Below are 66,168 nucleotides of genomic sequence, written 5' to 3' on the forward strand. Positions count from 1 at the left end.
ACTGGATTGAAATGTTTAAATATGCGTATTTAGTTTTTCTCTTTTCATACAATGTGTAGAATGTGGATAGTTCTCCTGATTTTTGGTATTCAATCAATGGCGTCCACACTCTCAGGCTGAAAAGTATTATCGGTAAATGTTTCGTTCTCTTAATCATTTTCGATCACTTCTAAATATACATTGTCCACATCTGAAGACGATTGGTCTCCACCAAAGCTATAACGCGTCCGTTGTGTAGGGATTGGATCTAAATAAAGAGGACCAGATGACAAATTTTCCCTTTCAGACATAACAATATCCTCCTGTCTGGATTGACTTCCAAGTCCTTTGTAGCTTTCAACAACAGTGGGAGAGGCTGTTACATATCCAACAGACACAGATCTTTTTCGACTACATAGCTTGTAGAGATAGGCAGCGACAAATATGCCCAGGAAGACAACAAGAATTCCAACTAGAATAAATATACCATACAGAATTAAATCAGCTCTCCTCGGTGATTCGGTGGTCAATAATCGTATTGTAGTGGTGGAAAGTTTGGAAGCGTCTTTGTCACTAGAACTAAAGCTGGATGCAGACGTATATTGCGAATGTCCTGTCGCTATTAAGGAAACAAACATAATGCAATAATCTGGTAACGTTTATAAAGATTTTTGAAAATTCTGTGAGAGAGAAGGAAATATAGAAAGATTACTTCTCTGCTCACGACATCCAAGTTTGAAATCACATAAACGTTTGCTACATGTGCATTCTTCTTGGCATTCTTCCCCAAAGCTTGGATACTTGCATTTTTCAGCACAATTTATGTTTTGGAAACCAATTGGACATTCTAGGATTTCCGAAAAAAATATCAATGAATAAAATACTGACAGCAATATAATAAAACTGTGAGTAAGTAAAATGATGTATGTTGCATTAGCTTTTCTATGACTTACTCTCACAAATGGCTTTATCTTCGCTCCAGGCGTATCCTGCATAACAGATAGACCCACGTTGACTGAAATAATTCCAAATTATATTTTAGTGAAAATTATTTTTTCATCTCCTCGATATGAAGAGTTGCTGTATGATTTCGGAAATAGGTTTCAATTTTATATTGTAGCAATACATGTATTACCATACTTGGTATATCGACCTGGGTAGCTCCGTGGTTAGATCACTTGACTACGAGACCCTCGTAGTATTGCAAAGGTCCCGGGTTCGATACCGGATTATTCCGAAGATTTTTCTTTTCTTATCCGCTATATTTACACAACTTACAGTTATACTAAAGGCTAACTTTGCATTTTTACTTGCAACAACCAGGAACTATCAAAATATGCTAACTCTATAATAGACATGGTTATATACCCCAATAGTTATAGTAGAAACAAGTTAGAATGCAAGTGAATTGCACGTGGAATATACGAAAAACGTATTATTGAGAAACGTCGCGTATGTTCTTGAAGACAAATCCTGATCATGAATGACACATACTAGAATACCAAAACTATTACCTGCGATCACTGGTCATTGCTGATATGCGCACAATGAAAGAGGCAAACATTGAAAAATATCTCTTCATTTGAAATGAGTATGAGGAACACGAACCCAATCACACATTAAACGAATCTGACAACTTCCGATTGATTTCAATATTCCGGAATTATAATGAATTCAATATTCAGGAAACATCAGATTATTTCACATGCACATAAGGAAATGTAAACTCTGGAACGTGTTGGACGTTTATATTTATCAATAAATATATTTTTTATATTGCGTAAGACCTTAATGTAGGTACATGTAGTACCTTAAGAAAATATTGAGCATGAAAACATTTTTTCTGGCCGTTTGAAAAGCGTGCTTAATTATTAACGAGAGAAAGAGACAGAGATACACTTGCGTGTGTACATGTGCAATGTGAATGTGTTATCTAAATATGTTAATTGTCGGCCTTGTACGAGTGTAAGTCTGATATCGTATCTACTTTAAAGACGAATGTGATATCATTACATTCATACCGAGAAGCCATAAACTGTCACGTGTATGTCTCTTACAAAGAATGTTATGCAATACTGAGCATAGCGTAGATAAAGTATATCAGACTGATCAGAGGGGTTTTAAATCTAGATACACACCAGTAATATTTGCCAGGAGGCCGTTTATCAAGTTCAGTTTTTTCCTAGGTAAGTAATTACTGAGAACATAGTATTTTGATCCCATATTCTCTGCTAAATCGATATATATTGCGATGAATGTAAAATTATTCTCTTACATGTGTGAAAATGAATGTAATAGAAATGTTCAGTTTTGATAATTATAATATTGGAACAAACTTTACTTTCGTTTCGTAATTGACCTTGAAAAGTAGAATGTGTTATCACACGTCCGGTCTAAATTTCAAAATAGCAGTTAAATTAATTGTCCTGATGGAATATAATCTAAACTAACATAAATCAAACCACATGTCACAATGCAGCACATACTAGATATATACGCAATGCACATACACAACGTTAATGTTCCACATTATCAAATCATAGCTTATGTATATACATGGATTCAACCATAATGATATATTTACACGTCTGAAGAGACATTAAAGATGAAAGCGCTAAGAGTGAAATATTATTCGAGTTTTCTTATTCTCGACTTATATATATATATATATATATATATATATATATATATATGGACTTATACCACAGTGACCAGACATGAAGAGTTCACGCTCTGATTCTTATTCTTTTTTTAGTTAATAACAGAGCCTGCAACATGTAATCCGCTGGAAAAGTGTTTAGCTAGTTTTGTAGTGTAGCTTTAGTGCTTATTGTTAATTATGTTTGTGTTTTCTCCATAATGTAATCCTTTCCCGTCCTGACGAAGGGACAGGTTGTTCCGAAAATTTGACAATTCCAATTGTTCATGTCGTTGGTCATTCTAGTGCTTTATATAATTTTCCCTGACCATTGTATCTATTTAATATAGATCCGACAGTTTTGGATACTGAATGTTGTTGGTTTTTCAGTGCTTTTTATATATATATATATATATTCTTTCATATATCTTACCATTGTTGAGATATAGATCAATGTGCTAAAAAGCAAATAAAGGAGAATGTTTACTTTACGTCTATGTTTAACTTAGGATGATTGATTTGACGTTGGAAGTCTACACAAGATATGCAGAATATCGGAGAATTAGTTATACTTATTCTACTGTCAGTCTGTATACAGGTATGTATCTCAGTAAAGAGGATTTATGAATATCTTTGGATATTTTCGTATGTTTCAAATGAGTTGGAATGATATATGTACTATGTGTCATATATCAATGCTTACATAAACAGCAATTCAAGACATCGCCGGTAATTACACATAATGTGAATAAAAGAGTGATGTTATAACATATCGTTCCAGAAATACTTATTTGAGAACACGATATACATTTCATGATTTCATGAGATGCTCTCTCCTCATTACTTACGCATAGATGTAATATTTTTTCCTTAAATCCTGATAGTATTTGCCTATTTAAATACCAGGTGGTCCGGATTCTGAGCTCCCATATAGATTCGTATATGATGGTTGCTTTGGTTTTTGTTCTCAGTTACAGTATTATTTCAGGTAGCTTACAATAAGTAAATCATAAGTAATAATTACGTTACCTGTGTTCTTAAACGCAAAACAGTTTTAATTCAAGTTTATTCGGATTATGATTAGTCTTGAAAGCAGTGGCACAATCACGCACCACAAGATCACCAACCGTCATGGGATGGCGTAGTTTCGCGAGATTGGTCGTGCAATTATACGAACATTGCTGCAAGGTCCATACCATTATCTGTAGGAAATAAATATTATATTTCTTTTATAGATACTCTTTCGATCTAGAGTACTTTACGACGATAAGTTCGCAATTTTTGTGTACATAACTTTTTCAAAATTTAAATATGTGCATTCCACTGCATTCAATACATGCGATGTAGTATTGAGGGTATGTATTCGTATTGGCGTGAATGACAGAAAAAGGCCAACCAAACTATATAATTCGGAACCCGTCTTCTTTTCAATTTTTTGTAATATATCACTATTTCTGCCTCACGTTAATTGGTCACCAATATTTGATACACAAATTTCCTCACAGTCAACAAGCGTAACATCACGAATTTATTAATGTTGTAAAACCAACTAATGTCATCTCCGTCAGCTAATATAATCTGATTATATAACCCGTGCGAGTTGCACAGTTAATGTAATCCTTATTATATTAGCAGTTGCGAATGTACTTGCTAATATAATACTTTTTGAAATTGGATTACACATTAGCTGTTTGTCTCGGATGTAATCGGATTCTATTAGCTGGCGTGGATTACATTAGTCGGTGCTACATAGGGTTATACAAATGACACCACATGAGTAAAAGACAAATTCATTACAATTTTATGACAGTCATTTGCTGTTTTAGTAATATAAATACAGAAAGTTTGGATGGTGACAGTGTACATGTATGTATTTTGAAAATAGTGACTTCGAATTCCTATGTATCACGTTATATCATTTCGAGGAATGTTTCCATATATAGTTTGTCAAATATTCTATATCAACAATGTAATAATAATGATTTCCGATTAAAATTGATTTAGGAGACCAGGTGTCTTGATCGTTCTTGTCGATGGTCAAACAGAACAATTCAGTACGTTAGTGACTGTCCAATAACGAAAGAGGATGTGGACATGGCTGCCAATATCAAGGGTTGTGAAGCCCTGGCTAGGAAGCAGAACTGTACCGATCCTTCACGTTTCAAATACCATTGTGTTATCAATGACCAGGGAAATTCTCTTGTAGAGGTTTGCGCTCCAGTGTACTATATTCATGGTAAGTCTAGCGTAGGTCGTGGAGACACGCTATTCAATCTCAAATATGTTAAACATTTGTTTTCTGTCAAAAAACAAATAAGTAGTACTATAATAATTTTTGTAGGCTTCTGCACGGAATTTAATGTTCAGGGCTTAGTGATCCAGCCGCATTTCGGAATACCATGCAATAATATCACGCCATGTGCAGATCGCTACATATCAACATCTGCATATCTTTGTAAGTCTACGATGAAGTCCATTCTGTATGTTTTTTTATTCGTCAAAAGTCCACCAGGATAATTATAAAGCAATAGGAAGTGGATATTGAATTTAACGTATTTTAAGACACAACAGTATGTTCTTTATAATTGGGGGAGGGTAGAAAATATAGGTGAAGGGATATGAAATGGGGAGGGAATATGAAGAAAGAGAATGGAAATAAATGAGAGAGAAAGATAGAAAGACAGAGAGAGAAAGAAAGAAGATATAGGATAGAGAGATGATGTGAGAGGAATAAAAGAGGAATGTAGCAGGAGATGAGAAAGGTTAAACCCATCATAATTTACAGATGTAAGTGTAAGAATTTAATATGGAAATGTAAAAAAAAAAAAAAAAAAAAAAGGTTATGTTTATTAGAATGAGTAATACTTAAGAATTCATCAGCATATTTTTCAATCCCATAAGATCCTAAATGCTATGATGCGATCAAGAAGCGAACTACTTTGTCACTGACGAATGAGACAACGACATCTATTTATAATACAACTGATCATGTTACAGCAGATGAAACTGAAGACCCCATATTGTACGTATTCTCAGCCAGTACATGTCTTATAGGCAAATTTTTCTTGCAAAATGAGTTAACATTTCACATTCACTTTATAGTCACATACTTCCAACATTGTATCTTATATAAATGTAGTAGTTCTTTGAGAGTTTTGGTTTATATTGTTACATATTTCATCATTGCGGTATACATTGTACTTACAGGTACTTGCTGATTCCCATTGTCATTGTTCTGTTAGTTGTAATCTCAGTGTTGTTTGGATGGCTGTATCGAAGGAGACAAGGTATCTACAGAAGATTGTTTTAGTAGTTTGTTTTTTGTCATGTTTTATTTCATTTTGTGTTTCACATAAAACCATCCATGTACAATCTATTGAACTGGTGCTTAACAGATAGATTAGGTAATGTTTAGTATTCTGTAATTAATTTCGCAAATTATAAAGAAATACAACACGAAAATAATATTGGACGAAAATGAAAAGAAATGCAGTATGACAAACAAATAATAATAACATACTTTATCTAAACAGGATTGAACAATTAGTTATACAAACTAGTTTATACTGTGGTCCTGTCTATAACACACACACACACACACACACAAGCACAAAAACCCAACAACACCCTACTTTCTTAAAGTGTCGGATCTGAGAAGATACAAGGCCAGTAAAGAAGTTTATAAAAGCACTGAAAAGGCCACGACACTGTTGTATATATATATATCTCAAAAGATAAAAACATCACAGTTTATATACATACAGATAAGAAGTTCATAAAAAGAGAGCATAAACACATGAGTATTATTGAGGAGCAAAATAATGTTTGAGACAGGGTGATTTAAATGATGTGGTTGTTGTGCATTTTCTTATATAATCTGGCAATGAGTTCCATAAAATTGCTGCTAAAATGATGAAAAATCTTCTAAAATATACTGTTTTGGCTCTTGTAACATTAATAAAAATTATTAGAGCTCTGTCTTGTATTTCTTGTGTTTACCTCATTCTCCAATTCAAAGGCATTTAAATACTCTGGAGTCATATGATGTAAAAGCTGACACTGAATGAGGTATTCTGATGTTTAAACTGATTCTTGTTGCTCTCTTCTGTAATTTAAAAAAAAAAACTACCAATGTTTGCCTAGTTCTTTGCAACATGCCATTTTGTACAACAATAATTAAAATGAAGAAAAACAATGGTATTGGAAATTTTAAGAAGTGCTTCCTTTACATAAGGCATCTGTGCGATAAGACCACGTACATGTAAAACATTCATCGGTGTAAACACCTAAAAGTTTGGCACATTTGAGATTTTCTATATAAAAAATCACCAGTATTGATACAAATTGTTCAACATTTCGATTATTTCTATGACGTTCCTACTCAAATACACTGTTTTCGTTAAATTTATTGTCAATTTGTTCTTATGCATTCATTTCATAGAACTTGAAAGATCATCTTTTAACTTTCTTTCTTTCATATCTAAAGTTTTATCAGAAACATTTTACGTGTATCATCTGCATATATATTGACTGTAGAATGCTTCAGACATGTTGGGTAGTCATTTACAAACAATAGAAAATAGAGGACCCAATATAGCACCCTGAGGGATTTCGATCGTAACATCTTTTTTCCTTTGAGACGGTCCCTTTCCACCTGACACATTGCTATATTTCATGTAGGAAAGAATGAAACCATATAAAGTATTATCACAAATACCAAAGATCAATCAATACATCTTGATTAACTGTGTCAAATGCTTTGCTTTAATAAATAAAAAGTACACCTGTAAGTGTCTCTTTATCAATGTTCTCAAATCATTTGTCAATAATATTATGTAAAGCAGTTTAGTCTGAAACTTGATTGATACTCTGTTAAAGCTTATTGGCATCCAAATACTCGTAAAAAGTAAAAATTATTAAAAAACAAATATGATTCTCTTATTACGAGCGTAATTTGGAACCCCAGAGTATTATAGGATTAAGAATCTATCGCAACTGTTCTATTTCATATAATTCTTCAGTGAGTAATTTTGCTTAACCCCATGGTAATTGGACTTTTTTTGAGTGCTGATTAGAAATGCATACATTGACAAACAGTGAAATGAGAAAGATTTGGCATTGGTGTATAATTTCTGAAACATCCTGTAGAATTGAACAGTGTGTGGAATTACTCAGTGAACTAAATCACAAAGTATAAAAAGTCATTGCACAAACAAATTTCTGCATTAAGAGGGTAATACATTTGATTTACATCGATTATGTATCTGACCAGAAAATAACAAATAAGAGTTTATATCAATACTAAATTCTGATGAATACACCGCGCCAACATAATATCACTTTTATTTCCAGCACGGAAATTACAAACAAATGTGACCCAACATGGTAGCACTGGTATGTATTATGAAGCTAATATTTTGTAATGTGTGATACAAAAATACATATGCCGATGTGTTATTGATGATCAAGAAATTATCTTTAAATACAGACTTATTGTACACAACTTATTATGTTCCCCAAACAAAGTTTGGGAACATATTGTTTTTACTCTGTTTCTTATTATTATGTTCCCCAAACAAAGTTTGGGAACATATTGTTTTTACTCTGTTTCTTATTATTAGGGTCTTCCGTCTTCAGCGGAAGACCCTTCTATTATTCTATTGTTGATTTTTCACTTTTCTTATTAAGGTCTTCCGTCTCCTGCGGAAGACCTTACTATTATTATTCGCGTTCTTCTTCTTCATTAAGGTCTTCCGTCTCCTGCGGAAGACCTTACTATTATTGTTCGCGTTCTTCTTCTTCATTATTATTATTATTTTTATTATTATTTTTATTATTTTCCTTGGTAGTACACGCGTTTTTCTCAGCCATTTCTCGATCGATTTTCACGAAATTTTCAGGAAAGATGTCTTTTGGTGACGAGACTTTGCTTGCAAAATTTCGTGCTTGACGTCACTTCCGGTCAGGAGTTATCTCTCTTTTAGTAACTTTTTGAAGGGCCTTGTTGTCCACACATCTCCTCCGTCAGTTTTGAAGCTAGAGTCTTGAAATTTCTACACAAGATAGAGTAAACATTTTAGAAGATTTGTGGGGGATTCGATTTTACCGGAGGCGATTTGCCTAAACGCTCGCCTGGACCTGAAAAAATGGATGCCAAAATTTTTCGCCGATTTCGGCGATTTTTGACCTTTGATCTCCAATATCTTTTTTCTTGCAAATATTTTGTTAAGACATGTAGAACAAAACTTGTGCACATTTACGAGATCTTTTCGAAAATATCAAGATTTAGGGGCTAGCCCCTTAAATTAGGGATCTAGAAGGGCTCAAAGTCTAGATCAAATATCTCAAAAATCGTTAATATTTTGGTATAAGTCAAAGAACAAAAAATTTTCATCTCAACAATCCAAATCTATTCATATAAAAATTTAGGTCATATGTTACGTAATAAGGGATTTTAAGGGCCAAAACCATAAATTTTTTACCCCTTGTATCTCGAAAACGACAAATATTTTGAAAAGCAATAAAGAACAAAAGTTGTTCAGAATGATGATCTGAACAATATGCATATTTCGTTTTTACCCTATGTGGCCCCGTTAGGAAGCTACAGTTTGGCCCCTAAAAATTACTTCTAGAAATAACTCGAGAACGGTCAAGAATTTCTAAATACTTCTTGAACAAAAAATGTTTGAAATGTCATGACCTTTCTTATGATATCAAGCAAAAGGGGCTGACCCTTTAAATTAGGGGCCCAGAAGGGTCCAAAGGTTTATGAGAATATCTCAGAAACTATTAATATTTTGTAATAAGTCATTGAAGCAGAAATGTTCATCTAAACGAGCTTGTTCTTATCAAATCAAAAAGTAGGTCATATGTTACGTAATAAGGGATTTTAAGGGCCAAAATCATAAATAATTGACGCCTCATATCTTGAAAACGACAAATATTTTGAAAAGCATTATTGAACAAAAGTTGTTCAGAATGATAATCTAAACAATATGTACATTTCGTTTTTTCCCTATGTGGCCCCGTTAGGGAGCTACAGTTTGGCCCCTAAATATTTCTTGTAGAGATAACTCGAGAACGGTAAAGAATTTCTAAATACTTGTTGAGCAAAAACTGTTTAAAATGACAAGGCCTTTCTTACGATATCAAGCAAAACGGGCTGGCCCTTTAAATTAGGGGTTCAGAAGGGTCCAAATGTTTTTGAGAATATCTCAGAAACTATTAATATTTTATAATAAGTTGTAGAAGCGGAAATGTTCATCTAAAAGAGCTTGATCTTATCAAATCAAAAAGTAGGTCATATGTTACGTAATTAGAGATTTTAAGGGCCAAAATCGTAAATATTTGACGCCTCATATCTTTAAAACGACATATTTTTTGAAAAGCATTATTGAACAAAAGTTGTTCAATGTGTCATAACCTATCGATCAATATCAAAAAATGGGTCTTTGGGCCTCATGGCTCGCCTGTAGAGTCGATTTTTGTCGATATCAGTCGATTTCAAAAACTTGTAACTGGTAAATATTTTGTAAGGACATATTGAACAAAAGTTGTTCAGTTTATCGAGATCTATCGATTGATATCAAGAAATAGGCCTATGGTCCTAATGGCTCGCCTGTAGAGTCGATTTTTTGTCGATATCGGTCGATCTCAATAACTTTTTACAGGTAAATATTTTGTAAAGACATATAGAACTAAAGTTGTTGAGTCTATAGAGGGCTAACAAATGACATCAAGAAATAGGCCCGCGGGCCTTATGGCTCGCCTGGAGAGTCGAATTTCAAACGAATTTCACCGCAACTTTGCTTCAGAAGCTTATGATATGAAAAATTGATTATAGCTAAAGTGTCTTAAAGTCGGAAACTAAATTGGGACTCATTTGTCTTTTTTTTTTTTTTTTTAACTCCGAGTGCATCAACAAATCGGACGGAAGACCTACTCGTTGCTCGCAACGAGATCGTGTCTAGTTATTATTATTATTATTTTCCTTGGTAGTACACGCGTTTTTCTCAGCCATTTCTCGATCGATTTTCACGAAATTTTCAGGAAAGATGTCTTTTGGTGACGAGACTTTGCTTGCAAAATTTCGTGCTTGACGTCACTTCCGGTCAGGAGTTATCTCTCTTTTAGTGACTTTTTGAAGGGCCTTGTTGTCCACACATCTCCTCCGTTAGTTTTGAAGCTAGAGTCTTGAAATTTCTACACAAGATAGAGTAAACATTTTAGAAGATTTGTGGGGGATTCGATTTTACCGGAGGCGATTTGCCTAAACGCTCGCCTGGACCTGAAAAAATGGATGCCAAAATTTTTCGCCGATTTCGGCGATTTTTGACCTTTGATCTCCAATATCTTTTTTCTTGCAAATATTTTGTTAAGACATGTAGAACAAAACTTGTGCACATTTACGAGATCTTTTCGAAAATATCAAGAGTTAGGGGCTAGCCCCTTAAATTAGGGATCTAGAAGGGCTCAAAGTCTAGATCAAATATCTCAAAAATCGTTAATATTTTGGTATAAGTCAAAGAACAAAAAATTTTCATCTCAACAATCCAAATCTATTCATATAAAAATTTAGGTCATATGTTACGTAATAAGGGATCTTAAGGGCCAAAACCATAAATTTTTTACCCCTTGTATCTCGAAAACGACAAATATTTTGAAAAGCAATAAAGAACAAAAGTTGTTCAGAATGATGATCTGAACAAGATGCATATTTCGTTTTTACCCTATGTGGCCCCGTTAGGAAGCTACAGTTTGGCCCCTAAAAATTACTTCTAGAAATAACTCGAGAACGGTCAAGAATTTCTAAATACTTCTTGAACAAAAAAGTTTGAAATGTCATGACCTTTCTTACGATATCAAGCAAAAGGGGCTGACCCTTTAAATTAGGGGCCCAGAAGGGTCCAAAGGTTAATGAGAATATCTCAGAAACTATTAATATTTTGTAATAAGTCATTGAAGCGGAAATGTTCATCTAAACGAGCTTGTTCTTATCAAATCAAAAAGTAGGTCATATGTTACGTAATAAGGGATTTTAAGGGCCAAAATCATAAATAATTGACGCCTCATATCTTGAAAACGACAAATATTTTGAAAAGCATTATTGAACAAAAGTTGTTCAGAATGATAATCTAAACAATATGTACATTTCGTTTTTTCCCTATGTGGCCCCGTTAGGGAGCTACAGTTTGGCCCCTAAATATTTCTTGTAGAGATAACTCGAGAACGGTAAAGAATTTCTAAATACTTGTTGAGCAAAAACTGTTTAAAATGACAAGGCCTTTCTTACGATATCAAGCAAAACGGGCTGGCCCTTTAAATTAGGGGTTCAGAAGGGTCCAAATGTTTTTGAGAATATCTCAGAAACTATTAATATTTTATAATAAGTTGTAGAAGCGGAAATGTTCATCTCAACGAGCTTGATCTTATCAAATCAAAAAGTAGGTCATATGTTACGTAATTAGAGATTTTAAGGGCCAAAATCGTAAATATTTGACGCCTCATATCTTTAAAACGACATATTTTTTGAAAAGCATTATTGAACAAAAGTTGTTCAATGTGTCATAACCTATCGATCAATATCAAAAAATGGGTCTGTGGGCCTCATGGCTCGCCTGTAGAGTCGATTTTTGTCGATATCAGTCGATTTCAAAAACTTGTAACTGGTAAATATTTTGTAAGGACATATTGAACAAAAGTTGTTCAGTTTATCGAGATCTATCGATTGATATCAAGAAATAGGCCTATGGTCCTAATGACTCGCCTATAGAGTCGATTTTTTGTCGATATCGGTCGATCTCAATAACTTTTTACAGGTAAATATTTTGTAAAGACATATAGAACTAAAGTTGTTGAGTCTATAGAGGGCTAACAAATGACATCAAGAAATAGGCCCGCGGGCCTTATGGCTCGCCTGGAGAGTCGAATTTCAAACGAATTTCACCGCAACTTTGCTTCAGAAGCTTATGATATGAAAAATTTATTATAGCTAAAGTGTCTTAAAGTCGGAAACTAAATTGGGACTCATTTGTCTTTTTTTTTTTTTTTTTAACTCCGAGTGCATCAACAAATCGGACGGAAGACCTACTCGTTGCTCGCAACGAGATCGTGTCTAGTTATTATTATTATTCTTTTTTTTTCTCCTTACCGATTTTTGTGCAGAAGATTTCTCGGAGATGGATGGATCAATTTGCTTCAAATTTTCAGGATTGATGCGTTGCCATTTGAAGTTTGTACCACCGTTTCAATTTTTGAAAAATCACTTCCGGTTGGAAGTTATCCCCCTTTTATCGATTTTCAGATGACCATTTTGTCCAGACAAAAACTCAAAAACGATAAAAGCTAGAGTGCTGAAATTTTCAGTGATGTTAGACGACATGTTGTAGTTGTGCACCTGGGTTTTAAAAATTTCCGGAAGTGCCTAGTATGGAAGCTCGGTAGGGGTCGAAAATGGAGTTTAAAAAAGTGTCTCATTTTTCTCCACGTTTTAAATCATAACTTTTTACTCGTAAATATTTTGCTTAGACATATATAACAAAAGTTGTACAGTTTATTGAGATCTTTCGTGTCATATCAAGAAATGGGCCCATAGGCCTCATGGCTCGCCTGAACCATTGAGTTTCTGTTACAATGATTAACTTTTTTCTCACGAAACTTTTGATAAGACATGTAGAATAAAAGTTGTTCAAGTTTGCAAGATCTATCTAATGATATCAAAAACTAGGCCTCAGGGCGTCATGGCTCGCCTGAACAGTCGAATTTGTATCACAATTAATAACATTAATAACTTTTTTCTCGAGAAACTTTTGACAAGACATGTTGAACAAAAGTTGTTCAGTTTCGCAAGGGTTAACTAACGATGTTAATAAATAGGCCTGCGGGTCTCATCGCTCACCTGAACAGTTGGGTTATTGTTGCAATCTATAACATTTTTGTCAAGAAACTTTTAATAAGACATCTTGAACAAAAGTTGTTCAGTTTTGCAAGATCTTTCGAACAACATCATCAAAAAGGCCAACGGGCCTCATGGCTCGCCTGTACAGTTTGATCAGTGTCACAATTACTAACTTTTTTCTCGAGAATCTTTTGATAAGACATGTAGAACAAAAGTTCTTCAGTTTTGCAAGATCTTTCAAACGATATCAAGAAAAAGGCCCACAGGCCTTATGACTCGCCTTAACAGTGATAAATGTCGCATAACGTTATACTCGTAAATATTTTGTTTAGACATATAGAACAAAAGTTGTTCAGATTCGCAAGCGTTACTAACGATGTTAAGAATAAGGCCTGCGGGTCTCATGGCTCACCTGAACAGTTGGGTTATTGTTGTAATCTATAACATTTTAGTCAAGAAACTTTTAATGACACATCTAGAGCAAAAGTTGTTCAGTTTTGCAAGATGTTTCAAACAACATCATGAAAAAGGCGAACAGGCCTCATGGCTCGCCTGAAGAGTTTGATTAGTGTCACAATCAATAGCTTTTTTCTGGAGAAACTTTTGATAAAACATGTAGACCAAAAGTTGTTCTGGTTTGCAAGATCTTTCAAACGATATCAAGAAAAAGGCCCACGGGCCTTATGACTCGCCTTAACAGTCTGATAAATGTCGCAATCAATAACTTTTTTCTTAAGAAAATTTCCATAGGACATGTAGAAAAAAATTTGTTCAGTTTTGCGAGATATATCTAGAATGATATAAAAAAAAAAATAGGCCTCCGGGCGGCATGACTCGCCTGATCAGTCGAATCTGTATCGCAGTAAATAAGATTATTAACTTTTTTCTCGAAAAAAAGCTGACCCCTTTAATTAGTTGCCGAGAGTTAGAGAGAGTCTTTAATTTATAACATTTAAATGATCAATATTTGTAAAACATTACCAAAGCTAAATTGTACGTCTAGACAATATATTTGTATCATTATTTATGAACGAAAATGTCAGTCAAATTCTTATCTAATCACATCTAGATTTGGACGGAAGACCCACTCGTTGCTCGCAACGAGATCGAATCTAGTTATTATTAAGGTCTTCCGTGATTCTACTGTTTATTATTATTATTTTTTTTCCCCTTTCGTCTCCAAGACCGTTGGATGGATTTTCCTGAAACTTTCACAGGTTATAGAGAACGATGGTACCTCGAGGAATTTTTTCATTTTTTCAAAATTCACTTCCGGTCGCAAGATATGTCCAATTTTCGTCTTTTTACAAGATATTTTGTCCAGCGTTTTTCTCAGAAACGGTAAAAGATAGAGTCACCAAATTTTCAGAGATAATAGATCTCACTTTGTAGGCGTGCAGTAGGGATTAATAATGTCGGCCGTCACTTCCGGTCGTCACCGGAAGTGATTAAAGGAAACATGAATTTCAAACTTTTTTCTTTCAAATTGAAACCTATTTCGGTTTACTATATCTCGTTCTAATTCTCAAAAAATGTTGACCCCACCGGAAGTTCAATCTTCAACTTCCGGTTATATCAAAGAAAGCCTATTCATTCTCTCATATTTCAGTGCCATAAATCTCGGTCATGAAACTAGTTAATGAGTTGAGTTTTAAATATATAATAGTCACTATAAATGTCTATAGTAACGTCAAATATTTTTGTAAAATTTACTTCCGGTCGGTAAATACGGCTTATTAGCTGTTTTCGTTGTCCAGCGTTTTCCTCAGAAACGGTAAAAGATAGATTCACCAAATTTTCAGAGTAAATAGATCTCACTTTGTAGGCGTGCAGTAGGGGGTTAAGAATGTCGGCCGTCACTTCCGGTCGTCACCGGAAGTGATTAAATGAATTATATTTCAAACTTTTTTCTTTCAAACTGAAACCTATATCAGTTTACTAGGTCTCGTTCTAATTCTCAAAAAAATGTTGACCCCACCGGAAGTTGAAACTCCAACTTCCGGTTATATCAAAGAAAGACTATTCATTCTCTCATTTTTCAGTGCCATAAATCTCGGTCATAAAACAAGTTAATGATTTGAATTTTACATATGTTATAGACACTATAAATGTCTAAAGTAAATTTAAATATTTTTGAAAAAATTCACTTCCGGTCGTGAGATATAGGGTGGATATATTCAAACCTTGTTTTTTCAGTTTCTCAATAATGAATATAGATACACGCTTGAAACTTGTAGAGTTGATCAACTAACATTAGTCCATTGCACACATACATTCAATTTTTTTGTCCGTCACTTCCGGTCTATACCGGAAGTATTTGAAAAAATGTCGATTTTCCAATTTCTTCGAGTGATTTCTCAGAGATGGCTGAAATTTTCAGGAATAATGTCTTATGAAATGACCTTGCTATAATTCTTTTTGTTTTTACAAAATTCACTTCCGGTCGGAAAATAGGGCCGATTTTCTGTTTCTCAAAAGGAATTTTGTCCAGCATTTTTCTTGGAAAAGGTAAAATATAGGTTCATCAAATATTCAGGGATGATCAATCTCCGTTTGTAGGTGTGCAGTAGTGGGTTGAACATGTCGACCGTCACTTCCTGTCGTCACCGGAAGTGATGGAAAGAATCGCAAATTTCAAACTTTTTCCTTTAAATTGAAACCTATACTAGTTTATTAACTCTCTTTCAAAGTGTCAAAAGAATATTGACTCTGTCGGTAGTCAAAACGACTACTTCCGGTTTCTTGATAAAATACCTTTTTAATTTTCGTCTCTTTGTCCCCATAAATCTCGCTTATATTTGAAGTCTTTCATATGATTTTCACATGTCTTAATAAAAGTATCAACTTCTAAAGTTTTGATCATTTTGTTTTTCAAAATTGACTTCCGGTCGGTAGTAACCTACTACTTTTTCTTTCTTAGGTTTACTTCTTTTTTTGAGAACTCTTTCAGATAGAGACGTGAAATTTTCAGGGAATATAGACAGTAAAGAGTGGCTGTCATTTATAGGAAAACGCATCTGAATAGTACTTCCGGTCGTCACCGGAAGTTACGAGAAAGGAGTAAAAAATTCGATAATACATTTCTCATTTAATATTCAAGTACATTCTCTGATATATTTGAATGGTTTTCGTAGGATCAGAAAACTCTTTACCGGAAGTGAACAAACGGAAGACCTACTCATTACTAGTAATGAGTGTCTAGTTATTATTCTTTTTCTCCGGTACTTTTTTGTCCGGTAGTGTTCTCAGAAACTACAAAAGGGATCGATATGAAACTTTCCAGGATGCTAGTATAGCGTTTGTAGATGTGCATAGTGATAGTCATTTTGTTTGCACGTGCATGCACGCGCGCGCACGTGCATTGCAATTTTGGTACAAAAAATGGAAAATCAGAATATTGAAGGAAGCGATATAAAACCTAAATAGGATGATAGTATATCATTTGTACATATGAAAAATAATAGTTATTTTGCCAGCACGCGCACGCATGCGCGTGCACGCGCATTACAAAATTTGTACGCTAACTTTGGAATCAGTCTAAATTTTTTGTTGTTCATTGAAATGGCTTGAAATTCATATCATAGGTAGATATTGAGACCCTTAACTGATTTACATGGTCAAAATTACCAATTTGCACGCGCATGCACGTGAGCTTCATTTTGATTGGATAATGCTAAAACGTTTGTAACTATCTTATTTATGAAGCGAATGAGATGATATTCACAGCATATGTAGACAATATGTGTATCTATATGTTGGTGTAACAAAAAATGCCAACGCACACGCGCATGCGCGTGCAACGTTTTTTAAATGTTCAATTTTTAAAGGACGATAACGTTTTTGTTTTTCATCAAATTCTATTCATATTAGGGGTTTAGATGTATCTTGGTACTCCTTACAAATTGCTGTGGTTAGAATTACTGCTGAGCACGTGCATGCACGTGTGCTGATTTCTGATTGGACGATTTTAAAATCGCTATAACTTCCTTATATTTGGTGGAAACGTTATGAAATTCATACTGTGGGTATATGATACAAATGCCTGTTGAACGACATCAACAAAAATTCGGAATCATACACGCATGCGCGTGTATGCACGTGCAATGCTTTCTTTCATTTCTTGGTACTGAAATGACCATATTAAACGTACTACATGTAATTAAAGGCTAAAATAAAATGATTTTTTGCTATAGATTCACAAGGACATCACATTTTATTTGGGGGAGGTTTGGGGAACATATGTAACGGTCCCCGTTACAATTAGAACTAGTTATTATTATTCTTTTTCTCCGGTACTTTTTTGTCCGGTAGTGTTCTCAGAAACTACAAAAGGGATCGATATGAAACTTTCCAGGATGATAGTATAGCGTTTGTAGATGTGCATAGTGATGGTCATTTTGTCTGCACGTACATGCACGCGCGTGCACGTGCATTGCAATTTTGGTACAAAAAATGGAAAATCAGAATATTGAAGGAAGCGATATAAAACCTAAATAGGATGATAGTATATCATTTGTACATATGAAAAATAATAGTTATTTTGTCAGCACGCGCACGCATGCGCGTGCACGCGCATTACAAAATTTGTACACTAACTTTGGAATCAGTCTAACTTGTTTGTTATTCATTGAAATGGCTTGAAATTCACATCATAGGTAGATATTAAGACCCTTAACTGATTTGCATGGTCAAAATTACCAATTTGCACGCGCATGCACGTGCGCTTCATTTTGATTGGATAATACTAAAACGTTTGTAACTATCTTATTTATGAAGCGAATGAGATGATATTCACAGCATACGTAGAAAATATGTGTATCTATATATTGGTGTAACAAAACAATGCCAACGCACACGCGCATGCGCGTGCAACGGTTTTTAAATGTTTAATTTTTAAAGGACGATAACGTTTTTGTTTTTCTTCAAATTCTATTGATATTAATGGTTTAGATGTGTCTTGGTACTCCTTACAAATTGCTGTGGTTAGAATTACTGCTGAGCACGTGCATGCACGTGTGCTGAATTCTGATTCGACGATTTTAAAATCGCTATAACTTCCTTATATTTGGTGGAAACGTTATGAAATTCACACTGTGGGTATATGATACACATGCTTGTTGAACGACATAAACAAAAATTCGAAATCATACACGCGTGCGCGTGTATGCGCGTGCAACGCCTTCTTTCATTTTTTGGTACTGAAATGACCATATTGAATGTACTACATGTAATTAAAGGCTAAAATAAAATGATTTTTTACTATAGATTCACAAGGACATCACTTTTTAATTGGGGGAGGTTTGGGGAACATATGTAACGGTCCCCGTTACAATTAGAACTTGTTTCATTCACTTTTGAATAGCTGAAGGAGAATCCACAAACCTACTACAAGAAAAGGTGAAGAATAACAAAGGTATATATATATATATATATATATATATATATATATATATATATATATATCATACGTTGACTGTAAACAGTCTACATGATCAACAACTACAATATAATCTGTAAGCGAATAAACGACGATTGCATTATAGTTTGAGAGTTGAGAGTGTATTTACTAAGCGACTAAGCGGGAATATATATGTAACGGGATAAGGTTAACGGCAACATGCAACTTCAATAATCTTTTATTCTAGTTCCTACATTCAACTGAAATCTGTGAAAGAAAAGAACCCATTATATTTTATATTGCTAGTCTTATTTAGTAAATTCTACCAACTGACCATGATGTAACTAATTTAGCATTGGTTTAGTCTATCTATCTATCTATCTATCTATCTATCTATCTATCTATCTACATAGCTATCAAAGGTTTTATTGACATATTACTTGTAAAACATTCATAATCCTTAATGAAAAAGGTGAAAATAACGAAGAATGAATTCTCATAAATCCTATATAGAATACAAATTTCAGAGTAGGACAAACACTAAAGCATAAAACTCAGTTGATTAGGAGTATTCACCCCTGTTGAGATATTGTATCTCGAAAAACTACACATCAAACCAATATCTATAACATTATATTATAATCATTAATTCTTTTTTCTTTCTCAGAAAAAATCCGAGAAGTTGAAATTCATCACGAAAGTAAGTATATCAACCTTTATTTAAAATGTTTTTTTACGATCCAATGCTCTCCTATTTTTTAATTACATGTGACCTTCATATTGCTCTCTTGATTTGAACTACATACACATGTAAATGAGATAAACACAACAAACAATGAGAAACAGTCGTTTTGAATCATTGATGTCAGTCAGTTGTCATATTTTCTTTCCAATTGATTTATCATATCACATGTGTTTGTTTTGAGTTTGCGGTATAATCAAAATACGAAACATGACGTATATATATATCTAGACCTAACGGTTTTTTTTACATTAGGTAAAATGATTTTGTTATGAAGAATACATTTTTACAATACAGTGCGAGTTATGTCCTCCTTAATACAGAAATTCATGGCGTCATCATAAGGAATACAAAGAAAATTAACAATTGTAGATTGAAAATGAAAGGTAAAGATAACAAACAGTGATCAATCTCATAACTCTTATAAGCAATACAAAATAGAGAGTTGGGCAAACAAGGACCTTTGGATATACCAGAGGTGTGATCAGGTGCGTAGGAGGAGTAAGCATCCCCCGTCGACCGGTCACACCCGCCTTATAATAAGTGTCAGTTTTGGAGTGTTTCTAAGAATTAAGGTTGATCGATCCTCGTGCGATATCATAGGATTTTGCAAAAACCTCTATTATACATATTAAACTTTGCGTATGATAGAAATATATCTTTCAGAGGAATTTTATTCACTGAAGAAAATAAAATAGTTGGTAAACTATCAATAGTGGAAAATAATATTTTCCATAGATAATAAATTATCTATAATTTTAAAAATGTTATCAGGGACAATAACTCCTATGCTGGTGATTCCTCTATTGTACGTCTATCATAGGATACAATGCTTTATCTAATATCCACAATTGATTTATGCATATTAATAAATAAGTAGTTTTCATAAACTGTTGACATTAAAAAACTATCACTTTAACAAGTTTTTGTCTATTTTTATTATTCTGTGATTTTCTAATCTTGACCTCTACTTCTGTTCTTGTATGGCTGACATCTTAAAAAAAGGTGGCAACATTTTCTTTGGTTATTAATTAAATCAAGCTATACTGAGTAGACATTAATACAGTTTATCCAATTTCAACCATTGATATTTATAAGTCACATGAGGGTGGAACTACCTGAAGTGTAATGACTGAAAAATATGTGACTCTGTACCACTTTTAGTCGCAAATTATTTTCATACACGTATCCCTTCTGTGATTGTTTTTTCGCAGGCAATGTAGGATGATGATCTTTTGTTTGTTTGTTTGCAGTACGTCCCTTCAAGAATTGTTCACTCCATATACAGTTGGTGACGTCTTGATATAATTATCAACAAACTTTGCAGTGGTTAGATATAGACCATCTTATACGTAATCCACCAACATGTTCTTGTTCTTCATCTTCTTTCAACTATAGTCCAGCTGGACATGTCATTACTGGTGATGTTGATATAGTTGAAAATGAGGACCTCAAATCACTTGTTCTTAAAGGTCCTAAATACAGAAAACCTCGGTCTTTTAATTGGCGACAGAACTTCATCTCTATTATGAGTTCTGTCGAAGATTATGCCAGACGATGGGCTAAATATGAAAAAGAACTTGATACATTGTCAGAATGGGTTAAAAGCATAAAAGGGATATTAAAATCCCGCATTAGACACATGAAACCAAAAATACGTACCATCTATCCTTCTGTGTTTAGTAAACCAGAAGTGATGAAAGAATTAGATAGGTTACATGAGGAATATGTTTTGGTTCCAGCTGACAAAGCTAGTAACAACATTGTCTTTGTTTGTAAGGCTCATTATTACAACTGTATTTTAAACGAACCTGGCATTAATTCCACTTTTGGTAATCATACGTATACTCCAACTGCCCTTTCAATAGATGAAATTCTTCAAAACCATGCTTCAGTTTTAGACACATTTAATATCCCAGTCAATGGGTCGAATGAATAAGAGTTACCGTACCTATACTGGATTCCAAAACTACATAAAAACCCTTACAAGCAAAGATACATTGCTGGATCCAGTAAGTGCTCTACCAAACCCCTATCTTTGCTCCTTACGAAAATGTTAACAGCTGTGAAGGAGAAACTTCAAACTTACTGTGCGACTACATATGCCAGAAGTGGTGTTAATCAAATGTGGATTCTAAAAAATTCTAAATAACGTTTAGTAAACTTGAAATCGCAGAATTTTTCCCAAATCAATAACATTAAAACCTATGACTTTTCAACACTATACACGACCATTCCTCACGATAAATTAAAGACTAGATTTTTTGACATCATAGACAGTTGCTTCTTCGACAAAAACGGAAATATTCATATCTAGTGATCAGTCATTCAAAAACTTACTTTGTTAAACACCACTCTGATTCCACGCACAAGTACTCTGAAGTTGAAATAAAAAATATGCTAGAGTTCCTCATTGACAATATCTTCGTGGTCTTTGGTGATCAGGTCTTTCAACAGTCTGTTGGAATTCCCATGGGCACGAATTGTGCTCCTTTGTTAGCTGACCTGATTCTATATTCATATGAAGCAGAATTTATTCAAAAACTTCTACGCGAGAACAAAAAATCTCTCGCTGTGGCCTTCAATTCGACATTTCGATATATCGATGACGTTTTGTCTATTAACAATAATAACTTTCATTCATATGTCGATTTGATATATCCCTGTGAGTTCGAAATAAAGGACACCACAGAGTCGTGCACTTCTGCTTCATACTTAGATATTTTATTGAAAATAGACATTAACCGCAAACTAACAACTCAACTGTATGACAAACAGGATGATCTCAGCTTCTCCATCGTCAACTTCCCATATTTATATAGCAATATTCCATTATCACCTGCTTATGGTGTTTATACATCTCAACTGATTCGATATACAAGAGCTTGTTCTGCGTATAGTTAGTTTTTAAATTGAGGTAAGCTACTGACAAACAAGTTGATGGTTCAGGGGTTTCAACAGTCTCGATTGAAGTCAGCATTTTGCAAATTCTATGGTCGTTATAACTATCTAGTTCGTCAATACAACGTCGCATTGGGTCAAATGCTGTCTGACGTGTTTCATACCAATTGTTAAGCCGTTCTTGGCATACTGATTTTGACTGCGGATAATTCCGTTTACTTGATCAGGATATAGGGCTCACGGCGGGTGTGACTGGTCAACAGGGGATGCTTACTCCTCATAGGCACCTGATCCCACATCTGGTGTGTCCAGGTGTCCGTGTTTGCCCAACTATCTATTTTGTATTGCTTATAGGAGTTATGAGATTGATCACTGTTCGTTATCTTCACCTTGCATGAGTGGAAAATTCATGACGGCATGTGAAACAAACAGATCAAATACTACAATAACAACACCTTCCCCAACCCTAACATTTGACGGAATTTACATTTCAAAATTTTTATTTTTACCATTGGTATAATATAACCTGTTAAAACTTAGCATAATAAACAATTCGGTACCGGAAGCTTTACTATATACTGCTTGTTAATAATATTTATGTGAAGCTTAGGGCCGCAACGAGATGCAAAAATACAGTTCATCGTTTTTTTTTTTGTCCCCGGGATCGAAAATTCGGGGACAACTAGTTTTCTGCTTGTCCTTCCGTCTGTCCGTTTGCCCGTCTGTCTGTTTGTCTGGCAAAAAAGTTTGACCTTGGTCATATCTTTTACAGAGTAAAAGTTAGACCTTTCAGATTTGCTATGAGTATTCCTTTTGGCAAGCCCTTTCCATTGGTTTCAAAATATTTTGACCTGGTGACCTTAACATTGAAATTTGATCTACCTTTAGAAATTTCTGATATAAGCCATATTTTTTAAACCGTAAGAAGCTGCTTTCATATTTAACATGTGTATTTCTCGTGAGATCTTTCTATTGGTACCAAATTTGTTGACCTTGTGACCCTGACCTATTTTGAAAATTATCCCACCTCTGGTGTGTCCAGGGGTCCGTGGTTGCCCAACTATTTATTTTGTATTGCTTATAGAAGTTATGAGATTGATCACTGTTCGTTATATTCATCTTTCACTTTACTAAAATGATGTAATTCGGGGGCATAAGTGTTTCACAAATACCTATTGTTTGTTTCTGTAAATAAACATTTAAATTGATAGATACCGACATTCTGTGATTCATGTTAACGTCTGAATATGAAGAGATTCCCACTCATGAGCGATCTATGATTTTTAATTTAATGAAGCAATTTGAATTAGATGAATGAAAACATATTCCATGATGATACATTGCAGAATAACTCATGCCATCACAATCACAAAAATGCAGCTTTAAAATAATTATGTGGCAATTTGACAATGTACATTCAAGAAATTTCAATTTTGAAAATACATGACGGTATGAATTACAACACTTTACGCCAGCATACTTCATGAACCGCGTTAGTGTTTCATTAACGTATCCTGGTGTGAAACGTTTACATTTTACTTTCATTTCTGTCAGAATATTCCAAGCCTCTATCAAGATTCATACGCATATCGTTTACAGCCAATAATTTCTATTGGTAAAGGTACCAAAGGTGAAAAAATGTAAATATTAAAATTATTAAGAATGACTTGGGCACGAGTAATACATGGAATTCAAAAATAGAGCCAATAATAATGGAATTCATGAAGTCAATCGTAGATTGAAAATTAAAAACATATATCTTGAATAAAGTAACTACTAAATCTTCAAACGCAATGGCTATCAATTTTATTGTTATAACTTTACGATTTACATATTTCAGGGAGAATTTCTGAAGAATCCCTAACAGATAAGAGCGTTGGTAGGTTTTTACATCAGTTTTTATAAGCACATCACTAATACGACTGAATAGCGTATTGAATTAATTTTAGAATACTTTTCGTCTTCTTGTATGAACGAAAACAAATAAAACGTTTTCACCCACCTTTTTTTCACTGATCTTGAAACATTGTCTCTCTATATATTATATTTGTTCAACTAGTGGTACAAAACGTACTTTACTTATTGCAGCTGTTGCACCAGGCCAGACTCTAAAACAGATGATTCAAGGAACAAGTAAAGTTTTATCACACACATCATCACACATTATATATATATATATATATATATATATATATATATATATATATATATATATATAAGCCCGAAAACCCAACAACACCCTACTTTCTAAAAGTCTCGGATCTGAGAAGATACAAGGCCAGTAAAGAAATTTATAAAAGCACTGAAAAGGCCACGACACTTGTCGTTTTTCGTGGTGTGTGTTATTTGTTTATGTAATATATGTATCTTGATAAAGACGCGGGTTGCGTCGAAAATTTGAGTTTTAACTTACCAACAGTGTCGTGGCCTTTTCAGTGCTTATATATATATATATATATATATATATATATATATATATATATATATATATTAAAGAAAAATTAGAACGCCGAAAATAACTCAACCGGTTTCATAACGTTGTATCATGACGTCATAATGATCTTTGTTAAAGCGTCAATATAATCCATCACGTTTGACGTCATAGTTAAAGCTATAATGTGTAACTATGCAATAATGTCATAACTCTTGAAAATTGAAAATGAAAGCGGTTGAGTTATTTTCGGCGTTCTAATTTTTCTTTATTATACCATTACTTGTGTGGATATTTACTATATTTTGGATATATATATATATATATATATATAGAATTGTCAATTTTTTGGGACGACCTGTCTATTTTCAGGACAAAATATTTACTAACGAAAGTCACACACACACACACACACACACGCACACACGCACGTGATTGAATTTGCTTCTTAAATAGGAGATCACATTGCAAGCAGTATATCCGACTGATCTGAAGTGTTTTGTGAAATTCGATCTTTTCATCCAAACAACAAGCATGCAGTATGTTGCAGAAACTCTCTTTAGTTAGTTGGCTTAGAATTTGTGCTGTCTTTGTTCATTTGTTTAGATTCCACGTGTAATTACAAATGTAGCTTCTTTGTTCCGAGGAAAAGACAGGTTGTCCCAAACATTTGACAATTTTCATTGTTCGTGTCGTGGGGTCAGTTTAGAAATTATTCCGCAACGTTGTACTTAAGAGTGAGAGAGAAATTTTGAAACTATCATTTTATTTCGGCAGAGGAAGAAAGACATGATCTTGCAAAGGAAAACGAAGGTTTGTAGAATTAATGTATAATGCAATTAATCGCCATTTATATGATTATGCATTCATATATTTTTACCGAATCATTGTATTATGAATGTTAATTGGAATGTGTATATTAGGTTAAATGATGTTTCCCTTTTAGATTATCCTAGATGGAGTTTAATCACTCATTTAGTTAGATATTACTTCTATTTAACCTATTATATTTGAAAAAATCTGGGATAAATGAACGTAAAACAAGTTACGGACCCCAAGTTTCTTTGCAATTAAAGAATATGATAACACAGCTTACAGCACATGTAAATATATGAAGCTTTTTCACGATTGTACAAACTATTTTATATTATTAATTGCTATTAATTATGGGAAAGTCATTTTACTATTAGAAAAAGGTCTGTCTTTAAGTTAGAGAGATATTGATTTCAGTTATGCATAAATACATATCTAATTTAGATAGATATCTCTTTAACTTAAAAAGTTATATCTTTGAATGAGAGAGGTATCTCTTAAAATGTAGATACACCGTTTTATCGTAAAGAGGTAAATATTCATCGATATTAAAACGATATCTCTTAAAGTTAGAAAAATTTCTATCACAGATCATCATAAAGAGACAATTCTTAAACTTAGAAAACTATCTCATCAAGTTATAGAGAAATCTTTTACGTATTTGATCACAATAATTCCTCCTATGGTATTCTTTCCAAATGGGCCATTAATTGCAATGTCGGATGTAACTTTACATTATATACATGTATATGTCCAGTATCAAACTGAGTACACGTCTCCTGGGCTTTTAAAATTTCGGTAACCATGTTGTTATCCAGAAATAGGGATTTCTTTTAGATACTGGATACCTATTCAATGCCTAGAATTGATGAAAGCACTTCAAGTATTTTTTCTATTAAAATGTTTCTTGTTTTATCTATGTTGGCTATGAAATACAGTCGTAATGGATAGTAGATTATTTGAATAGGTAAATGCCATACATTAACGATATTGAAAGTGTCTCTCTCTTTTGAAGATATTACGAGGACCTATATCGATTCTTTTCGCTCGTTTGAGACATATTTTGTGGAAACCGAGGTATTCAAAGAATGCAAAACCAAGCTTCAAAAAGAGGGCGTGGTTGTCTTGGTTGGACCACCGGGCTGTGGTAAAACCACAACTGCTATTGGTATTATGAAGGATGCATTTTACGAAGATTGGATAAAAAGAAAAATAACTTCTTGGATCGATTTCGGATTCATAGATTCGGAGAGGAACTCACTTATCTATATTGACAATATATTTGATGGGTTTATGTATCAACATGAACTAGAAAAATGGTGGAATATGTTAACTACTACATTTTATCAGAACATATCACATGATGAGAACCATGGAAAAGATGACAATGGTTTCGTCTCAAACACAGGAGGAAGAATTCATCTTTTAATAACGACGAAAGAGAGCGTTTTACCTAGAGCGCGTGAATACAACATAATTAGGAAATCACCCGTGTTTAAAAAAGATTGTATTATTTTTACTGGTTCTTTCCCCCTAACCGATGCAGAAAAAGACAGTATATTTGATAAACAAACGGACTATGCAGAGAAAATATTGGATATCCCAAAACCATTGATAGATCCAGACTTTAGACGTGGGATGAAGTCATCAGTATGCCATGTTGGTTTTCCATTGTGTGCACATCTTTACGCTTGTGAAATAGGATACAGAGAAAATGGTGTTGACTTTTTTCTGTATCCCATCAATTATTTGCGAAAACAAATCAAATACGAAATAGATACTGACACCACACATGGCGTGAAGATGTTCTTACTACTGCTTTTCCTTCGCAAATGTTTGTCACCCTCCGAAGAATGTGAGGAACGCCTAGATTTCAGAAATTTCAAAAAATGTAGGGAGTTTCTTATAAAGAATCTTTCAGAGGAATTGGTAGAACAAATTGAACATTCATTTTCAGGAGATCTAGAAAAGGCTGCCAATACATTGAATGTAATGATCGTTCGACAAAATGAGAGTGTTTATAGATTCAAACATCAAATCATTTGTGATGCAGTTGGTTTCTACTTCTGCACAGAATGGCCTGAAGCTGTTTTTAAACATTTTCCTATTGATGCCTTCGCGAAACATGAATTTGTTAATCCTACACCAGACATTTGTGATAGTTTTCTTTCCCGGGTTTTTGATGAGGTTAACAATAGAAATGTTTCGAAAGCTTTAGCTTGTGTCGCATTGAAAAAAGATACATTTGCACGGCGTTTTTGTGAGATTCTACAATCAAAAAAAGATGTAAAACAATTTTTCGTTGCAACTGATGTTGTCTCGAGTTATTCTCTTCCACCAGTATTTTGGATTAGCAAATACAAGCACATGAGGTTGTCAATATTACTTGATGAATTAATCAAGGAAAAAGGGATTCCAGTGGAACATAATTTTTACTTAGCTCGATTTGGGGAATGTTGTGCAAATGGCGAAAATTTTCTCAGAAAAACTGACAAAAATGCGTTTTTTTCCACGACCGCACTACAAGAAGCAGTTTTGCAATACACTGATGACAATGAAATTTCTATATTGCATTTGATAATGATGTCTGAGAGACATGATCATAATGCATTCATGATTACTAAAAAACTAATTGCAGATTTCAAATCACCAGAAATATGTAAACAAATCGCCAGGGATCCCTGTGGACAAACAGTAGTCAATTGTGCTGCGAGCGAAAAGCGATACAGTAGAATTTTGTGTATCTTAGAGCTATATGAAGGTAGAAAAGATCCCGAACACAAGCTTGGATCTATAGAGTATTCTCCAATTCACAAAGCACTAGAGGTTGTGCTGAAATGCTCTTACAGTATACATTTAGAGTTGGAAATGTTAATTCGCCTGTGTCTTTTCATAATTTATAGAGTAGATCCGAAAAGAAAAGCGTACAATGGCGAAACACTCAGAGATGTGTGCAGAAACACATATTGGAAGAATATTCATAGTTTACTTTGTATGAAGAGTCCAAGTCAAGACAGAATGTCAAAGCTTATTGAAAAATTGTTGACAGAGATTGATATGCCGCATGGAAATGCATTAGATGCAACAATAACTGTACCCAACCCCGGTACACAATTATCAAAGCCGTTGATGAAAGTGATAACAAAATATGTGTATCATTTCGCAAAACGAGAGCTACCAGCCTAATTGATGTTGCCTGACATTACTATCAGTGTATTTCACAAGTTAAGTAAAGTACATCTGCAACATTTTTGTACTCACAATTTCTTATCTTGATGTACATTTAACGTAAAATGCTTTGGCACCACTGGTGTTTCAAGGAGACCAGGTTTGCCCTGCCCTCATATTGGTATTCTGTATAGGATTTAAAATTGATTACTGTTCGTTATATTCACTTTTTATTTGTTATGACATTGTAACGAGAAAAGAAGAAGTTGTACTACACGATAACGATCACGGCAATCTCGTGTATGAAATCCTTTAAAGAATATAAAATTAAGAGAAGGGCGAAACATAGACCCGCGGACATACCAGGGGTGGAATATCATATTTAGCTATACGTCTCATGAACAGGAGAACAAACAGAATCATGTACGGTTCAATTGAGAGGGCATCCTGCAAGTATGGAAGTAGAGACATCCCTCTTGGAGAAATCGATTGATTAGCATTTCAAATACACGTGCTCACAAGTTAGATTTGAAACTGTTTTCGGCTCGAACTTTGGATGGATTTGTTATCGTGTATTCAATTTCGTTTACACTTTAGATCTTCTATATGTACATGTAACCGGCGCATTTACCATTATAGACATTTGATCGCCTACACTTTACATGATCATTATGAGACCTAGGAATCAATGCTTATATAAAACTTGTAAATGGATTGTATCAACAGGAAACTACACATAACGAGATTCTGGACTCGGATGAGAAAGTAAGGAATAATGGACTGGATATCAAATAAATGACAATGGTATTACGTAGAAGTGATTTTAAGCCAATTCTAAGAGGAGTGAGTAGCACTGATACTGTCAGATGTTCATGCAAAGGAAAATACATCAATCCTTTCAACTTATCCCGCAGTGTTGTCGGGTCTAATCAGGACATTCACGTTTTCCCTGTGATATGAGCTAGGTGACATGTTAGCTAGTTTCGTTACATCATTTAGAGTATGTTGGAATGTAATACTGAGTCAGTCAGATAATGCTCAGACACAGTGGTTTATTATTTGATAATTAATCCAATATATTGTAATGTACATACATGTAATTTTATGCATATTGTATAATATATCTTTTTAATTGGAAGTTGTTTGTTCTTATTTATTGCTGAGGGTAGCAACGGCGAAATAAAGATGTGAAATGGGTGGGAAATGCATACATTGTGCCGGTGGTCGGATTCTGTCCAGTCACACTATCTTTATGGTCAGCGTATCAGACCATTGCACTATCGAAGAATCAGCCAGCATTGTCATTGTGACTGGTCATTTGGGAAACCTACGTATTTTTGGTTATACGATATCAAATACTTAAAGGGGCATGGACACGATTTGAGCCGAAAAATTTCAAGTTTTATTTTTCACTTTTTATTGTTTATAATGCTTAACTAAAGTATTTATAATGGTCAACCTAAATCTTAATATCAGTTTTTGAGTTACAAGTGAGATATAGCATTCACAATTCTTTGTTATGCAAACAAGGCTCGTGACATGTTTTATTTACATATAGATTACTTAATAGAAAATTGCATGTTTAAAACAAAATGAGATGTGCCAAACACTAGAAACTATTTAATTGTGTTTAGAAGTAACTTGTAAATTGAAAAAAAAATCTGCTTTAAACGAAACTCTTACCAGTATATTTAATTTATGTAAACACAAACATGGCACGAACCTTGTTTACATTTCGAAGAATTATGAGCTCTGTATTCCCCATGTACTTCAACAACTAACATTCAAATTTTTGCTGACCATTAGAAATACCTTAGTTAAGTATTCTAAACATTAAAAGTGAAAAAAAAAATAAGATTTCAAAATTTTCAATTCAAATCGCGTCCATGTCCCTTTAACACGTGTGAAATGCAATTCACTACACTAGGCAAGTTGTATCAGTTGGTTGCTAGTGGGCTTTTGTGAAAAACCTTACTTTTACAGTCAACAGCTGACTTGGACATTTAAAACTGCGCATTGTATGCAAGCACAATATCGTTAAAGATATGCAATATTTAATTGTTGGTAGATTATTCCAGTTTTACATTTTAAATTATCTGAATGTCTTTCATTTATGGAACAGGGTTGCGGTTAATGAGAATAACTCCTGTGCAGGTTCAGGGAATTTGATAGCAAAGTGAGGAATATTGTAAAATTTACAGGCCTAATATACATGAAAAAATAACAATAATATAACATTACGGCGGATGTGATCGGTCAAGAGGGGATGCTTACTCCTCTTAGGCATCTGATCCCACCTCTGGTGTGTCCAGGGGTCCGTGTTTGCCCAACTATCTATTTTGTATTGCTTATAGGAGTTATGAGATTGACCACTGTTCGTTACCTTCACCTTGCATCACAAAGTACATTAAATACTAATTGACAATAATACTTTATTGATTTTATAAATATAATTTTCAACAAGATTATAAGGTGAAGACAACGAACAGTGATCAATCTCATAACTCCTACAACAATACAAAATTAAGAGTTGGACGAACACGTACCCCTGGGCATGTCTGAGGTGGGATCAGTTGCCTAAGAGGAATAAGCATTCCCTGTGAACCGGTCACATACACTTAGAGCCCTTTATCTTGATAAGATCAGTGTATAAAGAACGGCATAACAATTGGTATAAAACACGTCAAAGAAAATTTGATCCAAAAATTGTTATAATGATCATATGATTTGCGAAATGCTGACTTTAAACGAGACTGTTGAAACCCCTGTAACATCAGCTTGTTTGTCAGTAACCTGCTATGTTTTAAAAACTGATCATATGCAGAACAAGCTCCTGTTCGTTTTCTTCACCTTTCTTATAATAACGTTGACTATTATCTATTGCATCAGCTTGATAAAAAAGAAGAAGAAATTCTAACTAACATACCAATATCACCAAGTTTGAGGCTAGATCCAGACCATGTTGGAGAGTTTCTGCTTGTTTTATCAAATTTGTCAGCAGACTTTTCCCAGAAACTAAACTATTGTGTGTGCAGATACACAGCACAAATGTGGTGCTTCATGTTGCACCCTACTAAAATTACGTGGAAAAAGAAATCGTAGATGTAAAGTAGAAGTCCAAAAAAAATTATTCAATGATGATTTATTGATGGTAAGAATGAAAAATTCTAAATGCTGTTGTAAGCATTACAAATGCATTACCCTTGTGTATGGTAGTATGTTTTATGTTCCCCGAAAATTGTTCATGGGAGCATATAATCAGCGTCGTGTCTGTCCGTCCGCCCTAGATCATATCTCCTAATCATCAGAAATTGATTATAATAGATCACAAATATTCCTTGGAATAGGGACTTTTAGACCAAGGTCAATTTGGAAAGGTCAAAGTCACTCATAACATATAGCTTATATAAGGAAAAGTGTCCTTATTTCAACAGTTTTTGAACAAGTATTGATCTTAAGTAATTGTTACATGGTCACCATGAGCAGGAAGACCTGCGTCAGTTTTGTATAAGTCTTGGCCCTGCATCAGACCCTAGGGAAGGGCAATACGGGTCATATATTGAAAACCTTAAATATTCTTCAATGCACATGAACATTTAATAGCATATAAACAGATGCATATTTATAGAGAGTCTGTGAAATTGGTTACTTCTTAGTCAGAGGTTCAGTCCCTAGTTTATATTAGATCATACTATCTAATGGTTAGAATCTTCTGATGAACATCTACATAAGAAATAAATTTCTGTTTTCAAAATACACGAGCACATGAACAGCAACGCTTCACGCCAGCATACGTATCCTAAAATATATCTCTCCTAATGCGGTTCATGAAGTATGTTGGCGTAAAGCGTCACAGTTAATGTCATCATGTATTTTTCAAAAATGAAAATTTCTTGGAATAGTTACAATTTACTTTCAATTCTGCCGAAATTCCCTGTCGTTGAAATAGTCGTACTAACTTGATCAACTTCCATAGGCATACAGGGGATGCTTACTCCTCCTGGGCACCTTGATCCCACCTCTGGTCCGTGTTTGTCCAGCTCTTTATTTTGTGTTCCTTATAAGAGTTACATGTATGTGACATAGGGCTCACGGTGGGTTTAGCCGACCAACAGGGGATACTTATATGACAAAGATTTTTGTTCAATGTCACTATTTTTATTATATATTCAAATTAGCAATGAGCTATTACAAGGAAAAGAAATAAAACACACTAAATACTCTGTTTCTTTCCAAAAATATACAACATATCAAATACTCAGTCAACAAAGACATTGTCATGAATATTTTGGAAAAAATTAACACAAATACATCAATAACATACCCCAATAGTATGGCAGTGCCACACTCAATTAAACCCGTGTCACCGGAACGAAGAGGTATTCTATTATGAATAATAAAGAAAATTGTATAAACTCATTGTCGAAATTTCTAAAGAAATATTTCACTGCTATAACGCATTAGAATTGTTATAACTATAAATGAACGTTAGCATATTTATGAAATTAATAAAATGCTAAATGTTACTATAGTAGAATTACATGTATTGATACTGATAATATTTATCTAAAATAAAATATCAAAAACATTTTATAATTTGCTTACCAATATTTAAAATGTGTTACCCCGAACTCTATTCGAACACCCTGTGGATTGTTTGGAGGGTGGCGTCAGAATGAGGAGCGTGCACGTATAGTGAGTGAGTTATAAATAGGCCGACAAACCAGTTTTAATATTTTAAGTAATTAAACATAATTTATAAATTTCTTAATTACCTAGACTATTGTTATAAACAAAAAATACTAATATTAAATTGTATCTGAAACTTAAATACATTATTTTGCATATTTTTTAATCTCAAAGAAAATGATTCGCAAGGACAGAACTCTTTAAATAACTCTCAATCAATTACGGCGCGCAGTTCGCGATAAAATTCCGCAAAGAGATTTATGCGTCACACTTACTCCTCCTAGGCACCTGATCCCACCTCTGGTATGTCCAGGGGTCCACAATTACCCAACGCTTTATTTTGTATCCCTTGTGGGTGTTATGGGGTTGATCACGGTTCGTTATCATAGATTCATGGGGTGAACAAAGAAGTAAAAGTGAAGAAAACGAACACTGATCAATCTCATAACTCCTATAAGCAATATAAAATTGATAGATGGACAAACACGACCATAATATTACCAAGTTATTCCCCCGCAAGTGTAAACTGACCTGACCATTAAGACTATGGATATTGTCATAACCATTATCCACAAAAATAATTGTCACAATACATAAAATTAAAGGAAGTTTATGCTGCAGAAGTAAAGAAAAATATTTTCTAAGATTTAACACTTTCCACTAAAGAGCCATGTTGGCCCGCCTTATTTTAACCCCATACCCAGCCAGGGGCAATACATTTCACAGTTTAAGTACATGTAGATTAATGTCTTATAGACACCATGACCATGTATTCAGTTTATCTTTTGCTACTGTGGAAGTAAAGAAAAGGATATTTTTTCTAAACTTTAGTGCATTTTAACTTAATATTGTATATAGCGAGATTGCATGGGCCCATCATAGGGCCTAAACCTTTAACCCACGTGGCATGATTTTCACAAATTAGGTATAGGGCCTCAAGGACATTATAACTATGCATTTAGTTTTTCGCATACAAATGTGGGAGGAGAGAATATTTTATAAAATTTAAGATATCTCACTATATGGCAATGTTGGCCCCGCCCTAGGGCACGAATCCCTGGCGCATAGATCATGAATTTCAAAATTTAGGTAGGGAGCTTCATGGACATAATATGTATCACATGTAGAAGATTTTCTAAGATTTAATACATGTACACTAGAGAGCCATAATGGCCCTACCCTAGGGTCTAAACCTCTAACACTGAGGCCATGGTTTTCACAATTTAGGTAGAGATCGTCATGGACATCATAACCATGCTTTTAGTTTATCTCACACATGTCTGAAAGTAGAAATGATTTTATAAGATTTGATATATCTTTACTATATGGCCATAATGACCCCGCATAGAAATTTAATCCATGACCATGGGGTCATGAATTTCACAATTTTGGTATAGGGCTTCATGGACATTATAACCATGCATTCGGTTTTTCTCCCACATGTGTGGAAGTAGCGAAGAAATTTTCAGAAATGGCATTATGTTTCAGTTTTTGCCCCATTCATGAGGCCCTTGGGCAGCTAAGATCATAGATTTCAGAATTTATATTCCTCTTATCCACAAGAAGCTTCACATTAAAAATGGTAACAAGTGACCTTGTAGTTTACAATAAGTCCAATCTGTAAAATTGTTAACGGACGACGCACTACGCACATCGCTTGCACGACGACAGACGAAGACTGACGGCAATAGGTGGATCAGGTGACCTGAAAATTTGAATGTAATTTTTTAGTATTTGAATGATCCATATATTACCCACCCTGAGGGCTGAATTAATGAACCAAGAGTCATATGAACATTGTAATTTAAAAAATACACCCATACCATTACACACGAGTCACAACTGAAATTTGAACTTGTTGTGTTAAGACCTGTAAGCCTCTCCAATTTTCCCTCCTGCTGCATGTAAAACTTATACGGCACCAGATACGCATTTCGACAAATAATGTCTCTTCAGTGATGCTCAACCGAAATGTTTGAAATCCGAAATAACTATGAAGTTTTAGAGCTAAATATAGCCAAAAACAGCGTGCCAAAAAAAGGTGGAACCAAATTCGTCCAAGGCTAAGAGCTATGCATGAGGGAGATAATCCTTAATTTTGAAATGAATTTCTAAACTTTATAACAGCAATTAAATATACATCCGTATTTTCAAGCTAGTAACGAAGTACTTAGCTACTGGGCTGTAGAGACCCTCGGGGACTAACAGTCCACCACCAGAGGCCTCGACCCAGGGGTCATAATGTAAAACTTATACGGTACCAATTTTGATGCACCAGATGCGCATTTCGACAAATAATGTCTTTGTTTCTTTGCTGATCAAGCTTTTCCATCATAATTTTTTAACTTCATTTCAAATGTATGTTTCGTTGAAATACCATCGAATAATAATTACTCTCTAAATAATGACTTAGGTGACCTATTGCAATTGGTTGTTGTCGTACGTCGTCCGTTGACAATTGAACATTTTTAACTTCTTGATAACTACCAGTCCAATTCTTTTCAAATTTGGTATGAAGCATCTTTGGAACGGGGGGGGGGGGTAATTTGTAAATTTCAGGACTTCAGCACCCCATGGGTCTTAGAGGCGGTGCAAAAACTGCCAAAAATTGACCAATATTCAAAAATCTTCTTTTCAAGAAGCACACATGTTTAAGAAAAACTAAATGCATAGTGATGTAGAGCAGGGAAGTCTCTACCAAAATTGTAAACATCTTCCTTAGTACTATTGATTGTAAATTGAAACTAAATAGATATTTAGAAGGAACAGGTAGTCCTTTACCAAAATTGTAAATTTGATGATCCTCGGGGTAGGGGTTCTGACCCCAGGGTGGGGTTGAACTTAATATATAGTGTTTGTGTAAGTTTGCTGATACTGTATAAAATCTAAATGCATACTGCATACCAAGGAATAGCAGAAAAAGATGTACAAAAATGGTGATTTTCACAACCCAGGGTTTTGACTCTAGGATGGTTCCAAATTAGTCATATCTTTTAATGTTTTAATGTTAATACACCTATTACATTATGTGAAGCCTTTCATCAGTGTATTCACTTATGAGGGCATTGAAGTTGTAAGAACTCATCTTGTTTTATACTTTTGCTGAATGTTAAAATTTAGCTTAGATATTCAGAAAAGGAAAGTTTTTCTAGATTCCGTAGCCCTTGGGAGTAGCGATAACTTTTCACTAGTACTCAGGTGACCGAAAAGGTCTATGGGCCTCTTGTAGTATTCTTAACGCCAAGTGCAGTGAACTTTCATTTATTCATTGAACTCATCACGTGACATCACATTTTACACAGTAAGACTAATGACAGTAACAACAGACATAATACAACGATTTACACGACAAGCGGCATAACTCTGTAAATCTTGTTACATCTCCCCTTTTTAAAGATATTTATATATACTATGAATTATAAAAATCATACTGCTTAATGAAATACTGTAACTTTTAAATGTCTGAATTTAGATTTCAATTACTCATAATAATAAAAGATTTCTTAAAAATCTGCCGCATTTCAAAGACATCACTGAACATATTAACTTTTAACTTGAAATAAATTGATGAAAACGTCAGTACACATCGAGTAACACATTGAAATTAATACGAGATTTAAGTTTGGTATCGAGCGGATAATATAGAAGCTCTTCCAGATCTTGTGAATCGGATTCCGGAACTGAACGTATCACTATTTACGGATGTCTTCTCTTGCATTCTCACATTTTCCTTTTGATTATTTTCACCAGATTTTTCACTGATTTTAACATTTTCACTTTTAGCAGATGTTACCGGTCGGTGTGATTTTTCACTAACGATAACACTTTTCGAATTTTCCTGCACCGGTGGAACGACAACTACTTCACCTTTTTCCCGAGAATGTGAATTATCTGGAAAACTCCTTTCTTTTGTTTGCAATAAATCCTTACGGTTTCTTCTGAAAGTGCGATCTCCCGATTGTTTGACGACTTGTCCTGGATTCCATGTATTTGATGATGTCTGATGTGAACGGATTCTAACCAAGTCTCCAGTTGATAATGGCGTTCTTTCTTTAGCATTTCTATCATAATAGTATTTTTGTTTTTGTAGCTTTTTCTTGACGGATTTTCCCGGTAAGTTGTTGGGTGTATAAAGTGACGATTTGGCTGGAAGGAATGATCTGGTTCTACGACCCATCAATAGCTGTACAGTTGAGAGTCCTACATCCGGAAGTGGTGTATTGACGGTCCTCAATGGCTTTTTAAAGAAGTTTTTTTTAGCTATCTGGACAGTCCTTTCCGCTAGTCCATTACTCTGTGGGTACCTTGGAGACGATGTAATATGCTTGAAGCCAAAGTCTTTAGCAAAAGCTTGAAATTCATAGCTTGAATACTCCGGCCCATTATCGCTAATGGGTTTTACAGGAATTCCATGTCTGGCAAAGTTTTGTCGAAGACATTTCATAACTGTCAAACTTTTTGTATTCTGCAATATTGAAACTTCGAAGAACTTAGAGAAGTAGTCGACGAGTATAAAGTAAGAATCTCCATTCATGTAGAATAGATCAGTGGCAACTTTTTTCTGTAAGAGTGGTTGTTTTGATTGTTTATTTCTATGTCTATTGCAAATTTCACATTGTTCGACAAGGTCTTTAATTTTTTGACTCATTCCAGGCCAGTAAAGTAGTTCTCGTGCTCTGCTTAAACTTTTTTTTATTCCCATGTGACTTAGATGAATTCTTTTCAGCATTTCAGGGCGCAGAGATAATGGAGTAATAATTTTTTCTCCCTTTAACAAAAGTCCGTCAGATATGTTGATATCATCTCTGATATTCCAATAAGGACTTAAATCCGAATTAAGTTTCTGTTTGGATTCTGGCCAACCATTCATTACGGTTTTCATCAGTTTTCCAAGAATTTCGTCCTTTGCAGTTTCAGACTGAAATCGTTCCCCCCATTTTTACATGTTATCGGTTTGTTCTCGAGTATGTGAACTTCAAAATCATCTTCAGCTGCAGAACTGTAGCTCTCTGAAAAAATATTTTGACGGAACAGAGAGCTACAGATCCACCCCTTATAAAAACCTTCGATTCACGGCGAACAAAAAGCTGCGCACGGTTGAGGCCTTATATCGTTGTATTCTTGAGTTGCTGTCTCATAAATTTAATATAAAAAAATCTTAACATATTTTCCTACAATTCTTGTGTCTAAACATACCTTCAAATATTCATTAAAGCCCCATACGACCTGAAAACTCCCAGCTTCATTTGACGTAACCATGATAGGTAGCCGGTCAATTCGAATCCCAGTTAATTTCCATACTTGCACAATAACGTCTAGATGTGAACTAATATCCCCACAAATATTTTAGCTAAATATTTTAAATAATATATCATCACAGTGATATCGGTCCAATTTTCTTCTGATACCATATAGTATTCTTAACGCCAAGTACAGTAAACTTTCATTTATTTATTTAGGGAGTTATGCTACACCAGAGAAATTTGATGTAGATGAAAAGTGGAGGATATGTACAACAATATTTTGAAGTTGGAAATTTTCAAATTTACTTTATTTTGTCAAAAAATAGTTTTAGTAGAAGGTAATCAGAATTTTTTTTAAAAACCCCTGCTGGACTCGAACCTGCGACATACAGTTCAGCTGTCGGTATTCTAACCTACTGAGCTACTCGGCTAGGTATATAAATAGAAAAGGAAAAGTAAAATATCGCTGATATCGATTTTTTCATCCATGTTTTTAAAGAAAGTCAGCGATTATACGATGTAGAGTACTACCTTAACTCATCACGTGACATCACATTTTACACAGTAAGACTAATGACAGTAACAACAGACATAATACAACGATTTACACGACAAGCGACCAATCTGATTAAAATACAGATCACTCAAATAGCGCAGTCTGTATTTTAATCAGATTGGACAAGCGGCATAACTCTGTAAATCTTGTTACATTGATCGAGCCTTTCCACCATCAAGTTTTTTTTATTTCACTTGAAATCGTCTGCGTTAGATTTATGCTTAGCTGAAGAATTCAGCTCTGCCAAATTACTCTCTAAATAATCACACATGTTAACTACAATTAAATATAAAACCTAGGCAAAATTCTTCCCCTTACCTCTCTCTCCCCATCTTTTCGAAATTAAATACCTTTCACATTTACATGTACATATGCACTCCTAAATATACACATATATGTTTGTACTTGCTTGAAATATGTATATACTATATTATCATGTATTGTTAATATGTAAATGTTTATTTATTGTGAAAGCAAAAAATAAATGAATTACAAAGAATAAATGCATATATAAAATCTACGATATATAAGCTTTGTTAATACTGTATGCCAGCGTGTGTCAGGTATTTGAGATTTAGCATAGGTAAAATATTATTTGTCTGTTGTAGGTTTAACGCTGGAGAGAGAGAGAGAGAGAGAGAGAGAGAGAGAGAGAGAGAGAGAGAGAGAGAGAGAGAATAATCACTATCAAATTTTACATAACTAATTGTAGCACGCACACATACATGAGAGAGAGAGAGAGAGAGAGAGAGAGAGAGAGAGAGAGAGATCAACATTATAATCACCAATTATACGTAACAGTTAATTAACATTGTTGTCGAAAGTTTCATTTTCAATTCAGAGATAGATCGAGGACAGTTTTAACATGAGACGCATATTCCTGTTTCTGTGGGTCTGTTCGCTGGTCTACAACAAGAGGGCGGAAGGGGGAAGCATGATGGCCCACTTGATGCGACAAGCTGGGACTTTGAAACATGGTTTAAAACTGGCAATGAAAATCGGCGATATCGGTACCTTGCTAATTATTTCCTCTCAAGTGATTAATTTATAAAATTCGATTAGATATGCTGCATTCATTGGAAATAGTTTCTCATAATTTGCCCAGTTTAAAACTAAAAACGAAATAAACTCAGTATTTGTCCAATGTAATTTGATGTTAACGTTTGTGTTACGTATTTAGAGAGTAAATTCAAAACAATTCAAAATCTTTGACGAAAAAACACTATCTAATTTTGTAATGTAACTTTATTTCATATGATAACTGCTATTTTGTTCACTATTGCAGAGGACAATTTAATGAAGACTATTTTGAGGTTGATTGAAATGCGGCGTCTCTTCATTGAATAGAGAGTGAATTTGAATAACTATACATTCTAATATTTGTTTATGGTATTCGTCGTCGTTTTGATCGTCGTCTTTTAAGAACACTGAATACAATAATATAAACAAGCACCAAATTTATGGGCCGGAAAGATTTTGAGAAGTCTAAAGAACTCCTTTTTAAGGAGGTAAGCTACACCACAGAAATTTGATATGGATGAAAAGTGGAGGATATGTACAACAATATTTTGAAATTAAAAACTTTCAAACTTACTCTATATAGTCAAAAAATGCAGTTTTAGTAGAAAGCAATCTGAAAAAAATCTTTCAGCGATTTTTCGCATTTGAGTAGCAGTAGACGATGTTTGACGGCTGATTATAACCGAAAAATGGACTTTATTTCCAGTTCACCATGACAATGCGAGAGGTAAGACCTTGACAGAGTTGCTTCTAAACGGTAGGGGTCTAATTATCATATTATATCGAACTTTTCGCCGAAATTGTCAAGGAATGCAGCTGGTAAAAAAGACAACCAATATGGCGACGTGATATACCTTGTGAATGGAAGACAATTTTTTATCATAGATATTTAAAACGTCGAGTGTCTGTAGTATGTAAGTCAAAATAAATGTGTGTCCTGTTGCATTTTGCACAGGTCTCAACTCCCCAATAAATATTTTCCGGTCCCTAATAAGAGAGAGAGAGAGAGAGAGAGAGATCGAGAGAGATCGAGAGAGAGATCTAAGGATTATTCTGCAAATGACGAAATGCCTGTTATGCACTATCAAGTGATTTTTAAAGATAAACACTAAAACCTCCACATCCAAGAGGTATTCAAGTGTTTCTTTGGTTTTAATATCAACCTGACCATGTTGAGTGTGGGTTTAAATGAAATACACACATATATGCCTACATGTACCCACAAATACAATGATTAAAATGACTCTTAGGACTTTGATTTTTTTCATGGAATCACCCAAATATTTCAAGTCCCCGCACGGTATATTACAATTTGTTACAATTTGTTGCCATCGACTGCACGGTATGTTACAATATGTTGCCATCGACAGCACGGTGTGTTACAATTTGGTACAATATGTTGTCATCGACAGCGCGGTATGTTACAATTTGGTACAAATTAAGCGTAGCACGAATGTCGACGTTATGATTTCTGTGAGTATCTCTCGTGAGAGGTTCTTTTTGAAATGTGGAGACATCTGATATAGACGTTTTTCCTACAATGACCGAGCCTGTTGATGAGTGATACATCGTGGTTTCTACGGTAGACGAATCTGATATCGCCTGCGATGTGCACTGAAAGTCTGAAAAAGAAATTCAATAATGCAACCTCTAATATCATGCATTTTTGAGAAGTTTGTGCTGAAATTTATGTCAATCAAATATACATTTTTTTCTATCGGCAAGAATGCACTCGAAGACGAAGTCGCCAAGGTCACGCTGGATTTTACAAGAACATATGCTTTGACAGTCTTCTCCATAACTTGGTGATGGACACTTTTTTATGCAGTTTAATCCACTATATCCCAGCGGACACTCTAAAAATATGATTTAAAACATTATACAAGCACCATAATCATATCGTTGTGCTAATTATATAATAGTCCTACCATTGTTTTAATCAAAGATTGAGGTATGCTACACGTATTACATGTAATTACAAAGTTTTGAAAATGTATCGTTATCGATCTAAGTTTAGGATATAAATCATATTTCAAGTATTCTCTAGGTAAAATATGTCATTTAAAAGTTAAAGAGGGTGTTGCACCGAAGCGGGAATTTTCCTCAATCGGAGCTCTGTGCCAGCACTGGTAGCGTAGAACTGACCTTCATTCATATTTATACTCATTGCGTATTTGCCATTTAAATACCTGAAGGATTCCCCAGTACTAGGGACAATCCTAAAACATTTTATGTGTCAATACATTATATATGTAGTCTAAAGATAATGTTTGAAATCGTGAAAATTAAATTGTCTTTTTTGTCTGAATATCAGATACAATGTATACGGTTACACGTTACGAGTGAATCACATATTTAATATTCTATACTACTTCAGTCCAGAAGCTCTTATACTCGTATGTATCATTTTCTACAACCAACAATTGGCAACTGTACATGACTCTGACCACAAAACAAAATATGGGAATTTAATACGCACTAATGAAGTTCAACATTATTCGAAGTACATGCACCTGTAAAAATTGATTCAATATAGCAATTTGCTACTGGAATACATATAAACTCAAACTGTTTAACGGTTATTTACCTTGTTCGGCCTTAAAATTTTTCTTCCGAAGCTTTGCATAGTTCACAACGGTTTTTCGTAAAAGGCACCATGCCTTTGTCAACAACTTTCATTTAGAAAAACATACAAGTTCTCGTTAGCAACCTTGACTATTAAAACACAGGTATTGCATGCTGTATTCGGTGTGTTTGTTGAGAGTCCTATTCACAAACTAAACAGTCTCCAGGTTGGAAGCTTATTTCAAACTCGGCACATGGTAATAAACAGAGATTTGACATGAAACATATATAAAAACTAGAAGCGTGTTTCAATTAAGAAAAAAATCTAGATGGAAAACGTAATATGAAAACAAATGTGTTCTCGAGGGAGTCGAACCCTTTCGTTTTAAAAATAGAAAACATCTTTACATCTAAGAGTCGACGACCTTACCCACTGGACCACGCAGTAGACCATACATTACTAATGAAAATTAACGTACAGGTGAAGTTGAAAATAATACCAGTGAAGCCGTTTTGATTTTTTTAAATTTACAAAAAAAATGCCCTCGTAAAACAAAATTTCAAAGCGACAATTTTTTAGTGGAAAACTCGAAGAACATGTTCATGCTAAATTTGTTTTGTTTCACGGAGGCAGTTTTTCTGAAATTCGGGGATACCCCTCCATTTTAACGCTAAAAATCATATAAATCGCTTGTTGCTTGATTTAATCTCGAAATATTTTGTCTAATTTTGTCAATACACATCTTTTAAACTTATTTTCAAAAGTTATTGAATCAAGAGATACGTTCCAATTGGTTTTATCCTATATTTGAATAACTTAATTTTTTCGATTTTTCATGCAACACCTTTAGGGAAATTAACATGAGACGTTCAACACCTTCAAAGTTTGTGTCTCTGCAAAATTAGGAAGCTTTAGAATTAATATTCACTACTATGTTTGTAAACATAAACAAGGCTCGAGTCTCGTTTACAAAACACAGAGTTAAAACTAGAATATTGCTCTTATTCTTGCATTAAGAAGGTCCAAATTTTGGTTGTCAACTTTATATGAGTTATATTTTTAATGTTTAAGGAAGTTAGCTACTGAGCTTTTGAGCACAACTGCGAAGGATGCTCCATCTAAGTATTCACTGGTTCAATATTGATCCCATTGGTGCAAACATATTACACATCTATTATTGAACCATATCCAGTTTAAAAAAAAAATTATAATTTATGATACAAGTAGTTGAGACTTGGAACTAGATCAAATGTTGTAATTTATTAATTTGGTTGATATCTTTTTCCATATAGAACAACAATTCTTAGAAAAAATTAAATTAATTCTCTCGAAATTTTGTATACAAATTCAAAATTTTCGCCAATAATTTGAAAATTTGGTCTCCAATCCCTACATTTTTATTTCCATTTTAAATCTTAAGACAAGACCTTGAAAATTATGTGAAATTTTAGAAATTGACATTGCTCCTAATATGTCTTTCTAAACTCTCAAATTTGATATCATGAATTTTTTCGTATATCAAGTGCAAAAAGGTCATTATTTATTTCCATTACTTGTATTAAACTTATTTTTTATCTGTATTGTTAGAAGACATGATTATGTATCTATTTTATATAATGATTGATTTCTGTTGCTTATATTGTATTGACACCAACAGACAAATCAAGTTTAATTCAATAAAAAGTGCAAAAAGGTCATGTTTAGAACATTTTACATAAATGTAGCTCAATAACAAGCATTGCGACCCCAGTTTTTCTTTTCAATTACCTAATTGTCCTTCAACGTAGAAATTAAAGGAACATGGATACGATTTGAGTTGAAAATTTTCAAATTTTATATTTTGATTTTTAATGTGTAGAATGTTTAACTAAGGTATTACTAAAGATCAGCCAAAATATGAATGCCAATAGTTAAGGTACATGGGAGATACAGAGGTCGCAAGTCCTTGTTATGTAGACAAGGTTTGTGCTATGTTTTTGTTTACATAGGTTAAATAAACTAGTAAAAGTTTCGTTGAAAGCAGTTTTTTTCCAACTCCAAATGGCAGGTTTCTTTATCAAAGAAAAAAAAAGAAAGAAATATTTTCCACCCAAATTTTTTAAAACAAATCCGTCTCTTAAAATTTCTCCAACATAGATCTTGATCAAAAGAATAAAACATGCTGTTATAATTAGCAGTTCAAAGTCCAAAAATATAATAATTCTAAAAATTGCAATTAGACACAAGAAAATCAAGAAAATGCTCCCAGAATGCAACATCTTGGGTGTTTGGGGGTCCCCCTATGAACGGCACCTACTGTTTTCTTTTTACGCCGTAGTGAAGCCGGTGCCCTTTAATTGCAACTCCTGGATCCACTCCTGAAAAGAAATGCACCCTACACACGTTTAGAAATCTCTATAAATACTACAGTGTGTGTACACTTGTATTTTAAAAATGCACCCGAAATAGCAATGATAAAGACACTATTAAAGGTGTCAAAATAAACAAGCGATCAAGTTATATTCATGACTGTAATGACATGTTTTATTACAAATATGACTTTAAAGACATATTTCATTTCTATTTGAGGTATAGTGATATTGTGTTAAATTGTGGAGTGATTTTCAATTATTAGGGTAAGTCAAGGTTTAGACTGTTTGCAGTTGCGCGTTGAAATATTGTACTATGGAATACCTGACGATATGGTTAGATGTTTGGATTCGGTAAAACTGTTTTTGGATTTAAGTTCTTCAAACTACGATAATTGAATATCTCCAGTATCAATTAAGGTATATTACAAAGAGATTGAAAGATAACGAAAATTCACTTGTATTGAATTACGATAGTGTACTTTCGTTTTGAAACAGTAATCTGAATGCAGTTTGAAACCGAAAGAGGTGTATGGATATGGAATAATACATGTAACCATGTATACATGTACGTATCATGGGCGTGTGTATCGGAAGCAAAATACGTGTAAAACTCTGTTTGTGTGTGTTTTCTAAAAGTCCAAAAAAAAAATAAAAAAATATTATTCTAATAAATGCCTTTAGACACAGGAAAATCAATAAAATGCTCCCAGAATGCAACATCTTGGGTGTTTGGGGTTCCCCTTATTCTTATTAGAGAAGTCGAGAGACATAGCCTTCATCGACTTCTCTTCGCAGGCATTCATGTTTTCATTCTGGAAAACGTGTAAATGCCGGAATCGGTGACGGTGCTGTATAGTAGCCTTTCCCCTAGTCATCTTTTCCCCCGGAAAAATGACTATATAGTAGTTTTTCCCCTCGGAAAAAATGGCTATATAGTAGATCTTCCCCCACGGAAATGTGGCTATATAGTAGGATTTTCCCCCTTTTATAGCCAGATGACCCCCACGGAAAACCTACTATATAGTAGATTTTCCCCCTACTTTTCATTCCGTTTACGTTTACGGCGGACCATTCTCATACATATTCTTTCCATTCTGAAATTAATCCTTTTCTGGCTATTTATTTCTTTGATATCCTAAATGGATAGTTAATTTCCGAATTCCCCATATTGGGATTTTTGGAAATATATATTAATTCAACAAACATCGTTTCATTCAGTCGAATGTTATGTAAAACAATCATATACGTATTTAGTATGTAAAATCAGAATATTTCGTGCTTTTAAAACAGCACCTATTTAGGCAGCTCAGAATTTGTCAATCAAACAGTATTTATCGTTCGAGGAATCAAAATCGTCTCTCTCCAATTGATTAACACAAAAACTTTTCATATAGATAGTGGAGTAAACTTGAATTGTACAATTCTGTTGGTTGCCTATCCCTGATTCCAAATTGCCGCTACTAAGGAATTAACTCGCTCTCTCGCTAGACATGGTTCTTTACAACTCATTAGGGGGAAGTGGGATTTTTCAATTGAATTAGATGGTTTTGAGAGAAAACTTTCCCCCAACTGTTCTCGGGTCATTGGTGGATTAATAGATGTGAACATGTTATCGATATAATCGTAATTATTCCAGGCGGTGCAACTCAGTTCCAGCTGTACTGTCAGTACTTTGATTTATACATATTTGTTTACAAAATTTGTCCATAGATGAATTTATTTTGAATCTGACAGATGGACAACGTCATCATATTTCATCCCTATAAGAATAATAATCTGAAAACGTTTTGATTTTTAGCATGCATTCCTAAAACGTTTTAGCACGCTCAACTGAGCTTTTCTGATCACCTCTTGTCCGTCGTCTGTCCCTCTACAACCTTTCCACATTTTCGACTTCTTCTCCAGAACCACTGGACGAATTTCAACCAAACTTGGCACAAAGCTACCTGGGGTAATGGGGATTCATGTTACTTAAATGAAGGGCCACAATAACAGTGAAATAGTAAAAATGCATTGACGACTTTTAAAAATCTTCTCCACAACCCTGGGCCAATTTCAACCAAACTTGGCACAAAGCATTCTTAGATTAAATATGTTTAAATGAAGTGTCATAGGGCCTCTACAGGGGGATATAATAATCAAATAATGAATTGTTTGTTGTTACCTTTGAATTTTTTTTTCTGAATCAAAGTACTAGTATAATGATAGTTTTGCTCAAGCTTGTTTATTACTAGGACCTGCTGCTCCGTTGAGCAATGTTGCTTATGGGCCTCTCGTTACTTTTTAAGTCTCATTTAACACTTTTATAAAATTATAGGATAGAATTATTCAAGTGTTAAAACTGCAGTCCTGCACATACATTCATGTGTGTTTCTTTCTGATTTGTGGATTTTATTTTGTTAATATTCTTTTACAAATAAAATGAAAAAGCGACTGTTCTTGAATGTTTCAAACTCATTTCTAGAATGCAACTGAAAATCCTATAAATATTCATCTAAGGGTGAATATAAGACATTCACTAATTTTCTTCCTATTTTGTCTCCTTGTAAAATGCTAATACCTTGCTACTTGAAGAGCCGTTTTTGGAACATAAATTACGTCACTGTTCTCCGATACAGTTTAAAGTCTTAAATGAACTCAGTATAACATCTTATAAATACCATTTATAATAAACATTCTTAGGTCACCTGGGTCACTCATGTGACCTATTGCTATTGGTCTGCGTCAGTCGTCGTCCATTGTCCATAGTCCGTCCAGCGTTAACATGTTCTCAAAAACTACTGGACCAATTTTTACCCAATTTGATATGAAACATCTGTAGGAGAAGGGAACCAGAAAATGTAATTTCATGACCCACCATCCCGATGGGCCTTGATGTTGGGGGTAAAAACTGTAAAATTTATGCACTTCTTTAAAAATCTTCTCTACTCCTAGGCATATAGCAGACTAACTGAATATATAGTAATGATGAGACAGAAAGTCTCTAACAAAATTGTAAATGTCATGACCCCCGGGGCAGGGGTTCCTGTGTTAGGACGTGACTATAAAAGTCATATAGTGACAATTCCTTCAAACATCTTCTCCACTACTAGGCAAATAACAGACAAACTGAGCATATAGTAATGATAGGCAAGGCAATCTCTAACAAAATTTTAAATTTCATGATCTAACAAAATTGTTTATTTTGTAAACCAGGTTGCAGGGTTTCAGGATGGGGGAAGCGGGGGATAAAATGGCCAAAGAGAGTTAATGTTTATAATGCTTACAATCTTATGTCTAGTTCTTTTGATGTTATATGAAAACTAGATAAATAAAAATATGAAAGATGAGGTGATCAAGATGCTGTCTACCCGAGTAATACTTTTGGGGAAAGACTTTGCTGGAGGGGGATGGTGGTGTCTGAAATTCAGTCTATTAATCTGCCAAAATATATTGAGATATTGAACACTGAATGCTTTTGTAAAGAGGTTACATAATGCAGTCCTTGGACTCAGGTGGCCGTCAAGGCCTATTGGCCTCTTGTTAATTCAAGATACCGATACAATTAAGACTGCAGAACATCATTGAACATAAGGATTTATTCTGATACGTTGTAAGTGGGCTTACTCTTTGTTTTCCACAAAATGCTTTTTATGAATTTATATATAATTTCGTATGTTAGTATCAGTAATACCGTAAACTATATCTCTAAAATGTATCTCTATTGAAATACATGTATCTACATTCAAACTATCGGCAACATACACTCTTCGATACTCAGATCTATGCAATATCAATATTTGTTGTACAAAGCCTGATTGACTTTCCATAATCTGGTTTTTTTAAAAATCAAAACCAAAAACACGAGGGGGTAGCCCTGCTATGGGGGAATATCTACTATATATCCATTTTTCCGGGGGGTAAAGCTACTATGGGGGAAAGGCTGCTATACAACAACGGTTTATGCTTCGACCGACGTTTCAACTCAGATGTGCCTAGATTTACGCAATAGACAAGTTGTTTTTAAACATTTTTACAGCAATACACAAAACCATCACACGGAAATCAAAACTTACTTGCTTTTAATCCATTTTCAACATGCCCCTGTCCCGGGTTTAAATCACAACTCTGATTACGTCAGCCTGCTTTTCTCGTAACTGGTCCCCTATATTGTGACAGCTCCCAATACCAGTTAACGTAAACCCGGGACAGGGGGCATGTTGAAAATGGATTAAAAGCAAGTAAGTGTTGATTTCCTTGTGACAGTTTTGTGCATTACTGTTGAATGTTTGAAAACAAGTTGTCTATTGCGTAAATCCATGCACATCTGAGTCCAAACGTCGGTCGAAGAATAAACCGTCACCGACTCCGGCATTTACACGTTTTCCAGAATCAAAATAGAACATAGAACATACATGTAGAACATATTTTATTTTCCAATCAAGGGCCCTCAAGGGGTAGCATGAAAATACATACAAATAATGTACATATACATATACAAGTAAAGAAAGAAGTGATTACATAACACATAGTTATATACAAATACAGTGTCATATATTGTTCAAAATAAATTTTCCAGTTATATTTAGAATAGATGACTCTTCAGAACATAGTATGTAAATTAATTTTTGTTCATCATTGAGTTTAGTATAATTTTTAACTGTTTTTTCTATTGCAACACAAAAAGATTTTCTTTCATCAACAAACTTTTCACATTTAATCAAAAAATGAATCTCATCACCTAATGAACCGAGGTTGTATTTGTTACATATTCGTTCATTCCTAGTAATACCAGAATATCTACCAACTTCAATCATTACTTTATAAGCTGATATCCGTAACTTACAAATATATCTTCTAATATCAAAATTTTTAATTTTATTAAGATAGTTCTCAAAACCAAAGTGCTCCTTAAGTTTAAAATAAGTGCACAGTTTCCCATCAATTAATTTATTTCGATTATGAATGCATGCGAAGAGAAGTCGATGAAGGCTATGCCTCTCGACTTCTCTAAAGAGAATAGGGGTTCTCCCCTACGAATGGCACTTATTGTTTTCGCCTTGTGCCGTAGAAAGCTGGTGCCCTCTAGATCCACTCCTGAAAAGATATGCACCCTACACACGTATAGAAATCTCTATAGATACTACAGTGTTTATACACCTGTATTTTAAAAATGCCCCCGAAATAGCAATGATAAAGACACTATTAAAGGTATCAAAATAAACAAGCGATCAAGTTATATTCATGACTGTAATGACATGTTTTATTACAAATATGACTTTAAAAACATTTTGTATTTCTATTTGAGGTATAGTGATATTGTGTTAAATTGTGGAGTGATTTTCAATTATTAGGGTAAGTCAAGGTTTAGACTGTTTGCGACTGCGCGTGGAAGTATTGTACTATGGAATACCTGATATGTTTAGATGTTTGGATTCGGTAAAACTGTTTTTGGATTTAAATTCTTCAAACTACGATAATTGAATGTCTCCAGTATCAATTAAGGTATATTACAAAGAGATTGAAAGATAACGAAAATTCACTTGTATTGAATTACGATAGTGTACTTTCGTTTTGAAACAGTAATCTGAATGCAGTTTGAAACCGAAAGAGGTGTATGGATATGAAATAATACATGTAACCGTGTATATGTATCATTGGCGTTTGTGTCGAAAGCAAAATACGTGTAAAGCTCTGTGTGTGTGTGTATGTAATGTGTGTGTGTGTGTGTGTGTGTGTGTGTGCGTGTGTGTGTTTGTAAGCCCTGTCAATTGAACCAGTGAATAAGAAGGCACACGTGTAAATCAACACGGGGTCGGCCAAAGGAACACGGAAATGGTGGTGTTCAGTTGGATTTTTATAAAAATCAGCATAAAATCATTAAATAGGTCATCTACCATCAAAATCCTGAAGTGTTTACTTAACAGGATTTATGAGATGTGTGTAACAAGTGTGTAAAGATTTAGCACTCGTCCATCTTTTTTCCTTGCGAGCATGGCTTACACACTTTCGAAGTGCGCATGCTCTGTTTTAAATAACGTCATTTGTGATATCATCATAATGGAGTTTTCCAGGGAAAGAAGTTGGCCCATCTGAGGTAAGTAAACACGGTTGAAAGAATTTTTTTGCATATTATCAATGGGTTTTTTATTACATAGACTGATTAAATGGTGTTTCATACCGACCGTGTTATGTACAAGCGACAGAGTACCCGAGTTACTGAAAATTTCGATGATAATTTAAGTGATAAATCTGCGTGAACTGTTTGGTTCTTTTTGAAATATAATCTTTGCAGTTAATGTACTCTGTATACTAAGAATTCATATTGATTTTTGATAGAATTTCACAAAAAGATTTGCGCCAGGTCCTTAGGAATCAACCCCCCTACCCCACCCCCACACGGCACATTTTTTGGATGATTGGAACGTATACCCCTTTACATCTGTCTCCCTACTTTGAAGTTTTTTCCAACGCCATGACATAAATAATAAATAGATAAATAAATAAAAATGCAAAAAGAAAGATGTATATGTATTCGGATTGGCATGTTCCACTTTGTCCGGGTTGAAATCCCTGAGGATGCAAATGTACATTACGCCGCACTGCTTGCATTACGTACATGGTACAGGCGTACCGCATAGGTATGTAACTACTAAGACTATAAACCAAAGAGAATATGATATGTAGAACTATTACTCTGAATGCGTTTTACTTGTTTACAATGTAGCCTGTCGGACTGTGGTGTCACACGCGTGGTTTACACGTGCACTTTAGGTGGCAGTGGAGGAAATTCGAACGATGTATGGATTATTGTCTCCTGGTAACTTTGGCAGTTACCTTTTGCTTTCAATCTACTTTTTAAGAATAATTCAACCCTCGCTAATCATTTCCAAGCTGCATTTCGATCTTTGAAGAATGATCTTCAGCTACAATACAAAATTAAGGGATGATGTTGTGTACTGAGTTTTTCTTGATTGTTTACATCTGTGATTGTTTATGTGATGTATAAACTGATCAAGCTGTACAGTGTCATGACATATAGTGGCATAGCTTCCATTTTATGCTTGCGCATCATTTTGTCAGAAGAAGAAATTTCAAAAATTAAGATTTTTAACATGTATATGATTATATGTGTTTGTTTGATTTTAGTATAATACCTGTAGAGAATATTTCAGTAATATGAAGTGCGACACATTTAGACGCATGCATGTGGTGTTTAAAGGTCTCATCTGAAAGACCAGCAACTTTCTCTTTTGAATGCTAAATATGACGATGGAGCATTCACCTCACTACCAACATTTACACCCTAAATAAAGTACATTAGCATGGCTCGAAACCATGATTTCTTCATCATGAAGCAAATGCTCTGTTACCACTGAGCTACCAATTTTTTAACATGAATTCATAGCTAAAAATTTAAAAAAATTATAACTAATTTTTTGGTTAATTCCATAAATATTATTCCTCTCTCTAGACACAATTCTGGGTAACCCCCTGCCTTTGGGGATATAAGCACATCATTTCTTTCAGAATGGGACAATGTCAGGAGAGCTTTTGTTATTTGTTATACTCTTAGTGTTGATGGTATCTATGAACAACAGGATAATGTTTCCAGATTATTATTTCTGATATCATATTTGTAAATTGTTTATGAGGGGTTGTTAAAGTTTGTGGACAAAAGGACACACTTATTAAAAATTCAAAGTTATGATAAGTAAAAAATATAGGAGATGTGTAACAAGATTGTAGATTTGAACATTTTAATTTTAATTAATTTTTATAAGTATTGATTTCAGATACATGTATGACATTGCATGCTTGATCGGGGAGGGGGGCTACAGTTAGATAATATTCTGGTCAGCACATTCGATAAACTACAGTTGTACATGGAACTCATTAAATCACTTCTTTTTCTTTCAGTGGTCTTCAACTTTTAATCTCCAAGAAGGAAATGTAATTAAAAGATGAATAAAGTATCCCTAAGAATACCAGAAGAAAGGCTGTGTTGAGAAAAACAGCCCTTCCTCAGTACCCCAGAACTAGATGATAGCCCTTGTTACTTTATGCTGAATATGACACAGTATAGAAGATCTGATCATGAAGAAGTTACACCATTGATACACTTGCCAACTGCCAAAAGTACTTTCTGATAGTATGACGAGATTAGAAGATATCATGGTGTAGTCATGACACAAACTGCAAATCAAAGATTCAATGTCTTCCCCAGAGGATGAACAGAGTGCTTCACATGGATAACATTTCCTTTTCGAGTTTTGAAATTAGTAAGTATACAAAATATTTTAGGCCACATAGTCATAAAATTATTTTTTAGATTTCCATCCTTGCTTGGAAAAAAATGGGGCAGGTGGTGTATTTTTTATATTTCAGAATATATATTTTCCGTTCATTATACTCGCATGTTGCTGTAGAGTGTAGATTACTTCATATTTTTTTTACATTGTTTTCTTTGGACAGAAAATTTTCATACAGCAATATTATAATTGTTTTTAAGTGATTTTGAAGTACATTTTCATGTAACACTGAAGTTGAACATTCTTTTGCGCTTTTTTGAATAATAGTAATTTTTAGCTCACCTGAGCTGAAAGTTTAAATGAGCTTTTCCAATACCCTGTTGTCCGTCTGTCTGTAAACTTTCACATTTCTGACTTCTTCTCAAGAACCACTGGGCCAATTTCAACCAAACTTGACAAAAAGCATCCTTTGAGAAGGGCTTTCAAGTTTGTTCAAATAAAGGGCCACACCCCCTTTCAAAGGGAAGATATAATTACAAAATTGCAAAAATAGGGTTGGGTCATTTAAAAATTTTCTCCTAAAGAACCACTGGGCCAGAAGAGCTGAAATTTACATGAAAGCTTCCTGACATAGTGTAGATTGAAGTTTGTTCAAATCATGACCCCCATAGGTAGGATGGGGCCACAATAGGGGATTAAATATTTTACATACAAATATAAAGGGAAAATCTTTAAAAATCATCTTCTCAAGAAACACTGGGCTAGGAAAGTACAAATTTACATAAAAACTTCCTGACATAGTGCAGATTCAGGTTTGTTAAAATCATGACCCCCTGGGGTAGAATGGGGCCATAAAAATCTTCTTCTCAAGAACCATTAGGCCAGAGCAGTTTACATAATTTAAATGAAAGCTTCCTGACATACAGCTCTGTAGTGCAGATTCAAGTTTGTAAAAATAAAATTTCGAAAAGGTGTCGCTGTGTTTGGTGTAATTTTTGTTCGTTCTGCACAAACTTGCTCACTCAGCTTGACACAGCCTAGGTGTTCATATGTAATTTTTTTTTATTTTTCGTAACTTAAAATGTCGTGTAGCAATGGTGGCCAGATCAAATTTTCCTTCCAATGTTATAATAGGACTAGACATGGGTATCATTTTGCATACAATTTAAAGTATGTTTTTGCATATACACATTTTTCTAATGCCTGTACACATTGAATTATTAAACACCAGGTATGTCCTCCTATCCCCTTTACAAGCTATGTTTGTGTGGGGTTTTTTGGAGTTAGATTTTAGGTAGGAGAAATCATGGCCCCGTGAGTAGGTTGGGCCACAATACTTAAATAGGGATCAAAGTTTTAGAAGCGAATATGTAGAACAAATCTTTAAATATGGGCCAAGGTGAATCAGGTGAGCGATGTGGCCCATGGGCCTCTTGTTTGAATATGCAGTTTATGCAGGATCAGGATATGCCATTGCCGTATCCGCTAATTAATGAGTCATAATTACCATTATTGTACCACAAACCAACAGTCACTGTACTGTAGTTCTTTTGCTTAACATTATTCAATTCAGTTTGCCATCATCTTCTTCTAGTCTAAGACACGCACACTCAATAATAAAAGTTCCAAACACAGAATTGGGAAATGGCATGGTATCGCATACTTTCACATTCAATAGCATCTCTATTATTCAATTTTAACAAGGCATACATGTGCAGTCACTTGACCAAATGCATATCACACTGCAACAGTCCTTCACAACTACCACATCTTTGGGTACCCTTATAATAGAAACATGTCAAATATAACCACAACATGCCAAAATGTTAGGGTCAGTCATTGAAATGCTCTAAATGTTTGATATACAAGCCAAATATTTGTTCTCAACTTCTTTTTTAAAAAAAAAAGGTAGAATAAAAAACAATGGGGTGGATAATTTTGAGAGGGGTGGGCGTGGATCTGTAAATATGAAATTCTATGTGGCCTTAAGTACAGTAAATATGAAAGCAGATCTTAGTATTTAACAATTTTGTTGATCCATAATTTATTTACAGATTTTATATGATCTTATTTTGTATAATTAAAATCTTAGATGATATATGTAGAATAATTATATCATTTAGCAAAATGTAATGATTTGTAAACTATAGATACATATACATGTAGTAAATTTGTATAACAATTAATCCATTCAACCCAAAAATGAATTTGCATATTTTAATTGATTTTTAGCTCACCTGAACCAAAGGTTCAAGTGAGCTTTTCTGATCACATTTTGTCTGTCGTCTGTCCGTCTGTCTGTCTGTCCGTCTGTAAACTTTTAACATTTTCGACTTCTTCTCCAGAACCACTGGGCCAATTTCAATCAAACTTGGCCAAAAGCATCCTTGGGTGAAGGGCATTCAAGTTTGTTCAAATGAAGGGCCATGTCCCTTTCAAAGGGGAGATAATCACAAAAATAGGGTGGGGTCATTTAAAAATCTTCTTCTCAAGAACCACTGGGCCAGAAGAGCTGAAATTTACCTGAAAGCTTCCTGACATATTGCAGATTCAAGTTTGTTCAAATCATGGCCCCCGGGGGTAGGATGGGGCCACAAGGGGGATCAAAGTTTTACATACAAATATATAGGGAAAAACTTTAAAAATCTTCTTCTCAAGAACCACTAAGCCAAAAAAGCTGAGGCCAAAAATAAAAATTGATTTGTTTGATGTACTCCGACCGACCAATCAAATTTGCTCCTACCCGACCATTTTTTCCAGCAATTTAAAACTTTTTTGAGGGGGGGGGGGTCCCTTGAAAAATAGAAAATTCTCCTTATTCTAAAAGAAAATATTACAAATTTTCATGACGTTAAAAAAAAACCAAAAAAAAAAAAAAAACCCCTTCCTACCGACCCAACTTCAAAAATGTGAGTCGGAGTACATCAAACAAAAATATTTTTAATGATGGCCTGAGATTTACATGAAAGCTTCCTGTCATAATGCAGATTCAAGTTTGTTCAAATCATGGGCCCCGGGGGTTGGATGGGGCCACAATAGGGGATCAAAGTTTTACATACAAATATATATGAAAAATCTTTAAACATCTTCTTCTCAAGAACCACTGAGCCAGAAAAACTGATTTTTACATGAAAACTTTCTGGCATAGTGCAGATTCAAGTTTGTTCAAATCATGGCCCCCGGGGGTAGGATGGGGCCACAATTGGGGGGGGACCCCATCAGTAAGCACGCCCCCTACTTCCGGTGTAATGGCAGTAACTGCAAAAATGAAGGCCATTGTGTACAATACTTCATTATCATTTAATGTTGTTCACGTTCTTTTGACCCAGGGATCGAATATTTTCCTACAATTTACAGTGGATCAAAGAGAATTGTTTTATAGTTTTTTTCTTCTTTATGCATATATGACCCAGTATGTCTCTGCAGAGCACAGATCTACATCTGGCATTTTCTAATGACTTAATGTTCACTATTTTTAGCGATCAATTAAGTTTTTTAAAATTAGTTTTTCAATCAAAATTAGCATAAATATAAATCTATAGCTAACCAGGGGTATGATGCATGTGACCCAAATTTGTCATTATGCAGGGGCCTATATCTATTCTACGAAGTATATTTGATGCGCATTAAAGTTTGAAAAATTTAATTCAAAATATGCATTAAAACCGCTGTTTGAACAAGGCATAAGTATCATTTTAAAGTTACATATGTACGTAAGTATCTTTGCTAGATATGATGTTCAAAAAGATTAATCAGTTTTTTTAATTACTGATTAGATCACCTGAGTGGGTATAAGGATTGATAAACTAAGATTTTGAATTTTTAAAAAAGCTAACAGACAGATGAAAGAGCTTGATAAATACCATAATACAGTCCATCATAACATGGGTGCATGAAAATCAGGTTCTAGAGCAGATATTAATATATTAGGTAGAACATTGATGATACGTCTGGTATATGTAAGTTGTAACACCCTCTTCATTAATACTGTGCATTTTGACAAAATAGTATATGAAGTCCAGTGGTTCCATTGAATTTGAACATATGTTGAATAAATATATAGTTAGTAGTGGTAGGGAACAGGTATTGCTTGAATGTGTCTACTAGATTTCTTGTTAAATAACCTTCACTTTAATTTCAGTCAAACATAATTTTGCATCAAAGAGAAAAAGTGGCTTTGACAAAACCTAGAAAATACAATATTCATTAAAAAGAGCATGGCACCAGGATAGCTAGATGCCCATATTCCCAGCAAAATGAGCCAGTCCTAAAGAGAGTCCACTAGAGGTAAAATAAAACTCATTAAAATGTATTGAGAAAAGGTATATATATACAAGTTTTGATTTGCACCTTAAGAGTATATTGATAATTTGTATTTTGACAGCCTCCAACTGAAATACAATGAAAATATTGCTGCAGTACTGTAATTATGTCTCCCCTCTTTCAGGGGAGATATATTGTTTTTGTACTTTCTGTCCGTCTGCCACAAAATCTTGTGAACACTTCTCCTATATGGCTTATCGGATAGATTTGAAACTTTGTACAATGCTTCATTGCCATTTGTAGATGTGTATATTGGTGGGATGGAAGGATCCAATTATTTTCCTAAAAGTTAATAGTAGATCTAAGAGGGGTGGAGGATGTAAAATACCTTGTCAACACTTCTCCTCCTATATGGCTTAATGGATAGATTTGAAACTTTGTACAATGCTTCATTGCCATTTGTAGATGTGCATATTGTCGGGACAGGAGGGTCCAATTATTTTTCTAAAAGTTAATAGTAGATCTGAGAGGTGTGGAGAATGTTAAAATAGCTTGTGAATACTTCTCCTATACGGCTTATCCGATAGACTTGAAATTTTGTAGAATACTTCAATGCCATTTGCGATGTGCATATTGCAGGGACAGATCAAAGATCCAAATGTTGTCCCTAATATAGTGGATTGTAGGGGTGGAGGGTGTAAAATAGTTTGTGAACCCTTCTCCTATGTGGCTTAATTATTGGAGTTCATAATGTCTATGTTCCTGCTCATGCTTTATCTTCCATACCATGCAGTACATTAAGGGGTTGGAGGTTTCATTTGGAGCACTTCCAATTTGGGGAGCTGGGGATACATTTGTTTTTCATAAAAACAATCTGAAGTTATGATATATTTGTCATAAAATGTTTATGATATCTGTATCACTTTGAATCTTTAAAAATGATAATTGATATGTGAATTAATATTTACAGCTGATCATTTGATAAACACTTTGTAGAAATAGAAATTATGATTTTTATCTAATTGTACATTTCTTGCTACCTTTTACGAAGACCTTTTACTAATCACTTCTCTAAATATTTTTGCAGATTTGTCAGAATGTTATGCATCATGATCAACAGAAAAAAACTTCACAGGTAGACCAAAGCTGACATGGGATGAGATCCTAAAACGAGACCTAGAGTTTAGAGGATTGGATAGGATCAATCCACTGGGTCGCCAAGTGTGGAAGTACAAACTTCAACCTCGACAGGACAGCCAGGCCTCACCCTTGCAAAAATATTAATTTGGCCTGGATAGTCAAAATGAGTGATGATGATGATATCAAGGTCTGACACTGTAAGCTCAGTAAGGGTAGATGCTGGCAATGGAGCTGTTAAGCAATACAACAAACAGGTTTAACATTGAACATGTTTATGTACTTTTTTAGCTCACCTGAGCCAAAGGCTCAAATGAGCTTTTCTGATCACCTTTGCCTGTCGTCTGTCTCTCTGTAAACTTTTCACATTTTCATTTTCTTCTCCAGAGTGAACCACTGGGCCAGTTTCAATCAAACTTGGTATGCATCATCAATAGATAAAGGGTATGCAAAAATAGGGTGGGGTCATTTAAAAAACCTTTTCAAGAACCACTGGACCAGGAAAGTTGAATTCACATAAAAGGTTCTTTGTGCAAATCATGGTATCCGGGGGTAGGGTGAGGTCACAATCGAGGATCAAAGTTTTACATTCATATATAGTACAGATTCAAGTTTGTTAAAGGTCATGGCTCACAGGGGTAGAGTGGGGTCGCAATAGGGGATCTAAGTTTTATATGTGAAATATATACAAGGAAAATCTTTTAAAATCTTCTCCTAAAAAACTAGATGCAGAACTAAACCCCAAATCGTAGCTCTTTGAGAATATATTGGGGCAAGTCAGAGCGCTAGAGCTTCAGATGAACCCCTTATTAAAAATCTTCAATTTACGGCACAGAAAAAAAGTGCATGGTTAAGTCCCTCTATCACTGCATTCCTGCATCGCTGTCTCATGAATTTAATATTAAATAATTCCTAACATATTTTCCCACTATACTTGTTTCCAAGCATACTTTCAAATATTCCTTAAACCCACATATAACCTAAAAACTCACAGTTTCAAGTGATTTTCTTTGTTGATGTAGCCATGTTAGGTATACGTAGCCAGTCAATTTGAACCCCAGTTCATTTCCATACTCGTACTCATTTTGAAACATGTCTGTGTGAACTAATATCCCCACAAATATTTTTAGTGAAATATTTTGGATGAAATCATCCCAGTTGGGTTAAATACGTATTATTCAAAAACTGTAGGTTTGAATATTGAACTAATCTCACAGCTTTCTTAAGTTTGGTCCCCATCCACTCTAGTCTGTTTTTACGCTTAACTATTGAAATGGAGTGTAAGGGATCAGACTAGGCTTTAATAGCAGTATCAATTTTCAAAAGCTTTAGAAAAATTATACAATTTTAGGTCACTTGAGTAAACTCAGATGACATATTGCTATTGGTCTGCGTCCGTTGTAGTCCGTCGATGTTAACAAATGAATATTTTTAACTAAATTCTATAACTGAAAGGTGAAGATAACGAACAGCGATCAATCTACGATTCGAATAACAGAATTCTTTTCAAATTTAGTATGAAGCACACAAATTTACATTAAACCTTCCTGACATAGTGCATATTCAAGTTTGTTAAAATCATTTCCCAGGAGGTATGGTGTGGTAACAATAGGGGATCAAAGTTTTATATGCTGATATATTTAAAGGAAAAATCTTTAAAGATATCTCTTGAACTATTTAAGCTAGAGCTTTCATATCTTGTATATACAATTTTTATGGCAAAACAAATCTGACCTATTCAGTGTGTCCTGAACTACATTGTGTTTAAGGTAAAACTTATACGGTACCAATTTTGATGCACCAGATGCGCATTTCGACAAATAATGTCTCTTCAGTGGTTGGCGTGGGTTCGAATCCTGCTTGCACCGGTAAGTGAGAAAGTTTCCCAGTTTACTCTCGGAAGGTCAGTGGTCTCTTCCCAGGTACATTGTATCTGGGTTCTCTCTTCCACCAATAAAAACTGGGCACCACCAGATAACTGAAAAATTGTTGAGTGTGGCGGAAAACAGCTAAAACAATCAATCATATTATGTTCTTTGACCTTGTGACCCTGAACTCTGAGTTTGACCTACTTTTAAGAAAGTATAACTTATTAAGTATATCCAGGACTATTTTAGATAGGGCTTTCATGTATTGTATATAGATTACTTATGGCAAGGTCTTTCATATCATTCCAAGACCTATGACTTCATACCTTGGTCTTATCCAGAACAGCAATATCATGCTTGTCATATCTTTGTGTTATATGATTTCATTTTAGTAATGTTGTGTTCTTTAGAGGTAGGTTTGGGTCACATTATTCATGAGAATAAAGATTGATAAAATAGCATTTAAAAATCAAAACAGCAGGGCCAAGGTGACTCAGGTGAGCGATGTGGTCCCTGGGCCTCTTGTTGATTTTGATATTTGTACAGATATCGTTTGTATGAGAAATGGAACTCTTTTTTTTTCTTTTACAAATACATGTATTATCATATGGATCCATCTGTGTTGATTATTTAATCAAAGGACTACATTCAATGTATTAAATGCAAATTTATTGATATGTCTGTGGTTGAATTACTCATGTATGTATACATTTTTTTGGCACATGCAATTACATATATAATGTATATATATATATGCTAATTGTACATATAACATCTCCTGTAATATAATAAAATATATGACTGAAAATAAAAGACCTGCTGTTTTCATTGCTACCATGGAACATTAAAAGATTAGAATAATTCAAATATCTTAATGAATTCTGTAATATATGAATTTGATATTTGTATACAATTGCCTCACTGGTGTTCAATGTGAACTTTGGTTTATCATTTCAGTTTGCTCTTTATATCAAATCAAAATTTAAGACAAATAAGGAATTATTTCCGAAATTGGTTAATATGGTACATTGTAGTAAAATAATCAAGAGTTTATTCATATGAGATAGCTAAATTACACATGGATAACCAGTGACTGATTCTTAATTGTCAACATTTTCACCAAACAGTTTAGAAATTACCCCGGTACATACTATTGGGGGATTATAAAATTCCTTAAAAAGTGACATATTTTTAAATATCACCTTTTCAAGGAGAAAAATCCCTTTAAGTATATGAATCCTATGAAGAAATTAAAAGAGAGGTGGCTATAGGTATATGCGACCCACCTGATCTTTATTTTTCTGCAACATATTCAAGTGTGTTTTTATCACTTGTATGGTGAGATTCATTTGTGGCAAGAGCTGTTATGATGTCTCGAGTCAGAAAGCACCAGCATCCACTAGGAATAGTTTTAGATCTATGGAGCGCCAAATTAACAAACTCAAATATTTGAAGATATCTTTAATTATTTGAAGATATTATCAATTCATTTCATGCACGCAATCAAAGATCTCTTCAAATAATTAATATCTTCAATTCTGCATTATATATATATTTCGAGCATGAATTGAATTATTGATATCATTATTTATTCTGCTGAATTGATGCACGCAATAATTTAATTGTTGCTCTCCTCAAATGAATTATAATTTAATGATACCAACAATAGAATTAATGCATTGCTACAATTCAATTGAAGAGAGCAATAATTCATTAATGCTAACATCACTTAATGTGCACAATAATTGAATTATTGCTCTCTTCTATTGAATTAATGATATCATTAATTAAATTGATGGGTGGAATAATTATTTTAGAGAGATTATCTAATTGAGATATAATCTTCAATTCAAGATATCCACAATTGAATGATTTCTTTAATTGAATTGTTGCTCTTTTAAAAAAAAAATGATGCGCGCATTAATTGCTTATGAAATAGCCTTGTATATATAATTAAAAAGATCCTCCATTGAATTAAAAGAGATAATCAAGTCATTCATACAGAGCTCTAAATTAATTTTTGCGAGCAATATTTCCACCACATGGATGTGCGCATCAATTGAATTAATGAGAGCGATAATTGATTTGATGCGCGTATATTATTGGACTTCAATTTGAGCGTATGTAAAACATTAATAATATTTTAAAAATCAACCTGGTGAATTTGTATTATAAAGGTCATGAGAGGACACGTCCAGTTTTTGAACAAAAACAGAAGGTAATATATTCCCTTGAATTTGCAATTGGTCATCTCTGTCCTCAGATCGGCAGGGAAAGGAGTGGGGGTCCAAATCACTTTTATGAGGGAGATTATTTCTCATTCGAAGGCGCGAATTGCCAATGTTCAGGGAATGTTTTAAATCTCTACTTGCCTTTCGAGACTGAACTAAGTTCATCAATAAAACTTACAAATATGTAACTTGAATTTTACCTTTCGTTATAATAGTTCAATTTATGCGCAATGTACCAGGTTCAATTGTCGGTGTGTTTCAGACGTGGTTAATGAGGGGGGGGGGGGTCCAACACGTAACACGTTTAGGGAAGGGCGTAATGAGTGCCAAAGGCACAAAATCTCTAAACAAAAATATCTAAGATGAAGCAAAATCGTGATTTTTGGGGGTTCTCTATTACAATTTTGTCCTCATATTTCAAGGTGAGATGATAGTCAAAATTGACACAATGTGCATGTACATATCATAAACATGTAGATATTTTTGTAACAGTATATAAAGGAACCGGGAACAAATCCTGATTCTGAAGTTATGTTATATAAACTGGTGTTATAAACCGGATTTTCAAAGAATTTATGGTTTTTGCAACGTTTGATTAAAGTTTTCTGTAAGGTCACATCTATGTAGTTACATATATAAACAGAATGTTCATGAAAATGTTCCCTTTTAGAGTGGAATTAAGATATCGCGTAACATTTCTTTACAAAGATATCTAATTTTTATTCATGTCAAAAGTCAACAAAAAACTTAAAGTGATACAAAAAATGTATATAATTATGAATACTTGTTTTAGATCCTTTAGGCACTGTATTACAGAATTTTGATTTTATTTATCATACTTTTTGGTCGAATTACTACAGAGTCTGGCCCGTACAGCATGCATTGGCAAACGAGGGAGTCTATAATCATAGAAGTATATATATATATATAATAATGATGATTATCATAAGTTATTATTACAATAAAAGTCATCATTATGGACACTACTACCCCTCCCCCCGACCGGTCGCGGTAGCTCATTGGTAGAGAGTTCGCTTCGTAACCGGGAGGTCGTGAGTTCAAGCATCGTTCATGCGTCAAACCTAAGACGTTAAAATTGGTAGTGTTAATTGCTCCTTCGACAAACGCTCGACATTTAGAAGTGAGAATCACGGATCTTTTGGATGTGACCTTATAAACGTATATCCCTTGTCGTACATGTAGTAGGTATTGGCACGATATTTCAAAGAACCCTCACTGCTACGACCCTGAACCCTATGGATACATTGGATAGGTCTAAATTCGTGGTACTCCGCTTAAAGCTGGTTACGTCTCAATATGAATACAATATACTCGACGGGACGTAAAATATATAATCAATCATCCAATGAATACTACCCTCCCCCCTTTATTTTTTATTTTCTTGCGGCGATAATTTCAACGAAATGTGTGGATTCCCTGTCTATCCCATCCCAATTTCGATTTATGTCATCGTTTCACGCTTTTTTGGAAGCTTTAGAGATTTGGCCTTATTTATTTAGCGTGGTGAGAATTATTGTTTGGATGTTTCAGAGTGTTTGATTGCCCGTGTGTATCAGAGTGTTTAGCTGGCTGCGTGTATCAGAGTATTTAATTGGCCATGTGAGTCAGAGTGTTCAATTACACGTGTGTATCAGAGTGTTCATTTGCCCGTGTGTGCCAGAGTGTTCAATTGCCTGTGTGTAAAGGAAAGCGTTCAATTGCCTGTGTGTAAAGGAATGTGTTCAATTGCCTGTGTAAAGGAAAGTGTTCAATTGCCTGTGTGTAAAGGAAAGTGTTCAATTGCCCGTGTGTAAAGGAAAGTGTTCAATTGCCCGTGTGTAAAGGAAAGTGTTCAATTGACCGTGTGTAAAGGAAAGTGTTCAATTGCCCGTGTGTAAAGGAAAGTGTTCAATTGCCCGTGTGTAAAGGAAAGTGTTCAATTGCCTGTGTGTAAAGGAAAGTGTTCAATTGACCGTGTGTAAAGGAAAGTGTTCAGTTGATAAGCAAAAATTCAAGGAGTGAATAAAACGATATTTCACAAATTTCGACCGCAGCAATGTCTTCTATGTTGTTTTTAGTACCAAATAGTAAATTTTCGTACTAAAATACCAATAACTGTAGAAGTGTTCAGTTGCAGGTGGGAAGTTAAGGTGTTCATTTGACACGCGTTACACGTATGTGTGTGTGTGTGTGTGTGTGTAGGTAGGTAGGACCTTAATGTAGGTAGGACCTTAAGAGAATATTGAGCATGAAAACATTTTTTCTGGCCGTTTGAAAAGCGTGCTTAATTATTAACGAGAGAAAGAGACAGAGATGCGCTTGTGTGTGTACATATGCAATGTGAATGTGTTATCTAAATATGTTAAATTGTCGGCCCTGTACGAGTGTAAGTCTGATATCGTACCTAATTTAAAGACGAATGTGATATCATTACATTCATACCGAGAAGCCATAAACAGCTGATAAACTGTCTCGTGTATGTCTCTTTAAAAAAGAATGGTATGTAATACTGAGCATATCGGACTGATCAGAGGGGTTTTAATTTTAGATACACACCAGTAATCTTTGCCAGGAGACCGTTTATCAAGTTCAGTTTTCCCTAGGTAAGTAATTACTGAGAACATTGTATTTTGCTCCCATATTCTCTGCTAAATCGATATATATTGCGACGTACGGTATAACAAAACTTCCCTTTTAGGGAAGTCGTTGTGGCCGAGTGGACTTACGCACTGGTTTGACAATCTTGCTAGGCGGTGGGTGCCGTACGTCGCTGGTTCGACCCCGGGCTGGAGCGAAAATTTTCAGTACCTAGTTGTGATTATTTAGTGCTTTATATATTAATTAATTGATTATCACATGTATCGTTTAGATCCTAGGGGTAAACGTAAGGTTGGGTGTTAAAATTGTTTGTTTGTGCTTTATATATATATATATATATAGATAGATAGATAGATAGATAGATAGATAGATAGATCTTACCATTGTTGAGATATAGATCAATGTACTACAAAACAAATAAAGGAGAATGTTTACTTTACGTCTATGT

General features: G+C 34.2%; 1 protein-coding gene and 1 long non-coding RNA gene across 3 annotated transcripts; one reads left to right on the plus strand and one right to left on the minus strand.

The window, feature by feature from the left end:
- Positions 1-795: 795 nt before the first annotated feature.
- LOC130053299 (uncharacterized) lies at positions 796-1,627 on the minus strand. Its single transcript, XR_008801844.1, has 3 exons — positions 1,494-1,627; positions 933-994; positions 796-826 (listed from the first exon to the last, which is right to left on the minus strand). It is a non-coding gene; the product is annotated as an uncharacterized LOC130053299 (long non-coding RNA).
- A 363-nt stretch (positions 1,628-1,990) lies between these two features.
- LOC125673622 (uncharacterized) lies at positions 1,991-30,099 on the plus strand. 2 transcript variants are annotated; one of them, XM_056160285.1, is made up of 13 exons: positions 1,991-2,165; positions 3,127-3,215; positions 4,622-4,853; positions 4,959-5,072; positions 5,519-5,639; positions 5,825-5,904; positions 7,970-8,011; positions 18,877-18,927; positions 19,580-19,612; positions 24,396-24,434; positions 24,644-24,688; positions 25,764-25,799; positions 26,815-30,099. In XM_056160285.1, exons 2-13 carry the CDS (start codon positions 3,162-3,164, stop codon positions 28,983-28,985), a joined length of 3,018 nt encoding a protein of 1,005 aa, XP_056016260.1. In that variant the 5' UTR covers positions 1,991-2,165; positions 3,127-3,161; the 3' UTR covers positions 28,986-30,099. The 2 variants fall into 2 exon arrangements, 1 of the variants encoding a protein (XP_056016260.1); XR_008801843.1 differs by having other exon boundaries at positions 2,046-2,165; positions 18,877-18,911; positions 26,815-26,872.
- Positions 30,100-66,168: the final 36,069 nt, after the last annotated feature.

Source organism: Ostrea edulis, chromosome 3 (genome assembly GCF_947568905.1).
Source record: "Ostrea edulis chromosome 3, xbOstEdul1.1, whole genome shotgun sequence".
Taxonomy (NCBI): domain Eukaryota; kingdom Metazoa; phylum Mollusca; class Bivalvia; order Ostreida; family Ostreidae; genus Ostrea; species Ostrea edulis.

Bases quoted from the DNA above. Each gene is read 5' to 3' on its own strand.
- LOC125673622 (XM_056160285.1), top strand. From the start codon at position 3,162: ATGCAGAATATCGGAGAATTAGTTATACTTATTCTACTGTCAGTCTGT. The intron at 4,854-4,958 runs GTAAGTCTAGCG...TAATTTTTGTAG, and splicing joins TCCAGTGTACTATATTCATG to GCTTCTGCACGGAATTTAAT. The intron at 5,073-5,518 runs GTAAGTCTACGA...CAATCCCATAAG, and splicing joins ATCAACATCTGCATATCTTT to ATCCTAAATGCTATGATGCG.